The sequence below is a fragment of the Triticum aestivum genome, chromosome 1B (genome assembly GCF_018294505.1).
Source record: "Triticum aestivum cultivar Chinese Spring chromosome 1B, IWGSC CS RefSeq v2.1, whole genome shotgun sequence".
Lineage (NCBI taxonomy): Eukaryota > Viridiplantae > Streptophyta > Magnoliopsida > Poales > Poaceae > Triticum > Triticum aestivum.
Genome location: NC_057795.1, coordinates 523,069,750 through 523,141,838, shown reverse-complemented (window position 1 = coordinate 523,141,838; position 72,089 = coordinate 523,069,750). Strand labels below are relative to the sequence as shown.

General features: G+C 43.9%; 1 pseudogene; it reads right to left on the bottom strand.

Annotated features, from left to right (window-relative positions):
• Window positions 1–46,981: 46,981 nt before the first annotated feature.
• LOC123136244 (ATP synthase subunit a-like) lies at window positions 46,982–48,431 on the bottom strand (annotated as a pseudogene).
• Window positions 48,432–72,089: the final 23,658 nt, after the last annotated feature.

Here is a 72,089-nt window from a genome sequence, read left to right as displayed (position 1 = left end):
TATGTTTTATAAGCTTTTATCTTGAATCATTTGGATCTGAACAATCATGCCACAATAAAGAAAATTACATTGAGAAATATGCTAGGTAGCATTCCACATCAAAAAATTTGTTTTTATCATTTACCTACTCGAGGACGAGCAGGAATTAAGCTTGGGGATGCTTGATACGTCTCCAACGTATCTATAATTTTTTATTGTTCCATGCTATTATATTACCTATTTTGGATGTTTATGGGCTTTACTTTACACTTTTATATCATTTTTGGGACTAACCTACTAACCGGAGGCCCAACCCACATTGTTGTTTTTTTGCCTATTTTAGTATATCGAAGAAAAGGAATATCAAACGGAGTCCAAACGGAATGAAACCTTCGGGAGCGATCTTTTTGGAACAAACGTGAACCAACGGACTTGGAGTGCAAGTCAAGAAGCTCCCGAGGCGGTCACGAGGGTGGAGGTCGCCCCCCCCCCCCTACTGGGCACGCCCCCTGTCTCGTGGGCCCCTCGAGGATCCATCGACGTACTTCCTCCTCCTATATATACCTACGTACCCCTAAAACATCAGGGGCGACCACAAAAAGCTATTTCCACCACTGTAACCTTCTGTATCCGTGAGATCCCATCTTGGAGCCTTCACCGACGCTCCGCCGGAGGGGGAATCGACCATGGAGGGCTTCTACATCAACACCATAGACCTTCGAGTCCATAGTTATTAGCTAGATGGTTTCTTCTCTCTCTTTGATTCTCAATACAAAGTTCTCCTTCCTCTTCTTGGAGATCTATTCGATGTAACTCTTTTTGCGGTGTGTTTGTCGAGATCCGATGAATTGTGGGTTTATGATCAAGTTTATCTATGAGAAATATTTGAATATCCTCTGAATTCTTTTATGTGTGATTAAGTTCTCTTTGCAAGTCTCTTCGAATTATCGGTTTGTTTTGGCCTAGTAGATTGATCTTTCTTGCCATGGGAGAAGTGCTTAGCTTTGGGTTCAATCTTGCGGTGTCCTTTCCCAGTGACAGCAGGGGCAGCAGGGCACGTATTTTATTGTTGCCATCGAGGATAAAAAGATGGGGTTTATATCATATTGCATGAGTTTATCCATCTACATCATGTCATCTTTCTTAATGCGTTACTCTATTCTTATGAACTTAATACTCTAGATGCATGCTGGATAGCGGTCGATGTGTGGAGTAATAGTAGTAGATGTAGGCAGGAGTCGGTTTACTTGTCACGGATGTGATGCCTATATACATGATCATGCCTAGAGAATCTCATAATTATTCGCTTTTCTATCAATTGCTCGATAGTAATTTGTTCACCCACCGTAATACTTATGCTATCTTGAGAGAAGCCACTAGTGAAACCTATGGCCCCCGGGTCTATCTCTCTTATCATATAAGCTTTCGATCTACTTTTATTTGCACCTTTACTTTTCCAATATATATCATAAAATACCAAAAATATATTTATCTTATCATATTATCTCTATCAGATCTCACTTTTGCAAGTGGGTGTGAAGGGATTGACAACCCCTTTATTGCGTTGGTTGTGAGTTATTTGTTTGTTTGTGTAGGTGCGTGGGACTTGTGAGGAGCCTCCTACTGGATTGATACCTTGGTTCTTAAAAACTGAGGGAAATACTTACGCTACTGTGCTGCATCACCGTTTCCTCTTCAAGGAAAACCAATGCAAGTTCAAGACGTAGCAGCCACATATTATGATCCAATGATGTGTTGCCATCCTATGATGTCTTGAGTAGATATACTTTGTATTTGGGTTGATTGATGATCTAGATTGGTATGAGTTGTTTGTTTTATTTTGGTGTTGTCCTGTTGTGCCCTCCGTGTCGCGCAAGCGTGAGGGATTCCTGTTGTAGGGTGTTGCAATACCTTCATGATTCACTTATAGTGGGTTGCTTGAGTGACAGAAGCATAAACCCGAGTAAGGGGGTTGTGGCATATGGGATAAAGGGGACTTGATATGTTAGAGCTATGGTTGGGTTTTACCTTAATGATCTTTAGTAGTTGCAGATGCTTGATAGAGTTCCAATCATAAGTGCATATGATCCAAGAAGAGAAAGTATGTTAGATTATGCCTCTCCCTCATATGAAATTGCAATGACGACCACCGGTCTTGTTAACAATTGTCTAGGATAATTCCACACACCGACCCATCATTATTCCACACTCTCTATTTATAATATTTAGTTATATATTCTAAATTTATCATAACAGCACCTACTTTTATATTTTAGCTGTCCGATATCATGCAAAGTTATCCTCTTCATACCCACAACGTAGTTTAATTTCTTGTTTCTAGTTGGAAGCAAACATTCGGTGTATGTAGAGTCGTATAAGTGGTAGATAGGACTTGAGAGAATATTGATCTTACCTTTAGCTCCTTGTGGGTTTGATACTCCATATTAATCACTTCCCCCTTTGGGAATTGCTATGATGATTCCCTGCACTTGGGGATTATCAAGCTCTTTTCTGGCATCCTTGCCGGGGAGCAATAGTGTGGGGTTGATATTATCGTGTGTGCTTGTTTGCTTTCTTCACTAATTAGATTTTCTTTTTCCTTTTTGTTTCCTTTTAGTTGTGGGTGAAACATACAAAAAAAACTAAAAGAATGAAAATACAAAAAAGATTACTTGCCGCTCATTCCTAAAAAGTTTTTTTAATAAGAGAAGTGATTGGAAGGTTATGCATTGAAGAAGTGAGGGTCGACCTTGAGCACTTGTGTTCATGCTCATGGAAACAATGTAAAAAAATTCATGGAAGCTTCTCTGAAAATAATTATCCCCTTGTATATATCCATTGTATTATAAAAATAATATGTCAAGCTTTCGTTTTAGGATGATTAGATTGCTCGTTTGCTATGTGCAGTACAAAAACAGAAACTTTGGCTATAGCGCGTGAATTTACATTTTTTTACTGAAAAGTCACATTTGTCTGAAACTTTTTGCACATTACTTCTGTACAAATTTTTTAAATTTTCATATTTGTTTTAGAATTTTTTGGAGTTACATAAGTTTATTAAATTTCCAGATTACTACAGACTGTCCTGTTTTTGACAGATTCTGTTTTCTATGTGTTGATCGCTTGTTTTCATGAATCTATGGGTATTATTGGGGGGTATGAACCATGGTGAAGTTGGAATACAGTAGATAAAGTGCTAATACTAAATTGGAGTGAGTTTGCAACAGTACCTAAAGGTAGTGATTTTCTTTATTATACTAACGGATCTCACAAAGTTTTTGTTAAGTTTTTGTGTGGATGAAGTGTTCGAAGAACGAGGAGTTACCGATGTGAGAAGAATAAAGAGAGGCAAGAGTTCAAGCTTGGGGATTCCCAAGGCACCCCAAGTAAATATTTCAATGATACTCAACCATCTAAGCTTGGGGATGCCCCGGTTGGCATCCCATCTTTCTTCTTCAACAATTATCGGTATACCTCGGTTTTTGTTTTGTTCGCATGATTTGTGTCCCTCTTGTTTTTCTTTTTCTTTAGTAACCATGCTAGTATGAGATAGTCCTTCGTTGTTTTATAGAATGCTTCATGTGCTTCATTTATATCTTTTGAGTATGGTTTTATAGAATGCTTCGTGTGCTTCACTTATATATTTTGAGCTTGGATATTGGTTAGTCTATATTAATTATAGAATGCTCCATGAACTTCACTTATATCTTTGGGAGTATGAATAATACTATCATCTAAAGTGGGTTTGGAAGAGTGTCAACTTTAGGAATTAGTGATCCCACTATTTTGGAGGGTGTTGAATCTTAGTGTGATGTTTATAAAAGTGGAGTTCGAAGAGTGTCAACTTTAGTTAGTAATGATCCCACTATTTCGGAAGAGGTTCCAATTGATTATGAGAACAAAGTTGCTATCTATGATGATTATTGTGATGACATGTATGCTATAAATAATAATGTTAACTATGAAACTTGTCATCATGATTTTAATTTTCAATTGGATTATGCCTCACATGACAGTTATTTTGTTGAGTTTGCTCCCACTATTCCGAATGAGAAGAATTCTACTTATGTGGAGAGTAGTAAAATTTTCGTGCTGGTAGATCATGAAAATAATGCTTTATGTGAGTGTTATACTGTTGAACACATTCATGATTCTACTGAAAATTACGATGAGGGAGGAATATATGCTTGTAGGAGTTGCAATAATATCAAGTTTCCTCTCTATGTGCTTAAAATTTTAAGTTATACTTGTTTTGCCTTCCTATGCTAGTTGATTCTTGTTCCTATAAATTGTGTGCTCACAAAATCCCTAGGCATAGGAAGTCGGTTAGTTTTAATGTGCTGGTCATATTCTTCATGATGCTCTCTTTATGTTTCAATTCTTATCTTTTATGTGAGCATCATTGAAATCATCATGCCTAGCTAAAAGGCATTAAAGAAAAGCGCTTGTTGGGAGACAACCCAATATTTAACCTTAATGTTTTTGTGTGTTAACATGATTAATATACTGTATTAATCATGTTTTATAGCTTTTGTGTCAATAAAGTGCCAAGTAAGACCTTTGGGAAGACTTGGGTGAAAGTTAATGTGATCTTGCTGTAAAAAACAGAAAATTTGCGCTCACGAAATTAGCTGTAATTTTTTACAGAAGAGTGATTTTGAGTTGATTATTTTTGCATAAGACTCATAGACAAATTCGGCACATCCACAAATTTATTTCAGAATTTTTGGAGTAGCAGAAGTATGGTTGTTGTTCATATCATTACAGACTGTTCTGTTTCTGGCAGATTCTGTTTTCAATGCATAGTTTGCTTGTTTTCTAATTCCTATGGCTTATATTGCTCAATATAAATTGTAGAAATGATATGGTACAGTAGGAATTGTTTGAGAACAATTATGAACCTTGTATTTGATAGTACCAAAGTGAATGGTTTATTCTTTATCATACTAACCAATCTCACGAAGTTCCGTTAAGTTTTGTGTGATTGAAGTTTTCAAGCTTTGGTGACATATCGATATGAGGAGAATAAGGAATGAAAAGACCCTAATCTTGGGGATGCCCAAGGCACCCCAAGGAAACATTCAAGGAATACTCAAGCGCCTAAGCTTGGGGATGCCCCGGAAGGCATCCCCTCTTTCGTCTTCAGAACTATCGGTATACCTTACTCGGAGCTATATTTTTATTCGTCACATGATATGTGTTTTGCTTGGAGCGTATTTTCAATTTTACTCGTTGTTTGAATAAAATCATTGGATCTTAAATCTTGAATTAAAAAGAATCCTCCCATGGCTAGTTAATTATTTGACTACTCAGTGTTCTTCACTTATATTTTTTTGGAGTAGTTTGTCATTTACTCACGTGCTTCACGTATATCATATGAGATGAGTAAATGGTTGAATGAATCGAATATCATAAATCTGAATTTATATATATGTTTCATATGCTTATAACATGGGGAGTAATGACTTTTCACATAATAAGTATAGGTAGTAAACTTATTGAAAGTTAGCAAACGCAGAATTGGTCACTTGAACAATTCATGAAAGAATATTGCAGGAAGAGAGATTTCACATATAAATATACTATCTTGGACATCTTTTGTAATTGTGAGCACTCATTAAAATATGACATGCTAAAAAGTTGATGTTGGACAAGGAAGACAACTTAATGGGTTATGTTTTCCTATATCTGAAACGTTATATTGTCTTGGATCATCCAACATGTTGAGCTTGCCTCTCCCTCTCAAGCTAGCCAAATTCTTTGCACCAAGTAGAGATACTACTTGTGCTTCCAAACATCCTTAAACCAGTTTTGCCATGAGAGTCCACCATACCTACCTATGGATTGAGTAAGATCCTTCAAGTAAGTTGTCGTTGATGCATGCAATAAAAATTGCTCCTTAAATATGTATGATCTATTAGTGCGAAGAAAATAAGCTTTATACGAACTTGTGATAGGGAAGAAATAAAAGCGACGAACTGCATAATAAAGGTCTTTATCACAAGCGACAATATAAAGTGACGTTCTTTTGCATTAAGATTTTGTGCATCCAACCATAAAAGTGCATGACAACCTCTGCTTCCCTCTGCGAAGGGCCTATCTTTTACTTTTATCTTTTACCCTTATACAAGAGTCTTGGTGATCATCACCTTTCCTTTTTACACTTTTTCCTTTGGCAAGCACTTTGTGTTGGAGCTATCTAGATATGTATATCCACTTGGGTGTAGGTTTTCATAAATTATTATTATTGACATTACCCTTGAGGTAAAAAGTTGGGAGGCAAAACTATAAGCCCTATCTTTCTCTGTGTCCAATTGAAACTTTGAAACCATAAATATCACATGAGCGTTGCTACGTCTTGAGCTTGTGTTGGTTTTCCTTGAAGAGGAAAGGGTGATGCAGCATAGTAGCGTAAGTATTTCCCTCAGTTTTTGAGAACCAAGGTATCAATCCAGTAGGAGGCTCCTCACAAGTCCCACGCACCTATACAAACAAACAAGAACTCGCAACCAACACAATAAAGGGGATGTCAATCCCTTCAAGGCCACTTGCGGAAGTGAGATCTGATAGAGATAATATGATAAGATAAATATATTTTTGGTATTTTATGATATAGATTGGAAAAGCAAAGATGCAAATAAAAGTAGATTGAAAGCTTATATGATAAGAGATAGACCCGGGGGCCATAGGTTTCACTAGTGGCTTCTCTCAAGATAGCATAATTATTATGGTGGGTGAACAAATTACTGTCGAGCAATTGATAGAAAAGCAAATAATTATGAGATTATCTAGGCATGATCATGTATATAGGCATCACGTCCGTGACAAGTAGACCGACTCCTACCTGCATCTACTACTATTACTGTGACGCCCGGATAATTAAGCTACAGTAATTCTCTTCTAATGATGCCACGTCACTTTGATTACTATTGCTAATCTTGCGTTAGATCGAAATCGATTCTAATTCAAATCCAAAATCAAGCAAACAATAAAAGTTTTCAAATATTAAAACTAAAATGTTCGGAGCGAATCAAATATTGCATAGGTAATTATGGTGGAGAAACCACACCTTTATAAAATGTTTAAATACTATAAGATGAATAAAAGAGTAGCCAAAACAATTATTTAAATACCTTTTGTAATTAATAAGATGTCAAACTAATTTATTTGAGGACTAGACTTATTGTGACTATGGACTAAGTTGAAATACTAATTTAGATACTAAGTGTATGTTTTACTAAAACTAGAATAATAGGAAACAGAACTAAGACAGAAAAAGATAAAATAAATAAAAATAATAAAAACAGAAAACAAAACAAATTCAAAAAAAAGAGAAACCCCCTCCCACTGGGCTTCGGCCCAGCAGGCCACCAGCCCAACTGGGCAAGGGCCCAGCCGGCCACCCCCACTCCTCTCCTTATCCCCCTGGACCCAGAAACCCTAACTCCCCCAACCGACACCCCACACACTCTCCTCCCACTCACCCCACGTCGCTCGCCCTCCCTCCCCGATCCAGATCTGGATCGAGGAACGAACCACGACGCCGACGCCTCGCCACCTCCTGCACGTCGACGCCGCCGCCGACGCCTCGCCACCTCTGTTGACTGATGATGTCATGCTGACATCATGCTGATGCAGTAATGTCATTTTCGATTTAAATTAATAATAATAGTTTAGAAAATGTTTTATAAACTTTAAAAATTAATATAAAATAAACCGTAGCTCGGATGAAAAAACTTTGTACATGAAAGTTGCTCAGAACGACGAGACGAATCCAGTTACGCAGCCCGTTCGTCCACCACGCATCCCTAGCATAGTGAACCTACAACATTTCATCTCCGGTTCATCTGTCGGAAACGCGAAACACTGGGGATACTTTCCCGGATGTTTCCCATTTCACCGGTATCTACTACCGCATTAATGCACACCTAACACCGCTCATTGTCATGTCATGCATCATCATGCTTATGTTTGCATTGTATTTACTGTTTCTTCCCCCTCTTCTCTCTGGTAGACTACGAGACCGACGCTGCTACCCAGTTCGACTACGGAGTTGACGACCCCTCCTTCTTGCTAGAGCAACCTGGCAAGCCCCCCCTTGATCACCAGATATCGCCTATTCTTCTCTATACTGCTTGCATTAGAGTAGTGTAGCATGTTACTGTTCGGTTACTCCTATTCTGTTGCATAGCCTGTCATTGTTGCTATAGTCGTCGATACCTTACCCACAATCCTAAATGCTTAGTATAGGATGCTAGTTTATCATCATTGGCCCTACATTCTTGTCAGTCTGCCTTGCTATACTATCGGGTCGTGATCACTCGGGAGGTGATCATGGGTATATACTATACATATATACATACTATATAGATGGTGACTAAAGTCGGGTCGGCTCGTTGAGTATCCGCAAGTGATTCAGATATGGGGGATGAAAGGACAGGTGGCTCCATCCCGGTAGAGGTGGGCCTGGGTTCCCGACGGCCCCCGACTGTTACTTTGTGGCAGAGCGACAGGGCAGGTTGAGACCACCTAGGCGAGAGGTGGGCGTGGCCCTGGTCAGCGTCTGCAGTTACTTCATAATAACACGCTTAATGAGATCTTGGTATTTGATCTGAGTCTGGCCACTGGCCTATACGCACTAACCAACTACGCGGGAACACTTATGGGCACTCGACGTCGTGGTATCAGCCGAAGCCTTCTTGACGTCAGCAACTGAGCGGCGCGCGCCGGGTTGGGCCGCGTAATGCAACTTCCTTTATAATGGAGGTTGCTAGGTCTGCTCTCCGGCCGCCCACGCAATGTGCAGGTGTGCAATGGGCGATGGGCCAAGACCCCTGCGCGCATAGGGTTTAGACTGGCATGCTGACCTCTCTGTTGTGCCTAGGTGGGGTTGCAACGTGTTGATCTTCCGAGGCCGGGCATGACCCAGGAAAGTGTGTCCGGCCAAAGGGGATCGAGCGTGTTGGGTTATGTGGTGCACCCCTGCAGGGAAGTTGATCTATTCAAATAACCGTGTCCCTCGGTAAAAGGACGACCCAGAGTTGTACCTTGACCTTATGACAACTGGAACTGGATACTTAATAAAACACACCCAGACAAGTTCCAGAGACAACCCAGTGATCGCCTTCCCACAGGGCGACGAGGGGAGGATCGCCAGGTAGGATTATGCTATGCCATGCTACTTGGAGGACTTCAATCTACTCTCTTCTACATGCTGCATGATGGAGGCTGCCAGAAGCGTAGTCTTCAATAGGACTAGCTATCCCCCTCTTATTCTGGCATTCTGTAGTTCAGTCCACTAATATGGCCTCCTTACACCTATACCCATACATATGTAGTGTAGCTCCTTGCTTGCGAGTACTTTGGATGAGTACTCACGGTTGTTTTGCTCCCTCTTTTCCCCCGTTTTCCTCTTCTTCTCGGATGCCGCAACCAAAGGTTGGAGCCCAGGATCCAGACGCCACCATCGATGACGACTACTACACTGGAGGAGCATACTACTACGTGTAGGCCGCTGACGACGACCAGGAGTATACCTGGCCATACCTCGGGCCGGGCCGGGCTTCGGTCCGGGCCTAGCCAAGCCCGACGCAAAAAACCAGGCCCGGGCCCGGCCCGGCCCGACCAATGGGCCTGTTTTTTAGGCCCGAGCCCGGCCCGAACACCTAAAAGCCCGTCGGGCTTCGGGTCGGCCCGGCCTGACCTTCAGGAAAGCGCAAAAACGACGGGCCCGGGCCCGGCCCGGCCCGGCCTCCGGGCTCAAAATCTAGGCCCGAGCCCGGCCCGGGGGCAGTGTCGGGCCGGGCCGGGTCGGGCTTTTTCGGGCCAGGTCAGGCCGGGCCGGGCTTCCCATGGCCAGGTATAACCAGGAGTAGTTAGGAGGATCCGAGGCAGGAGGCCTGCGCCTCTTTCGATCTGTATCCTAGTTTGTGCTAGCCTTGTTAAGGCAAACTTGTTTAACTTATGTCTGTACCCAGATATTGTTGCTTCCGCCAACTTGTCTATGATCGAGCACTTGTATTCCAGCCCTCGAGGCCCCTGGCTTGTATTATGATGCTTGTATGACTTACTTATGTTTTAGAGTTGTGTTGTGATATCTTTCCGTGAGTCCCTGATCTTGATCATACACGTTTGCGTGTATGATTAGTGTACAATCGAATCGGGGGCGTCACAATTACTCCACACATTGACCACTATCCAGCATGCATCTAGAGTATTAAGTTCATAAGAACAGAGTAACGCATTAAGGAAGATGACATGATGTAGAGGGATAAACTCATGCAATATGATATAAACCCCATCTTTTTATCCTCGATGGCAACAATACAATACGTGCCTTGCTGCCCCTGCTGTCACTGGGAAAGGACACCGCAAGATTGAACCCAAAGCTAAGCACTTCTGCCATTGCAAGAAAGATCAATCTAGTAGGCCAAACCAAATTGATAATTCGAAGAGACTTGCAAACATAACTTAATCACACATAAAATAATTCAGAGGAGATTCTAATACTTCTCATAGATAAACTTGATCATAAACCCACAATTCATCGGATCTCGACAAACACACCGCAAAAAGAGTTACATCGAATAGATCTCCAAGAAGAGGAAGGAGAACTTTGTATTGAGAATAAAAGAGAGAGAGTAGAAGCCATCTAGCTAATAACTATGGACCCAAAGGTCTGTGGAAAACTACTCACAACTCACCGGAGAGGCCTTGGAGTTGATGTAGAGGCCCTCCGTGGTGGATTACCCCTCTAGCGGAGCACCGGCGATGGATCCAAGATGGGATCTCGCGGATACAGAAGGTTAAGGTGGTGGAAATAGTTTTTCGTGGTCGCCTTTGATGTTTTCGGGGTACATGGGTATATATAGGAGGAAGGAGTATGTCGGTGGGCGATCGAGGGGCCCACGAGGGTGGGGGGCACGCCGGGCACCCTCGTGGCCGCCTCGCCTGTTTCTTGACTTCCACTCTAAGTCCTCTGGATCACGTTTGTTCCAAAAAGATCGCTCCCGAAGGTTTCATTCCGTTTGGACTCCATTTGATATTCCTTTTCTTCGAAACACTCAAATAGGCAAAACAACAGCAATTCGGGCTGGGCCTCCGGTTAGTAGGTTAGTCCCAAAAATGATATAAAAGTGTAAAGTAAAGCCCATAATCATCCAAAACGGGTAATATAATAGCATGGAACAGTCAAAAATTATAGATAGGTTGGAGATGTATCAAGCATCCCCAAGCTTAATTCATGCTCGTCCTCGAGTAGGTAAATGATAAAAACAGAATTTTTGATGTGGAATGCTACCTAGCATAATTCTCAATGTATTTCTCTTTAATGTGGCATGATTGTTCAGATCCAAATGATTCAAGATAAAAGCTTATAAAACATAAAAATAGTAATACTTCGAAGCATACTAGCAAATAATCATGTCCTATCAAAATAACATAACCAAAGAAATATCATCCCTACAAAATCATATAGTTAGGCCATGCTTCATCTCTATTACACAAAATACTGCCCTTATGCATAACCCCGATTACGAGCCGAGCAATTGGTTCATACTTTTTAACGCGCTTCAGCCTTTTCAATTCTTACGCAATACATGAGCGCAAGCCATGGACATAGCAATATGTGTGTTATATGGTGGTGGTTATGAAGATAAAGTGGGAGAAGATAGTCTCACATCAACTAGGCGTATCAACGGGCTATGGAGATTCCCATTAATAGATATCAATGTGAGTGGGTAGGGATTGACATGCAACGGATGCACTAGAGCTATAAATATATGAAATCTCAAGAAAAGAAACTAAGTGGGTGTGCATCCAACTTGCTTGCTCACGAAGACCTAGGGCGTTTTGAGGAAGCCCATCATTGGATTATACAAGCCAAGTTCTATAATGAAAAATTCCCACTAGTATATGAAAGTGACAACATAAGAGACTCTCTATCATAAAGACCATGGTGCTACTTTGAAGCACAAGTGCGGAAAAAGAGATAGTAGCATTGTCCCTTCTCTCTTTTCTCTCATCTTTCTTTTTTTCTCCTTTTTTTTTTTGGTGGGCTTCTTTGGCCTCCCTTTTTTACATGGGCTTCTTTGGCCTCTTTTATTTTTATAAAGTCCAAAGTCTCATCCCGACTTGTGGGGGAACCATAGTATCCATCATCCTTTCCTCACTTGGGACAATGCTCTAATAATGAAGATCATCACACTTTTATTGATTTACAACTCAAGAATTACAACTCAATACTTAGAACAAAATATGACTCTATGTGAATGCCTCTGGCGGTGTACCGGGATATGCAATGAATCAAGAGTGACATGTATGAAAATTATGAAGGTGGCCTTGCCACAAATACGATGTCAACTACATGATCATGCAAAGAGCAATATGACAATGATGGAGCGTGTCATAATAAACGGAATGGTGGAAAGTTGCATGGCAATATATCTCGGAATGGCTATGGAAATGCCATAATAGGTAGGTATGGTGGCTGTTTTGAGGAAGGTAAATAATGGGTTCATAATACCGGCGAAAGTTGCGCGACACAATAGAGGCTAGCAAAGTGGAAGGGCAAGGGTGTGTATGTCCACGGACTCACATTAGTCATAAAGAACTCATATACTTATTACAAAAATTTATCAGCCCTAGAAGCAAAGTACTACTACGCATGCCCCTAGAGGGATAGATTGGTAGGAAAAGACCATCGCTCATCCCCGACTGCCACTCATAAGGAAAGCACTCAACGAGCACCCCATGCAACAAATTTGGCACACAACTTTTACCATACGTGCATGCTACGGGATTTGCCAACTTCAACACAAGTATTTATCAATTTCATAATTACCCAACTAGCATGACTCTAGCATTATTACCTTTATATCTCAAAACAATTATCAAGCATCAAATTGATCATAGTTTTTAATGCACTTTCTATGATAGTTTTTCTTATACCCAACTTGGATGCTCATCATTCTAGGGCCAAATTTATAACCATAGCAAATACCATGATGTTCTAATAGACGCTCAAAATAATATAAGTGAAGCATGAGATATCAACAATTTCTTCAAAATAAAGCCACCGCCATGCTCTAGAAAATATAAGTGAAGTACATAGAGCAAAACTATCTAGCTCAAAAATATAAGTGAAGCACATAGAGTATTCTAGTAAATTCTAGATCATGTGGGTTTCTCCCAAAAGGTATGTACAGTAAGGATGATTGTGGTAAACTAACAAGAAAAGACTCATATCATACAAGACGCTTCAAGCAAAACACATATCATGTGGCGAATAAAAATATATCTCCAAGTAAAGTTACCGATAGACGAAGACGAAAGAGGGGATGCCTCCCGGGGCATCCCCAAGCTTAGGATTTTGGTTCTCCTTGAATATCTTGGGGTGACATTGGCATCCCCAAGCTTAGGCTTTTGCACCCTTTATTCCATAGTCCATCAAATCTCTACCCAAAACTTGAAAACTTCACAACATAAACTCAACAGGAAATCTCATAAGCTCCTTTAGTGCAAGAAAGAAAAACCACCACATAAGGTACTGTAATGAACTCATTATTTATTTATATTGGTGTTAAACCTACTTTATTCCAACTTCTCTATGGTTCATACCCCTACATACTAGCCATAGATGCATCAAAATAAGCAAACAACACACGAAAAACAGAATCTGTCAAAAACAGAACAGCCTGTAGAAATCTGTAACTTTCGAATACTTATCGAACCTTAAAAATCCTACAAAAATAGGACGTCCTAGGCAATTTTTTTATTGATCTACACAAAAAGGATTAACGCAAAATCATGTTTCTGTGATTTATTGATTTTTCTCGTGAGCGCAAAGTTTCTATTTTTCAGCAGAATCAAATTAACTCTTACCATAGGTTATCCTATAAGTTCTACTTGGCACAAACACTAATTAAAACAAAAAACACATATAAACAGAGAGTAGATGCAAAATTTATTACTAAACATAAGCAAAAACAAAGAAACTAAAATAAAATTGGGTTGCCTCCCAACTAGCGCTATTGTTTAACGCCCCAAGCTAGGCATAAAAGCTAGGATAGATCTAAATAGTGCCATCTTTGGCACTTGGTTCATTAATTGAGCACTTGTAATCCTTAGAAAATTCTTTGTTTTTAGTAATGATTAAAATTCTAGGCAACAAATCAAGAAATTTACTTGTAGCAAAAGGTTCCTCAATGATAGTGGAAAAACTGGGGTGAACACTTATGGATTTGAGATCTGCATTTTCCTTACTAGAAGATTCACCCTTATTTTTAGGAACATACATTAATTTGCCAAATTTAATAGGAGGAGTTGGAGTATTTTTCATGGATAAAAAGGTAGACCCTAAGTTAGTAATTATATCCTTAAGTTTACCAATTCTTGTAGATTCTTGTTCAAATTTTTCATTAACTATAGGTTCCTTTTCTTTAAGATTTTTCAGAGTAACTCCAACCTTAGATCCATATTGAGTAATTTGGTTGTGGATCTTTTTATCCAAATTTTCAATTAACTCAACAGTGGCAACTTCATTTTCAATAATTTCAAGCCTTTGCATCACATGTTCTAAAGTTAAAACTGTTCCGTTAACCAAAAGAGGCGGTAGACCGAACAAATCTGTCATGGCATTGTAAGCATCAAAAGTATGACTACCCGAAAAATTCCCTCCGGTAATGGTATCAAGAATGTATCTATTCCAAGGGGTAATGCCTACATAAAAATTGCAAAGAAGAACGGAAGTGGATTGCTTCCTAGTAGATCTATTTTGAGCATTGCAAATTCTATGCCAAGCATCTTTTAGATTTTCTCCCTCCCTTTGTTTAAAATTAAGAACTTCCTGATTGGGAGTATTAATGATGATAGGAGGACTAACCATGATAACGAGATAAATAACTAACACACGAGCACACAAAAAGACAAACGAAAGAGAGAGGAGGAAGAGGTTGGTAAAGAGAGGGCGAATAAAATGGCAAGGGTGAAGTGGGGGAGAGGAAAACGAGAGGCAAATGGCAAATAATGTAATGCGAGGTAGATGAGTTTGTGATGGGTACTTGGTATGTCTTGACTTGAATGAAGACCTCCCCGGCAACGGCGCCAGAAATCATTTTTGCTACGTCTTGAGCTTGCGTTGGTTTTCCTTGAAGAGGAAAGGGTGATGCATCATAGTAGCGTAAGTATTTCCCTCAGTTTTTGAGAACCAAGGTATCAATCCAGTAGGAGGCTCCTCACAAGTCCCACGCACCTACACAAACAAACAAGAACTCGCAACCAACGCAATAAAGGGGTTGTCAATCCCTTCAAGGCCACTTGCGAAAGCGAGATCTGATAGAGATAATATGATAAGATAAATATATTTTTGGTATTTTATGATATATATTGGAAAAAGTAAAGATGCAAATAAAAGTAGATTGAAAGCTTATATGATAAGAGATAGACCCGGGGGCCATAGGTTTCACTAGTGGCTTCTCTCAAGATAGCATAATTATTACGGTGGGTGAAAAAATTACTGTCGAGCAATTGTTAGAAAAGCGAATAATTGTGAGATTATCTAGGCATGATCATGTATATAGGCATCACGTCCGTGAAAAGTAGACCGACTCCTGCCTGCATCTATACTATTACTCCATACATCGACCGCTATCCAGCATGCATCTAGAGTATTAAGTTCATAAGAACAAAGTAACGCATTAAGGAAGATGACATGATGTAGAGGGATAAACTCATGCAATATGATATAAACCCCATCTTTTTATCCTCGATGGCAACAATACAATACGTGCCTTGCTGCCCCTGCTATCACTCGGAAAGGACACCGCAAGATTGAACCCAAAGCTAAGCACTTCTCCCATGGCAAGAAAGATCAATCTAGTAGGGCAAACCAAACTGATAATTCGAAGAGACTTGCAAAGATAATTTAATCACACATAAAAGAATTCAGAGGAGATTCAAATACTTCTCATAGATAAACTTGATCATAAACCCACAATTCATCGGATCTCGACAAACACACCACAAAAAGAGTTACATCGAATAGATCTCCAAGAAGAGGAAGGATAACTTTGTATTGAGAATCAAAGAGAGAGAAGAAGCCATCTAGCTAATAAATATGGACCCGAAGGTCTGCGGTAAACTACTCACAACTCATCGGAGAGGCATTGGAGTTGATGTAGAGGCCCTCCTTGGTGGATTCCCCCTCCGGCGGAGCTCCGGCGACGGATCCAAGATGGGATCTCGCGGATACAGAAGGTTATGGTGGTGGAAATAGATTTTCGTGGTCGCTTCTGATGTTTTCGAGGTACATGGGTATATATAGGAGGAAGGAGTACCTCGGTGGATGATCGAGGGGCCCACGAGGGTGGGGGCGCGCCCAGCCCTAGAGGGCGCACCGGGCACCCTCGTGGCTGGCTCACTTGTTTCTTGACTTCCACTCCAAGTCCCCTGGATTACGTTTGTTCCAAAAAGATCGCTCCCGAAGGTTTCATTTTGTTTGGACTCTGTTTGATATTCCTTTTCTTCGAAACACTGAAATAGGCAAAAACAACAATTCGGGTTGGGCCTCCGGTTAGTAGGTTAGTCCCAAAAATGATATAGAAGTGTAAAGTAAAGCCCATAAACATCCAAAACGGGTAATATAATAGCATGGAACAATAAAAAATTATAGATACGTTGGAGACGTATCAAGTGTTAGCAATTGTGAAAGATTAAATGATAGTTGAGTATGTTGTAGGGACCAGACCTCAAACAGTCCAGTATCTGTGCATCAGTGTCATCCCTGGATCGGTAATGCTGACACGCACAGTACTTGAGGATTTATAACAGAGTTTCAGTCACACACTTATTACATCGAATGTCTCAAAAGAGAACGTATTACAATAATATGGCTTAAGGCCATCTAAATAAGATAATATCAGAAGGCTTGGAAGATAAAGTGAGTCCATCAACTCCAACGACATAGCTGAGTGAATGACAACGACCTATGGCACCTTACTCGTCGTCTGAATAGTCCATAACATGATATGTTGCAGCCCGAAATGGGTCAGCACATGGAATATGCTCGCAATGTAACACACAGAGTAATGAACAGATAAATGCTATCACTACATGCATATATGGCTGCTGGAAAGCTCTATCGTTACAGTTTTGCATAAAGCCAATTTTTCCCTACAACAAAGGTATATATTTTATTTAACTATCATGGTGGTTGTTAAACATTGATAAGGTTCCTCCTACTCAATCCCAATTAAACATCATCAATTACCCAACAAAATTAATTTAGAGTGATGAGATCATCATGATAATCCAAGAAACAAGATACTCAAGATGTCCATAACCGGGGACACGGCTAACCATGATTAGTTTGGACACTCTGCAGAGGTTTGCGCACTTTTCCCCACAAGACTCGATCTCCTCCATTGGATTTCTCGCACTTCATGATGTTTGAGAAACGGATGAGCAAGACACGGTCTTTCAGAAGCATTAACTCTTCACTCTGGGTAGACAGTACCACCTACATCCCCTACATCTGCTAGTCTACCACTAAAAGAAGTCACACAACATACTCAACCATGCTAGAGCCCATAATAGCTTGTGGCTGCACACGGAAGTTTCTAGCATGAACAATCTTATGATCCCTTTGAGCGTGGGTGGCGAACCGTAGGATGATCACACGGTACTCCGGGATATCCTAGGACAACACTGGATTCTCCAGGTGCCTGCAACCAATCCACCCAGATGTGTATTTAATTAGCCACCTTAAGTTAACCATTAATTAACAATTCTCACATCTTTTATGGATACACTCACCCAATCCATGTCTACAAGCACAGCATAGCCATCCTGAGCAATCGTAGAGTAACTCCAAAAGGTTTGATAATAAACAGGCCAATAGGTTCTACCTCATCATCTACTTCCCAAATCCACATGTTATTCATATCCTAACCATGCAATGTTTGAGGGTTGTATCTAATGCATAAAAACTGGGTAATAAAGAGATATAATCAAAGTGTTACTTGCCTTGCTGATGATCCGCAAAACCTATAGACTCGTAGTAGCACGCTTCACACTCCAGGAATTCTATCGCAAACAAACAATAGCATACATAGGCAATCAAACAAGAAGCACGAGTAAAACTCAAATAAGAAGGTCTAACCAGAAAGTTCAACTGAAGAACTCCGGTTTGCAAAAAGAATCAAATCAAACGGAGCAACGAAACTCAAACTACAAAAGAAACAAGATCCGACTACTAATCTGGACTAAAGTCAAATTAAAGTACCAAAATCTTGTTCAAGTTGGTTAAACAGAAAGAGTGATTCGAGACGAAGATCTAGGCGCTTGTTTCATCTAATTCGGATAGACGAGCGAAAAGATAAACTAGATCGAAGATCAAGGCAGAAATCTTGATCGAAAATAATCACGAATAAACCCTGGAAAAACAAAACAAGACGAACAGGCTAATGAACGAACGTTCGCTATATGTGACTAACCGACGAACACCATTCGTTAGAACGAACGTATGGACGAACGTCCTCTAACTAACTAAACCAAAAAAAACAAACTGATCTAACTAAAAAAAACTAGATCTAGGTTTTCAAAAAAGAAACGGACGGTCTTTAAAAAAACCAAACGGCGGCGGCGGCGGCGTATACCTCCGGTGAAGCTCCGGCGGGGCGGGGCAGCGTCGGGGCGGCGGCGGGGTGGCGCAGCTCGGCGGGGGGGGGGGGGGGGGTAGCGTCGGAGGCGAGGCAACGCGGCGGCGGCGGCGTATGTAGCGGCGGCGTTGTATGCGGCGGCGGCGACTTCGGGAGGCGAGGTGGGGCTGCGGCGGGGTATTTAACAGGGAGCGACGCGAGGCTTGGGGAAGGGGGCGTCGGGTCGGGGTCGGCCTCAGGAGGCGTGTCCCGGCCGGACTCGGCCTCGGCAGTGGTGGGGACTCCCTCCCGCACGGGGAGGTGGCGACGGCGTGGGTGCGGCCCGGCTCGGCTCGGGCTTCGGCCCAGTCGGGCTGCGGAAACTTTTAAAAAAAAATTCGCCGAACAAAAAAAATCCTAAAAAATCTAAAAAATGCCAAAACAAATTTTCACCGTCTAAAAAGAATATTTAGAACAAAGTGAACATTTTTCTGGCCTAAAGTGCAATTTTGAAAACATGCATATTTTTCTAATTCAAATAAAATAGCAATAAAACTCCAACTAGAAAAAATATGATTTTAATATTTTTCCTCCAATATTTCTTTTATTTTGGAGAAGTCATATTATCTGCTCTCTTTTATTTTAATATTTGAAATATCCGGAGACAAAATGATTAAAACCAAAATGATCCTCTTTTCGATATTTGACGAAAGTTCAAATATGAAAATAAACGAAATCCCCAACTCTCTCCATTGGTCCTTGAGTTTCTTAGAATTTCTAGGATCAACCAAAATGCAATAAAATATGATATGCAGTGATGACCTATGTATAACATTCCAAATTAAAAACTTGGGATGTTACAAACCTACCCCCCCTTAAGATGAATCTCGCCCTTGAGATTCGGGTTGGCTAGAGAATAGGTGCGGGTGGTCCTTCCGTAGGTCTTCCTCTCGTTCCCAGGTGGCTTCCTCCTCGGTATGGTGGCTCCACTAAACCTTGCAAAACTTGATAACCTTGCTGCGTGTGACTCGGCTGGCAAACTCTAGAATCTTCACTGGTTTCTCCTTGTAGGTCAAATCACTATCCAGCTGAATCGCTTCAAGTGGCACTATATCTCTCAAAGGAAATATCGGTCATCTCTGCGTGGCACTTCTTTAACTGGGAACGTGAAACATGTCATGAACTCCTGACAATCTGTTTGGCAAATCCAGCTTGTAAGCAACTTCTTCCATACGTTCCCAAACTTTGTATGGTCCCACAAAATGTGGTGCTAACTTTCCCTTAACTCCAAAACGCTTAACTCCTCGAAGCGGGGATACACGAAGGTACACTCTGTCTCCGACATCGTAAACTGTCTCCTTGCATTTAGAATCCGCATAACTCTTCTGCCTGGACTAGGCTACCTTGAGTCTGTCGTGAATCAATTTAACCTTCTCTTCAGACTCCTTAATCAAATCTGGTCCAAACAAATGACGGTCTCCAACTTCGTCCCACAATAACGGTGTTCTCCACCTCCTTCCGTACAAGGCTTAGAAAGGGGCCATCTTCAAACTGGCTTGATAGTTGTTGTTATAAGAGAACTCTGCATACAGCAAATTGTCATCCCAACTAGATCCATAATCTAGCGCACAAGCTCTCAGCATGTCCTCCAGGATCTGATTGACTCTCTCGGTCTGTCCATCTGCCTATGGATGAAAGGATGTACTGAATTCTAGCCTAGTACCCAAAGTCTCATGTAACTGATTCCAGAACTTTAAGGTAAACTGGGTTCCTCTATCTGATACAATGGTCCTCGGAACTCCATGCAGACATTCGATCCTGGTCATATATATCTTTGCCAACTTCGGACCGGTATAGGTGGTCTTCACTGGGATGAAATGAGCTACTTTCGTCAACCGATCGACTACAACCCATATAGAGTCATAGCCTGAACGAGTCATGGGCAATCCCGTGATAAAGTCCATGCGAAGCTTGTCCCACTTCCATTCCGGTATCATCAATGGTTGTAGCAATCCTGCTGGCTTCTGATGCTCTGCCTTCACTCTTTGACATACATCACATACTGTTACATACTCAGCAATATCCTTCTTCATTCATGTCCACCAGAAACTTTCCTTCAAATCTAGATACATCTTAGTGTTTCCCGGGTGAATCAAATACGGCGAATCATGGGCCTCCTGCAGAATCAACTTCCTGATCTCTGGGTCATTAGGTACATATACACGATCTTCAAACCATAAAGTATCGTGCTCATCCTGACGAAATCCTTTTGCCTTTCCTTTGCTCATCCTTTCCTTTATCTCGGCAATCTCCTTGTCAGTCTTCTGGGCTTCTCTAATCTTATCCATCAAAGTGGAATGAATTTCCAATGTTGCTACATAACCTCTCGGAACTATTTCCAAACATAGCTCGCGAAGATCCTCTACTAACTCCTTGGGTAATCCTCCGATAATGAGTGTATTGACATAACTCTTGCGACTTAATGCATAGGCTACTACATTAGCCTTTCTGGGATGATAGTGCAACTTCATCTCATAATCCTTTATGAGCTCCAACCATCTCCTTTGCCTCAGGTTCAACTCCTTCTGCGTGAAGATATATTTCAGACTCTTGTGATCCGTGTACACCTCACAGTTTTTTCCAATGATAAAATGTCTCCATGTCTTCAATGCATGCACTACTGTTGCTAACTCCAAGTCATGAGTAGCATAATTTTGCTCATGAGGTTTAAGATGTCGGGAGGCATATGAAACAACTCTTCCCTCCTACATAAGCACTGCTCCAAGTCCTCGACGTGAAGCGTCGCAATACACTTGATAATCCTTACATTGATCTGGAAGAATCAGCACTGGGGCTGTAACCAAATATTGCTTCAACTCCTGAAAACTGGCTTCACACTCCTCAGTCCATTTGAACTTGGTGTCCTTCTTCAACAACTCTGTCATGGTCTTTGAAATCCTGGAGAAATTCTCAATGAACCTCCGGTAATAACCTGCGAGTCCAAGAAAACTCTTGATCTCTCCAACTGATGTGGGTGCTACCCATTTAGTCACAGAAACAACCTTGGTAGGGTCTACTGCTATTCCTTCTCCGGATATAACATGTCCGAGAAATCCAACTTCCTTCAACCAAAACTCACATTTGCTGAACTTGGCATATAACTGGTGTTCCCTGAGCTTCTCGAGAATCAAACGCAAATGTTCCTTATGCTCCTCTTCATTCTTCGAATAGACCAATATATCGTCAATGAACACCACGAGGAACTTATCCAAAAACTCCATAAACACCGTATTCATCATGTTCATGAAATAGGCAGGTGCGTTAGTTAGACCAAATGACATAATGGTATACTCATATAGCCCGTACCTTGTGGTAAAGTTGTCTTAGGTATATCCTGCTCTTGAATCTTCAACTGGTGATATCCTGATCGCAAATCGATCTTGGAAAATACTTAGCTCCTTGCAACTGGTCAAACAAATCATTGATCATTAGCAGTGAGTACTTATTCTTGATCGTCACTTCATTCAACATACGATAATCAACAACCATCCTTAACGATCCATCCTTCTTCTCCACTAAAAGTACTGGAAATCCCCAAGGTGATGAACTTGGTCGAATGTAACCTTTATCCAGTAACTCCTTAATCTGCTTCTTAATTTCCTCCAAATCCTTTGCGGGCATCCGATACGGTCTCTTAGATATTGGCCCGGTGCCTGGCAAAATCTCAATCAAAAACTCAATGTCTCTATCTGGTGGCATGCCTGGCAACTCCTTTGGAAATACATCAGGGAAATCTTTCACCACTGGTACTTCCTTCTGTACAACTCCTGATAAGGAATTCACTTGAGTCCTCTTCGGCACATGCCGGGATACATACTTAATCCTTCTTCCTTCTGGGGTGGTGAGCATAATCGACTTACTGGCGCAGTCGATGTTCCCTCCATACTTCGATAACCAATCCATGCCTAATATTACATCCAGTCTTTGTGACTCCAATATTCTTAGGTCAGAGGGAAACACGTAGTTACCAATCCGTAATGGTAACCGATCAGACCATAGGCTGGCCATATACTCTGCTCCTGGCGAGGTTACTAACATGGGTGATCTAAGGGCTTGGGTTGGCAACTTATACTTATCCATGAATCCCCTTGATATGTATGAATGCGATGCACCAGTATCAAAAAGAATGATTGGAGTAAATGACTTAACCCAAAACTTACCTATAACTACATCTGGTTGCTCTTCAACCTCCTCCATGCTAACGTGGTTCACTTGTCCCCTGTTGAAAGGGTTGGGCTTCTTCCCAGAGCTTCCATTGCCATTTCCATTCTTTGCTTCAGAACACTCCGTGGCGTAGTGTCCATTTTTCCCGCACTTGAAACAAGTAATGTGACTTAGATCCTTCTTGGCGGGCGTTGCTGGGTTGGAACGGTTCTGGCCGTTGCTTCCTCCATTCCCATTCCCATTCTTGGGGCCACTATCGTTATGCGAACTTCCTCCATTGGAATTATGGCCTCCATGGTTATGGTGAATGTGTCCTCCCGAGTTCGGGGTAAAATGGGGTCTCTACTGAGCTCCTGAATTGTACTTCCCTTGTCCATACTTTCTCTTGCGGCTGTCTATCTGCTGCTGCTTCCCTTCAATCATAAGAGATCTATCTACCAACTCCTGGTAGTTGTTGAAGGTTGCCACCATCAACTGCATGCTCATCTCATCATTCAGTCCTTCCAGAAACTTCTCCTGCTTAGCGACATCAGTTGCTACGTCATCAGGGGCATAACGGGCTAACTTACTAAAATCATCCATGGACTGGCCCACTGTGTGTCCTCCTTGGCGCAGGTTGCGAAACTCGTGCTTCTTCATGTTCATAGCTCCTGCTGAAACATGGGCAGTGCGGAAAGCCTGTTGAAACTGATCCCATGTAACAGTGTCAATGGGGTAAGTGGCTATGAAATTCTCCCACCATGATGTTGCGGGTCCATCAAGTTGGTGTGCGGCAAAATGCACTCTCTCCGCATGTGTGCATCATGCAGTGGTCAGCTCCCTTCCAATCTTGCAGAGCTAATCATCTGCAACAATCGGCTCGGTGCTACTAGAGAACACTGCAGATTCAGCCTTAGAAAATGGGCTAAGTGATCAACAGGTGGTGGTGGTGGTGGGTTGTTGTTGTTCCCTTGGTTCTGATTCTGAACTAATAACTTCATCAGGGTATTCTGCTGCTGGATCAACTGAGTAAGCTCCGGTGGGAAGACAAATCCATTGTCACGTCTTGGAAGCATCTGATCGGTTTAGAAAATATGAGAAAACATAATAGAATGAGGTCTAGAGGGAAAACACTACCCATATGCACATGAGACAAACACAATCATTTCACTTCAATCAATTCAAACAAGGGCATACAATCGGTCTATCTATCGTTACAAAAGTGCTCGGACTATACTATATACATGGGGGAATACTAGTACTGATATGGTGGTCGACTAGAAGTTTTTAATCAGTAGAAGACTCCATGATATCTGCTCCAGTTTCATCAACGTAGTCATCATTGCTATCGTCGGGGTCTGAGTCGGTGTTGTCGATGATGACGTAGTCCTCCGAGCGAATGTCCTGGAATCATCGTCATCTCCTCCTGGCGCAGGGTCTCCCATGAATACTCCTAGCTTCCTTGTCAGGTCATCATTCTTCTCCACTAGTATCGTCATTTCCTCCTCATATCCGTCGCGTGTAGACTTGAGTTCCTCTTTTAGCTCTGTAATCCTAGTCATTGCTTTCTTCAGATCTATCATGCCTGCGCACATCTGGTTCTCCTGGCGGCGAATGTGCTGGTTTAACTCCTAGATGAAAGCTGCAATGGACATGTCCCTCCTAGTGCTGATCATCTCCCATTGCTCATCTCGACGCCCACATATTTGGTAGATAGTGTCCTTAAGATCCATGTGATAAAATGCCCCAATGCGTCCCATGGCGATGTGGGCTTTCATGCTCTTTCTTAGACTCCAGGTTGGTGCATCGAAGGAAACTCTATGGGCTCAGTGACTGGCATGAATGTCCTTCTTGGAACTTGAACTCGAATCATCCAACGCTCCTCTTATGGTGAAGTGGCGATGTAGGTCCCGGTGAAGCTTGGTATCCCGATGTTCAGGTACCTAGTAACTTCCTTCAAGTGTCGTCCAAAAGAGTGTCTTCATCCGGCTGTGTAAACTTGTTCCTTGATTCCGTCATCCTATAGAGTAGAAAAGGGAGAGAAGTCAAAAATGAGTAGAGAAGAGTGGCCTATGGTTTATCTTAGTGGTCGTGTCCTACAGTCAGCGTGTGCTTTGATACCATCTTGTAGCGACCAGACCTCAAACAGTCTAGTCTCTATGCATCAGTGTCATCCCTGGATCGGTAATGCTGACACGCACAGTACTTGAGGATTTATAACAAAGTTTCAATCACACACTTATTACATCGAATGTCTCAAAAGAAAACTTGTTACAATAATATGGCTTAAGGCCATCTAAATAAGATAACAGCAGAAGGCTTGGAAGATTAAGTGAGTCCATCAACTCCAACGGCATAGCTGAGTGAATGACAATGACCTATGGCCCCTTACTCGTTGTCTGGAAAGTCTGCAACATGATATGTTGCAGCCCGAAATGGGTCAGCACATGGAATATGCTGGCAACATAACACATAGAGTAATGAACAGATAAATGCTATCACTACATGCATATATGGCTGGTGGAAAGCTCTATGGTTACAGTTTTGCATAAAGCCAATTTTTTCCTACAACAAAGGAATATATTTTATTTAACTATGATGGTGGTTGTTAAACATTGATAAGGTTCCTCCAACTCAATCCCAATTAAACATCATCAATTACCCAACAAAATTAATTGAGAGTGATCCGATCAACATGATAATCCAAGAAACCAGATACTCAAGATGTCCATAACCAGGGACACGGCTAACCATGATTAGTTTGTACACTCTGCAGAGGTTTGCGCACTTTTCCCCACAAGACTCGATGTCCTCCACTGGATTTCTCGCACTTCATGATGCTTGAGAAATGGATGACCGAGACACAGTCTTTCAGAAGCATTAACTCTTTAGTCTGGGTAGACAGTACCACCTACATCCCCTACATCTGCTAATCTACCACTGAAACAGGTCACACAACATACTCAACTATGCTAGAGCACATAATAGCTTGTGGCTGCACACGGAAATTTCTAGCATGAACAATCTTATGATCCCTTTGAGCCTGGGTGGCGAACTGTAGGATGATCACACGGGTACTCCGGGATATCCTAGGACAACACTGGATTCTCCAGGTTCCCGCAACCAATCCACCCAGATGTGTATTTAAGTAGCCACCTTAAGTTAACCATTAATTAACAATTCTCACATCTGACATGGATACACTCACCCAATCCACGTCTACGAGCATAGCATAGCAATCCTGAGCAATCCTAGAGTAAATCACAAAGGTTTGATAATAAACATGCCAATAGGTTCTACCTCATCATCTACTTCCCAAACCTACATGTTATTCAGATCCTAACCATGCACTGTTTGAGGGTTGTATCTAATGCATAAAAACTAGGTAATAAAGAGATATGATCAAAGTGTTACTTGCCTTGCTGATGATCCGCAAAACCTAGAGACTCGTAGTAGCAGGCTTCGCACTCCGGGAATTCTATCACAAACAAACAATAGCATACATAAGCAATCAAACAAGAAGCACGAGTAAAACTCAAATAAGAAGGTCTAACCAGAAAGTTCAACTGAAGAACTCCGGTTTGCAAAAAGAATCAAATCAAATGGAGCAACGAAACTCAAATTACGAAAGAAACAAGATACGACTACTAATCTGGACTAAAGTCAAATTTTACAGTACCAAAATCTTGTTCAAGTTGGTTAAACAGAAAGACGGTTTCGAGACGAAGATCTAGGTGCTTGTTTCATCTAATTCGAATAAACGAGCGAAAAGATAAACTAGATCGAAGATTAGGGCAGAAATCACGATCGAAAATAATCACGAATAAACCCTGGAAAAACAAAACGAGACGAATAGGCTAACTAACGAACGTTCGCTGTCAGCGACTAATCGACGAACACTGTCTGTTAGAATGAACATATAGATGAACGTTCGCTAACTAACTAAACCGAAAAAAACCAAACCTATCTAACTAAAAAAAATGGATGGTCTTTAAAAAACGAACGGCGGTGGTGGCGGCGTATACCTCCAGTGGAGCATCGGCGGGGTGGCATGGCTCGGCATCGGGGCGTAGGCGGGAGGCGGCACGGCGTCAGCGGCGAGGCAGCGCGGCGGTGGCAGCGACTTTGGGAGGCGAGGTGGGGCTGTGGGGTGGCAGCGGCGGGGCATTTAAGAGGGGGGAGGTGTGAGGCTTGGGGAAGGGGCGCTGCATCGGGGTCGGCCTCTGGAGGCATGCCCCTGCCGGTCTCGGCCTCGGCGGCAGCGTGGACTCCCTCCCGCACGGGGAGGCAGCGTCGGCACGGGCTGCGGAAACTTTTTTTTTTAAATAATTCCGCCGAACAGGTAAAATCCTAAAAAATAAATAGAAAATACAAAAATGCCAAAACAAATTTTCACCATCTAAAAAGAATATTTAGAACAAAGTGAACATTTCTCTGGCGTAAATTGCATTTTGAAAACATGTATATTTTTCTATTTCGAATAAAATAGCAATAAAACTCCAAGTAGAAAAAAATTGATTTTAATATTTTTCGTCAAATATTTATTTTATTTTGGAGAAGTCGTATTATCTCCTCTCTTTTATTTTAACATTTGAAATATCCAGACACAAAATGATTAAAACCAAAATGATCCTCTTTTCAATATTTGACGAAAGTTCAAATATGAAAATAAACGAAATCCCGAACTCTCTTCGTGGGTCCTTGAGTTGCTTAGAATTTCTAGGATCAGCCAAAATGCAATAAAATATGATATGCAATGTTGACCTATGTATAACATTTCAAATTGAAAATTTGGGATGTTACATATGTGGAGTTTGCTGAACCAAAGCTCTTACGTAGACCATTCCCGAAAATAAGATGAATTGCATTTTTTTGATGACTAAGACCATGGTTTGTTAGTTTTCAAGAAAGTTTATGATCTATACTTTAACATGTGAATAGCTTGTTACTTGATCATGAGAAGTTTTATGAGTTGAGCTACTGTTATGATATATAATGATGCTAGAAAAAGTGATTGAAACTATCATTGATCAAAATTAAGCGCTTGCTAGCATTCACACTTCATAAATTATTTCTTTTATCATTTACCTACTCGAGGAGGAGCGGGAATTAAGCTTCGGGATGTTGATATGTCTCCAACATATCTATAATTTATGAAGTATTCATGCCATGTTTACAATAGTTTTATATGATTTTAGTATGATTTGATTAGAACTAACCCGGACTGGCATTGTTTTCAGCAGAACTACCGTGGTGTTGTTTTTGTGCATAAATAAAAGTTCTCGGAATGCGCTGAAAATCAACGGAGATTTTTTTGGGAAAATATAAAAAATACTGGAACAAAAATCTACCGGAGGGGAGTCCCGTGGGCTCCACGAGGGTGGGGGGCGCCCCTGTGCCTCGTGGACTCCCTGTGGGGCCTCCTGACTTATCCTCGACGCCAACCTCGTCTATAAATACCCAAACCTCCAGAAAATAACCTAGACCAGGAGTTCCGCTGATGCAAGCCTCTGTAGCCCCGAGAAATCAATCTAGGCCCTCTCTGGCACCCTACCAGAGGGGGCCATCATCACCGGAGGCCATGGGGAAGGATCTCGGAGGGGCCATCATTGCCATGAAGGCCAAGGACCAGAGGGGGAACCTCTCCCCATCCAGGGGGGTCGTGGAGGAGGAAGCACAAGGGGTAGAACCTCTCCTCCTCTATCTCGATGGCACCGGAGTTCCATCGGGAGGGGAATCATCATCGCGGGGGTCGTCTTCATCAACATCACCATCATCATCACCATCATCATCTCTTTTACGCGGTCCACTCTCCCGCACCCTATTGTAATCCCTACTTGAACATGGTGCTTTATTCCACATATTATGATCCAATGATGTGTTGCCATCCTATGATGTTTTGAGTAGATATACTTTGTCTTTGGGTTGATTGATGATCTAGATTGGTATGAGTTGTATGTTTTATTTTGGTGCTGTCCTATTGTGCCCTCCGTGTCGCGCAAGCATGAGGGATTCCCAATGTAGGGTGTTGCAATACGTTCATGATTCGCTTATAGTGGGTTGCTTGAGTGACAGAAGCATAAACCCGAGTAAGGGGTTGTGGCATACGGGGTAAAGGGGACTTGATATGTTAAAGCTATGGTTGGGTTTTACCTTAATGATCATTACTAGTTGCGGATGCTTGGTATCCCGATGTTCAGGTACCTAGTAACTTCCTTCAAGTCTCGTCCAAAAGGAGTGTCTTCATTCAGCTATGTAAACTTGTTCCTTGAGTTTGCCATCCTATAGAGTAGAAAAGGGAGAGGAGTCAGAAATGAGTAGAGAAGAGTGGCCTATGGTTTATCTTAGTGGTCATGTCCTACAGTCAGCGTCTGCTTTTATATCATCTTGTAGCGATCAGACCTCGAATAGTCTAGTCTTTGTGCATTAGTGTCATCCCTGGATTGGTAATGCTGACACGCATAGTACTTGAGGATTTATAACAGAGTTTCAATCACACACTTATTACATCGAATGTCTCAAAAGAGAACTTATTACAATAATATGGCTTAAGCCCGTTTAAATAAGATAAAACTGAAGGCTTGGAAGATAAAGTGAGTCCATCAACTCCAACAGCATAGCTGAGTGAACGACAATGACCTATGGCCCCTTACTCGTCGTCCGAAAAGTCTGCAACATGATATGTTGCAGCCCGAAATGGGTCAGCACATGGAATATGCTGGCAATGTAACACATAGAGTAATGAACAGATAAATGCTATCACTACATGCATATATGGCTGCTAGAAAGCTCTATGGTTACAGTTTTGCATAAAGCCAATTTTTCCCTACAACAAAGGAATATATTTTATTTAACTATCATGGTGGTTGTTAAACATTGAGAAGGTTCCTCCAACTCAATCCCAAATAAACATCATCAATTACCCAACAAAATTAATTTAGAGTGATGAGATCAACATGATAATCCAAGAAACCAGATACTCAAGATGTCCATAACCGGGGACACGGCTAACCATGATTAGTTTGTACACTCTGCAGAGGTTTGCGCACTTTTCCTCACAAGACTCGATCTCGTCCGCTGGATTTCTCGCACTTCATGATGTTTGAGAAATGGATGACCGAGACACGGTCTTTCAGAAGCATTAACTCTTTAGTCTGGGTAGACAGTACCACATACATCCCCTACATCTGCTAGTCTACCACTGAAAGAGGTCACACAACATACTCAACTATGCTAGAGCCCATAATAGCTTGTGGCTGCACACGGAAGTTTCTAGCATGAACAATCTTATGATCCCTTTGAGCCTGGGTGGCGAACCGTAGGATGATCACACGGGTACTCCGGGATATCCTAGGACAACATTGGATTCTCCAGGTGCCCGCAACCAATCCACCCAGATGTGTATTTAAGTAGCCACCTTAAGTTAATCATTAATTAACAATTCTCACATTTGTCATGGATACACTCACCCAATCCACGTCTACAAGCATAGCATAGCAATCCTGAGCAATCGTAGAGTAACTCCCAAAGGTTTGATAATAAACATGCCAATAGGTTCTACCTCATCATCTACTTCCCAAACCCGCATGTTATTCAGATCCTAACCATGCAATGTTTATGGGTTGTATCTAATGCATAAAAACTGGGTAATAAAGAGATATGATCAAAGTGTTACTTGCCTTGCTAATGATCCGCAAAACCTAGAGACTCGTAGTAGCAGGCTTCGCACTCCGGGAATTCTATCGCAAAAACACAATAGCGTACATAAGCAATCAAACAAGAAGCACAAGTAAAACTCAAATAAGAAGGTCTAACCAGAAAATTCAACTGAAGAACTCCTGTTTGCAAAAAGAATCAAATCAAACGGAGCAACGAATCTCAAAGTACGAAAGAAGCAAGATGCGACTACTAATCTGGACTAAAGTCAAATTTTACAGTACAAAAATCTTGTTCAAGTTGGTTAAACAGAAAGATGGTTTCGAGACGAAGATCTAGGCGCTTGTTTCATCTAATTCAGATAAATGAGCGAAAAGACAAACTAGATCGAGGATTAGGGCGGAAATCGCGATCGAAAATAATCACGAATAAACCCTGGAAAAACAAAACGTGATGAACAGGCTAACGAACGAACGTTCGCTGTTTGCGACTAACCGACGTACACCATTCGGTAAAATGAACGTACGGACGAACGTCCGCTAACTAACTAAACCGGAAAAAACTGAACCGATCTAACTAAAAAAAACTAGATCTAGGTTTTCAAAAAAGAAACGGACGGTCTTTAAAAAAACGAACGGCGGCGGCGGCGGCAACGGCGTATACCTCCAGCGAAGCTCCGGCGGGGCAGGCGGCGTCGGGGCATCAGTGGGGTGGCACGGCTCGGCGGCGGGGCGGCGGCGGTAAGGAGCGCGGCGGCGGCGGTAAGGAGCGCGGCGGCGGCGGCTTTGGGAGGCGAGGTGGGGCTGCGGGGTGGCAGCGGCGTGGTATTTAAGAGGAGGGCGGTGCGGCGCTTGGGGAAGGGGGCGATGGGTCGGGGTCGTCCTCGGGAGGCATGCCCCAGCCGGACTCAGCCTCAGCAGCGGCGGGGACTCCCTCCCGCACGGGGAGGTGGCGGCGGCGCACGCTGTGGAAACTTTAAAAAAAATAATTCCGCCGAACAGAAAAAAAATCCTAATAAATATAAACAATTCTAAAAATGCCAAAACAAATTTTCACAGTCTAAAAAAAATATTTAGAACAAAGTGAACATTTTCTGGCCTAAAGTGCAATTTTGAAAACATGCATATTTTTCTAATTCAAATAAAATAGCAATAAAACTCCAAGTAGAAAAAAAATTGATTTTAATATTTTTCGTCCAATATTTCTTTTATTTTGGAGAAGTCATATTATCTCCTCTCTTTTATTTTAATATTTGAAATATTCGGACACAAAATGATTAAAACCAAAATGATCCTCTTTTCAATATTTGACGAAAGTTCAGATATGAAAATAAACAAAATCCCCAACTCTCTCCGTGGGTCCTTGAGTTGCTTAGAATTTCTAGGATCAGCCAAAATGCAATAAAATATGATATGCAATGACGACCTGTGTATAACATTTCAAATTGAAAATTTGGGATGTTACATATGTGGAGTTTGCTGAACCAAAGCTCTTACATAGACCCTTCCCGAAAATAAGATGAATTGCATTTGTTTGATGACTAAGAGCATAGTTTATTAGTTTTCAAGAAAGTTTATGATCTATACTTTAACATGTCAATAGCTTGTTACTTGATCATGAGAAGTTTTGTGAGTTGAGCTACTGTTATGATATATAATGATGCTAGAAAAAGTGATTGAAACTATCATTGATCAAAATTAAGCCCTTGCTAGCATTCAAACTTCATAAATTATTTCTTTTATCATTTACATACTCGAGGACGAGCAGGAATTAAGCTTGGGGATGTTGATACATCTCCAACATATCTATAATTTATGAAGTATTCATGCCATGTTTACAATAGTTCTATATGATTTTAGTATGATTTGATTAGAACTAACCCACACTGGCGCTGTTTTCAGCAGAACTACCGTGGTGTTGTTTTTGTGCAAAAATAAAAGTTCTCGGAATGCGCTGAAAATCAACTAAGATTTTTTGGGGAAAATATAAAAAATACTGGAACAAGAATCTGCCGGAGGGGAGTCCCGTGGGCTCCACGAGGGTGGGGGCGCGCCCCTGTGCCTCGTGGACTCCCTGTGGGGCCTCCTGACTTGTCCTCGACACCAACCTCTTCTTTAAATACCCAAACCTCCAGAAAATAACCTAGATCGGGAGTTCCACCGCCGCAAGCCTCTGTAGCCATGAGAAATCAATCTAGGCCCTCTCTGGAACCCTGCCAGAGGGGGCCATCATCATCGGAGGCCATGGGGAAGGATCTCGGAGGGGCCATCATCGCCATGAAGGCCAAGGACCAGAGGGGGAACCTCTCCCCATCCAGGGGGAGGCCATGGAGGAGGAAGCACAAGGGGTAGAACCTCTCTTCCTCTATCTCGATGGCGCCAAAGTGCCATCGGGAGGGGAATCATCGTCGCGGTGATCGTTTTCATCAACATCACTATCATCATCACCATCCTCATCTCTTTTACGCGGTCCACTCTCCCGCACCCTGCTGTAATCCCTACTTGAACATGGTGCTTTATTCAACATATTATGATCCAATGATGTGTTGCCATCCTATGATGTTTTGAGTAGATATACTTTGTCTTTGGGTTGATTGATGATCTAGATTGGTATGAGTTTTATGTTTTAGTTTGGTGCTATCCTATTGTGCCCTCCGTGTCGCGCAAGCGTGAGGGATTCCCGCTGTAGGGTGTTGCTCTTGAGTGACAGAAGCATAAACCCGAGTAAGGGGGTTGTGGCATATGGGATAAAGGGGACTTGATATGTTAAAGCTATGGTTGGGTTTTACCTTAATGATCTTTAGTAGTTGCAGATGCTTGCTAGAGTTCCAATCATAAGTGTATATGATCCAAGAATAGAAAGTATGTTAGCTTATGCCTCTCCCTGATATGAAATTGCAATGATGACCACCGGTCTTGTTAACAATTGCCTAGGATAATTCCGCACACCGACCCATCATTATTCCACACTCGCTATTTATAATATTTAGTAGTATATTCTATATTTATCATAACATCACCTACTTTTATATTTTAGCTCTCGATATCATGCAAAGTTATCCTCTTCATACCCACAACATAGTTTTATTTCTCGTTTCTAGTTGGAAGCAAACGTTCGTTGTACGTAGAGTCGTATCAGTGGTAGATAGGACTTGACAGAATATTGATCTTACCTTTAGCTCCTTGTGGGTTCGACACTCCATACTTATCACTTCCACCATCGGGAATTGCTATGATGATTCCCTGCACTTGGGGATTATCTGCGATGCGCGCCTAGCCTTTGGAACCGGCACCAGTGGTCACATTAGTGTCGGTTCAGTTACAAACCGGGACTAATGTGTTTCACATTAGGCCCTTTTTCTACTAGTACTAGTTTGTTTGCATGCACAGTGTTTGGTTGTAGAATTGTTCTAGACAGATGCATAGTGTGTGGTGTTTGGTTACATGCAACACATGTAGTCTACTAATCTTTAGAGCCATGAAGTCCACACTCTGATTGTACTGCCATCTTCCGGTGTTTGAGCAAGTCTAAAGTTGGCAAGGACTGTTGCACTAGCCTCCACAGGTTTTCTTTATGAAACATCAATCCTCCCCATTTTCGTCCATGCTTTTATTTCTCACTTAGAATTTGAGTTGTTGGCACGACCTCCAAGCATGCTTCTCGACAAAGTTTAGTTGATACCGGCATTGTGGAATGCAGAGCATATGGGAAAAGCATCATTTCACTCGTGTACCCATGACCAGAAACCATCGAGTTGTCTTGTGCAAAGAGGGATGGGCAAAATTGCTTGAATGTTTGTAGACAGAAAAACTTGAGAGATACTTGCCCGATCCCACTCCGTCAATAGCAGAATAAGCTAATTGACCAACTTAGGTGGATCAAGTACTAGCGATGTTACCGCTCGCGTGTCATGCACCTTTAGAGCCATTGGTCATGCCAAATATCTGTGTTCATACCATCACCAACACGGCAGATCAAACCTTGCACCATTACATCCCGTCCTTCAAGGATGGACCTCCAAATCTGGGATGTCGTACCACCAAGCCCGGCATGAAGAAATTCAGTTCCAGAAAAATATTTAGCTTTTAATATCCTCGCACTTAAGGAGTTGGGTTCTGTCAATATATGCCAAGCTTGCCTCACCAAGAGGGCAAGGTTGAAGAGCTCAATATCATGAAATATGAGACCACTGGCATACTTAGGTCTCGTCGTCACACTCTAGGACACCTAGCTAGCCTTTCTTTCACCTTCTTTGCTTGCCCACAAAAATTTCTGAATGAGAGAATTAATATGTTCACATAGGCCACGTGGGAGCTTAAAATAGGACATGGAATAAACTGGTACAACCTGGGCAACAGATTTTATGAGTATGTCCTTACCTCGTGCCGACAATAGCTCTCCCATCCAACCCTTTACCTTGTTCCACACACGGTCTTTGAGAAACTTGAAAGCACCATTTCTCAGACAATGATTCATTTGGAACATCTGAGCGCATACCAAGATATTTCTCAGACAATGATTCAGTTGGAACATTGAGGGTGCTCTTGATTGATTCTTTTAAACTCATTGGGCAGCCCTTGCTGAAGAAAATAGATGATTTTGACAAATTGACTCTTTCACCGGAAGCATTGCAATAGTTGTCCAAAATAGTAGAGCTCAACCGCTCCATCCATACTTGCCCTAACAAACAACAGGCTATCATCTGCGAAAAGTAAGTGTCTTACTAGTGGTGCAGATGAAGCTACTTTGGTTCCACTGAGGTTCGATGATTCACTTTGGTTTTTCAACTGGCAAAAGAAGAGCCCTCCGCTGCTAACAAGAACAAGTATGGAGAAACTTGGTCTCCCTGGCAAATTCCTTTGGACGGCTTAAACTCTTCCAATCAGGTGCCATTAAACAATATAGAGAATGATACATAGCTTACCATCCTCATAATCATGCTAACCCATGATGGTGCAAACCCCATCTTTAACATAATGGCCTCCAGATATTCCCACACAACTCAGTCATATGCTTTCATCATGTCAAGTTTTAGCGCACAAAACTTGCGACCAAGCGCGGCCCATCTAGGTACAACCGCCCATCCGATCGATTGGAGACATTCATGCCTAGCATTGTGATCTGATTGGAACGATCCCCTCTATGCCTTCTTCTTTTCAGAATTGGATCGATCCTGTTTTATCTGTATGATGCGTGCCTGTGAGCCTCCTATTGCTTACAAGGATGACCTTGTTGAAGTGGGTTGGGCCAGTATCCTATGGAAATGGTCGTAGTTCTTTGGCCACTTGGGGATGTTGCCGAGCTCCACCATCGTCTTGCCCTTCTTGTCGGCCCAAACCACCTCCTTGCCCTTGGAGTTCCCCGAAGCAGCCATCGGGTCACGTTGAACGACATATGGCCCATGGGTTGCGCCGGCCATTAACGGGCTGAAAAACACATTGGGCTTGAAGTGGCCCAACTCTACAATGGGTTGCTAACAATCGCAGAGGTGCTCCCCTTATGCCCTAGCCGGATTAATGGGAACATAGGGCATAAACACAAGAGCTAGGAAACCCAGCATGGCCAAAACTTAAGTCATATCGATGCATATAATGGTGAAGAAAAGGCACATATGGAAAGGTGACGCATATGTGGTGGGCATGAAGCCATGAAAATAATTATCTTAAGCTTCCGTATAGGAAGCCCCCAGGTATATTGAGCACGCATAGTGCGGCCGGAGCGATAGAAGCATCCATAAAGCATTTAAGGCTTTGTGTGTAAAAAGAAAAGAGGAAGAGAAATAAAAAAGAAGGACATAATTGAAAAGGTGGAGGTAAGGAGACGAACACTGAGTTCGGCACTAGGCGTAGAATCTTCGGAGTCTGGCCGCGTTCCATGGGTTCGGCTCAAGTCTGTTATCTGATGCATTACGCAGACGGTACGCTCCTACGGTGAGAACTTTATCAATGATGAAGGGGCCCTCCCACTTCGGCTTGATCTTGTCCTTCTTCTTTTCCGGTAGGCGTAGAACGAGTTCGCCAACATTATAAGTTTTGGCCCATACTTTTATGCTTTGATACCTTCAAGCCTGCTGCTGATAGAATGCGGAATGGGCGTTTGTGACGTCATGCTCCTCCTCCAGGGCATCTAAGTTATCCTGCCGATCTAGCCCAGCTTCTTTCTCTTCGTACGTGCACACGCGAGGTGAGTCATGAATTATATCGCAGGGTAATACTGCCTCTGTGTCGTACACCATAAAAAATGGTGTGTATCCGGTGGTGCAATTTGGCGTGGTCCGCAGCCCCCAGAGTACGGAGTCGAGCTCCTCGACCCAGTGCGTATTTGATTCCTTCAAGGATCGCACTAGTCTGGGTTTGATGCCGCTCATGATAAGACCATTTGCACGTTCGACTTGACCATTTGTTTCGGGGTGATAGACAGAGGCGTAATTGAGCTTAATGCCCATATTGCCGCACGAAGTTTTCACCTCATCGGCTGTAAATTTGAGCCGTTGTCAGTGATGATGCTGTGGGGGACACCGTAATGGGGCACAACCCCTGATATGATGTCTATCACTGGTCCGGATTTGACCATTTTAACTTGTTTGGCTTCTATCCATTTGGTGAACTTGTCCACCAGGACCAATAAGTATTGTTTTCTTATGGCTTCCCCCTTTAAGAGGTCCGACCATATCCAGCCCCCAGACCGCGAAGGGCCAAGTTATGGGGATTGTTTGGAGAGTGTTAGGGGGCATATGGCTCTGATTGGTGAAGAGTTGGCAACCGACGCAATGTTGGACAAGGTCCTGTGCATCTGCCCGGGCTGTCAGCCAGTAAAAACCTGTACGGAAGGCCTTGCCGACAAGTGCCCGAGCTGCGGCGTGGTGCCCGCCGAGTCCGGCATGGATTTCAGCCAAGAGCTGCCGCCCTTCCTCTTCAGAGATGCATCTTTGGAGCACTCCGGTGGCGCTTTTCTTATAAAGCTCTCTCTCATGGACTTTGTAGGCCTTGGAGCGCTGCACAATACAACGTGCCTCATTTTGGTCCTTAGGGAGCTCTTGCCTATTCAGGTAGGCTAAGAAGGTCTCGGTCCATGGGGCGATGACAGTCATGATTTCGTGGGTCGAAGGTGTTATTTTGGTGGCAGAGCCTCCGATTACGTCAGATGGTTCGGAATCTGAGGTTATATTCGGATCTGGACTGGTATTGCCGGTCTCCCCTTCCCATACCATGGATGGCTTGAACAGCCTTTCCAAGAAGATATTAGGTGGGATGGCGTCGCGTTTAGCGCCGATGCGGGCGAGGATGTCCGCTGCTTGATTGTTTTCTCGGACCACATGGTGGAATTCGAGCCCCTCGAACCGACTTGACATTTTGAGGACAGCATTACGGTAGGCCACCATTTTCGGATCTTTGGCATCAAAGTCTCCATTTATCTGTGATATTGCGAGGTTCGAGTCCCCACGCACTTCTAGGCATTGGATGCCCATGGAGACTGTCATCCAAAGACCATGCAACAGAGCCTCATATTCAGCTGCATTGTTGGAGTCTATGTATAGTATTTGGAGTACGTATTGGACCGTGTCTCCGGTGGGGGACGTCAGGACAACACCCGCTCCCAATCCGGCCAACATTTTAGAGTCGTCGAAGTGCATGATCCAACTGCAGTATGCGTCGTACTATTTAGGGAGTTCGGCTTCTCTCCATTCGGCGACAAAGTCAGCCAGTACTTGCGACTTAATGGCTCGCCGTGGTTTGTATGTTATGTCGAACAGAAGGAGCTCAATAGCCCATTTAGCAATCCGGCCCGTGGCATCGTGGTTATTTATTATGTCATTGAGTGGTACTTCGGAGTCCACCATAATTGAACACTCTTGAAAGTAGTGTCATAGTTTCCGGGATGCCATGAAGACCGCGTACGCTATCGACAGTGGATACATAGTATACCGGCTTTTGGAGCGGGAACTTGTGTCTGTCCGTTTCTCCTTCGACGACGAGAACTGCGCTTACAACCTGGTGTGTTGCGGTTATATGTAGCAGCATAGGTTCACCGATATTTGGCACGGTCAGGATTAGATTACTGGCCAAGAGGGCCTTTATTTCTTCCAGTCCGGTCGTGGCCGCATCCGTCCACTCGAAGTGTTCGGTACGTCGAAGAAGATGATAAAGAGGTAGTGCCTTTTCTCACAATCGGGAGATAAAGCGGCTTAAGGCAGCCACGCATCCAGTTAATTTCTGGATCTGCTTGAGGTCTGTTCGGGTAGCCAACTATGATAGAGCTCGGATTTTTGCTGGATTTGCTTCAATTCCTCTATTGGAAACGATGAATTCGAGCAACTTCCCGGAAGGTATGCCGAAGACACATTTTTTCGGGTTGAGCTTCATGTCATATGTTCGGAGGTTGTCGAACGTGAGCCTCAAGTCATCTATTAAAGTTTCGACGTGTCTTGTTTTGATGACCACGTCGTCCATGTATGCCTCCACTATTTTGCTGATTTATTTTTCCAGGCATGTCTGAATCATGCGTTGATAGGTTGCGCCGGCGTTTTTGAGCCCAAAAGGCATGGTGTTGAAACAGAAGGAGCCATATGGTGTGATGAATGTCATTGCGGCTTGGTCGGACTCCGCCATCTTTATTTGGTGGTATCCGGAGTACGCGTCGAGGAAACACAATGAGTCGTGTCCCGCGGTAGCGTCAATGATTTGATCAATGTAGGGGAGAGGGAAGGGATCCTTGGGGCAGGCCTTGTTAAGGTCCTTGAAATCGGCGCATAGGCGCCAGGATTTGTCCTTCTTTGGTACCATCACCAGGTTTGCTAGCCAGTCCGGATGTTTGATATCTCTGATGAATCCGGCCTCGAGTAACTTGGCTAGCTCTTCTCCCATGGCTTGTCGCTTGGGCTCGGAGAAGCACCGAAGAGTCTGCTTGACCGGCTTGTATCCCTTCAATATGTTTAGGTTATGTTCAGCCAGCCTGCGTGGGATGCCTGGCATGTCTGAAGGATGCCAGGCAAAGATGTTCCAATTCTCACACAGGAACTCTTGCAGTGTGGCGTCTATTGTGGGGTTCAGTTGTGTCCCAATGGAAGCTGTCTTTGTAGGGTCCGTTGGGTGCACCTGGAATTTGACTATCTCGTCCGCTGGTTTGAAAGAGGTGGACTTCGGTCGCTTGTCGAGTATCACGTCGTCCCTGTCCATTGTGGCGTGTAGCATGGTTAGTTCGTCGGCCGCTAGGGCTTCGGATAATGCCTCCAGGGCCAGCGTGGCAGTTTTATTTTCGGCTCGGAGTGCGACGTCCAGATCACTAGCTAGAGTGATGATTCCATTAGGCCCGGGCATTTTGAGCTTCATGTACCAGTAATGGGGTATAGCTTGAAAGCTCGCGAATGCGTCCCGCCCTAAAAGGGCGTGGTATCCGCTGCTAAACGGGGTCACTTGGAATGTGATTTCTTCGGACCTGTAATTCTCCGATGTGCCGAATACAACATCTAGTGTGATTTTTCTCGCACATCGTGCCTCCTGACTAGGGATGATTCCTCTGAAGGTTGTGCTCCTCCGCTCAATGCGGCTCTTGTCTATTTTCATCTTGTTGAGGTCTCCTCGTAGATGAGGTTTAATCCGTTGCCGCCGTCCATGAGCACTTTAGTAAGCCGGAAGCCGTCCACGATTGGACTAAGGACCAAAGCGGTTGGTGCCTGAACTATTCGGAATTGTGGTTCGTCACTGGCATTGAAAGTTATAGCCGTGTCGTTCCATGGATTCATTGCTGCAACATGGCAGACTTCGGCGAGGCTGCGGAGTGCGCGCTTACGCCTGTTGTTTGAGGCGAAAGTCTCGAAGACTGCCAGTACCGTATTGTTGTATTCGGCGGGATGTTGCTCTGTGGTATGGTTGATGAGGAGATTCTCGCCGCTTTTCGCTACCTGCCAGAGTATCCAACATGCTCTAAGGCTATGTGTTGGCATGGTATCCGGTGTGCTCTGAATTTTGCGTGGCCCATTGAGCCATTCCTCCAATACGGTTCCACGCCCTGCAGCGGGCCTTGGTTTTTTGGTAATTGAATCGGGTGACTTGCAAGAGTTTACCCTTTTAGTTTGGACGAAGGGTTTAGTGAGAGCCGGATTATCCCAGAAATTTGTTTGGGTTTTCCAGGCGCTTTCCGTCGCGCAGTACTTCTGTACTATAGCAACTAAGTCTGCAAAGTGTACTATGTCACGGCGACTTATAGCATTGAGGATCCCCTTGTCCGTGCAATTTTTGCAAAAGAATAAGATTGTGTCTTCCTCGCGACAGTCCTTGACCTTGTTTATCACAAGGAGGAACCTGGCCCAGTAGTGATGTACTGTCTCTTGGGGCTCTTGTCTGATATGGGAAAGATTGCTTAAATCTTGGTGGGTGGGTAGATTTAAGTCCGAACCCCGACCCGATCTGAGACCCAGGGGCAAAGAAGCTTCCAAGCTTGGCAGCTCGGGCTCCGGTATGTTGCCCGATTTTTCCGGCCCGCCGCCCGATTCTAAGTTCGGGGTTTGGGTCATGTCCTCCCGCGAACGGGTATCCGGCTTGGTGAGCTTGGAAATTTGGACATAGTTCATCCTCAAAATAGAGGGAGAATCCATGTGCTGCTCTTCCACTACCGATATCTCATGGGTGACCGGCGGAGAGTTAATTTCCCTTTGGTCGGGTTTAAGCCCAATCCGATCATAGTCCGTAGCGACACCCAGAGCGGCGATGCGATCCAAGAGCTCATTAAGGGAAGAGAGCTCCATTGTATCCATCTGTTCGGCGAGTTCCGAATCGACGTGGAGGCTGTTTTTGATGACCTGAGAAGTCATCGTCGGCGCGACAGCCGATCGGGCAGTCATGATGAAGCCGCCTAGTCGGAGAGTTTGTCCTAGAGCCAGGGCTCCCTTAGAGGTGATGTTGTCCTTGACAACAAGATGAGCCATCAAGCCTTACAGCGACGACATAGCGGAACTCTCAATGAAAGCACCAATGTCGGTGTGAAAACCGGCGGATCTCGGGTAGGGGGTCCCGAACTGTGCTCTAAGGCTAATGGTAACAGGAGGTTGGGGACACGATGTTTACCCAGGTTCAGGCCCTCTCGATGGAGGTAATACCCTACTTACTGCTTGATTGATCTTGATGATGTGAGTATTACAAGAGTTGATCTACCACGAGATCGTAGAGGCTAAACCCTAGAAGCTAGCCTATGATTATGATTATTGTTGTCCTACGGACTAAACCCTCCGGTTTATATAGACACCGGAGGGGGCTAGGGTTACATAGAGTCGGTTACAGAGAATGATATCTAACATCCGAATCGCCAGGCTTGCCTTCCATGCAAAGGAGAGTCCCATCCGGACACGGGATGAAGTCTTCAATCTTGTATCTCCATAGTCCAACAGTCCGGCTAAAGTATATAGTCCGGCTGTCCGGATACCCCCTAATCCAAGACTCCCTCAGGGGGGCTCTGTTTTAGGGGCCTGGGGCGGCCGCCCCTATCTCCCCTTAGGGTCAGGTCTGGCTCCTCTTCATCCTCTTCTGGCTCATAAAGTTCCTCCTCCTCCTCAGTCTCATACATTTCCTCGATATCTGTGTCCCCTTCAAAATGCAGTAGTGGATCATCCCTTTGTCTTTTCATCTCCTGAATCCTAGTAAGGATATCACCATATTCTATCAAATTATCATCACCATTGGCCTTTTCATTGTCCATAGCTGTAGCTTTCATTTTCAATGAACTACCCTTCTCTTTTTGCTTCTTATTCTTCCTAAACGTTTCAATTTCCTTTCTCCTAGTCTCCTCCATGTTTTTTTATATTTGCTCTTACTCCTCTGAATTGTTTGTTACATGATCTTCTTCCACTTCAAAATGAAAATCTTGTTCTACACCACCTAAAGCAGGTTGCATGCTCACAATGTTTGTGATTTGTGCTGTTTGAAATTGTATTGGCATTGACTCATGTTTTGCTGCTACATCTGAATTTTCTGTTGCTACATCTACATACTATGCATTGAACATGACTCATTTATTATCTATCTAATAAAGTTAGGGCTCTCCAATTTCTTCCAAAGGGACCTGCTGCTTGATAACATTGGCATTGTTGTTTATATCTGCAGGTTTGGGAGAATTGACTAAGTGGTTTAGAATTTCCTCCAACTTGTCATCATTGTCATCTATTTTTTTCATTCCTTCTATCCCCAGGCGAGGATCCCTGACATAATACAAGTAATCTGTCAAACCAACTCCTTCTGTCTCTATCAGTGGTACTAGGTTGTAAAATGATGTGATGTCTGACAACATAGTTCTCTCAAGATTGTCTCTGTCATGAAAATGCATTCTCAATTCCCAACCCTCATCATACAGACTGCCAATAATAAAATTGACATAGCACTGCAATATAAGTGCTTAAGTAAAACTGTATAAAACAAAGAGCAGTGCAATACAAAGCTCTGTAAAAAGTGAACAGCAAAAAAAACATAGCAATACAACATAATGCTTAAGTACAATTAACTCTAGCATTCAACAACAACTAATTTGACAAACAGTACACTAACCCTAGGGTTCAACAGCACCATAGTTTGAACTAAATGACACACAAACATTACAGACATTAAACAATTGGCACATCATAGCATTGAACAAACCCTAAGTTCTCCACTGTAACAGTAATAGTAACCCTAACGATAGTCAAAGCAGTAGAGAGGGGAGAGGGGGAAGGGGGAAGAAATCTCACCATACGACGTCGAAGGATGACGCGAGGTGGTGGCTTCCCGTTGGATTGGCCTCCACTGCTGCAGCAAACGCTCTCGCCATCGCGTATTCGACCAAATACTGCGGTGGCGCTGTCTCCGTCGGCTTGCTAGGGTTCGGGCTCCCGCAAAGCTCGCATGGCTCGGGATCCACGTCGCCTACGCCATCGTCGGGTTGGCCGCCGCCGCCATCACATGGTTTTGTTGGAGTCGCCATCTCTGAGCTGAGAGTGGGGGGGAGGGGAAATGGGCATGGTTTGGACGGCGCCATCTAACGACAGCGGGACGGCTCGTTACTCCACGTAGGCAGAAAATGGGCCACATCTGCCAAAACACACTCAATAGAGCCAAATCCGCTGATTAGTGGTTTTTGCAAAATAAATATACAAGACCTGGTGTTTTCTGTCAATTTTTTTATAGAGTTGTGTTGTCTAGTAACCTGGCCTTCAATGTGGTAATTTCTTGCAATTTACTCCCTCACGTATAATGGAATAATAGATGTCCACTTGTGGATGCATATGCAAGAGGCCGTGGGATATGAATTCCCCACTTTTGAAAAAAAAAGAAACGACAAAAGAAGTTACATTTAGGATAATGATCATATTATTTCTTAAACGCGATTAAGGGAATTCTATAGGAGCCTGATAAGTGTCACACGTGTGGCACGAGACAATTTCTCCGTGGCATTTTTTTGGCAACTTTAGTTATCAAGTGATGACAACTTTAGTTATGAAGCATTGCAACTTTCTGTTTGGATGACATGTTTCAGTTTTTTTGGGGTTTCGTTTTTTTCGGATGGCAAATTGAGTTGTAAAAACGTCAGGACGATGTTACTTGGTGCCACACGTGTGGCACTTATCATCTGGGGTTTTATTGACTCAATTGTCTCAAAAGATACAACCGAATCGAGTATAAACTCGGGACTCTATTATATCACTATGGACGCACCCAACTTACATTGTTAAAGTATAGGTGAAAAAAGCAAAATGTGTTACATTATTATAAAATCAAAGGGAGTATGATCTTCCAGTCACAATCAGACTGTGGCGATGACATGCAAAGTAAGAGCAAAAGCACCTGCATTCAAGAACCAGAACAAGTAGAGAGCAAAGAGATAGAAGTCCAACAGGGGGAAACGTCGCCCGGTGTGCCTTGTCATGCGCACGCTGTCTTCTCTGGTTCGGGCACGGTAAAGGAGTCTCACGCTGGCAATGGTCGGCGCTGGTGCTGCCCACACAAAGCTAAGCGCGACCAGGGAGAAGAAGGGCAGCGCCCAGATGCACCACATGATCTTTTTCACAAAGTTACCCTTGCCCATCCCTGGGATGATGGCGGCCATGAAAGACAGGATCATGCTCATGAGCGCGCACCAGAGGAAGATGAGGGCCAAGCATATCCACTCCACACTCGACTGCACCGACGCTCCCCTCCCATAGACAAGGAGCATGGTGGCGATCATTGAGGAAGCCACTGCCGTGGTGTCGAGCACCAGAAAGGTGTTGTGAGGGCGCGTTTCTCCGAGGTTTGGCATGCCCTTGGAGTCGTATCCGCCTGGCACGTTGAACATGGACGTCAAGGCTATGGTGGCGATGAGCACCGCCACAATTCCTAGGTTCTTGGACAATTTCTCAGCCCATTCCTTCATCGCTCTTCCCCTCCATGGGAGTACGCGGTCTTGGCGTAGCGTCCCGACCCAAGCTTCCCGGGCTGACAGCTTGAGTACAAAACCAACCTGAAACAACAAAGAAGGTAGCAAGAAGTATGTGCTAGGTTTGAATTGATACCAATCCAGCAATCTTGACAAGAATAAACTTTTTGATTTGACATGCTCCGTTAATGCAGTGTATATGTAGTTTTACCATGGGTAAAAAGCCGGTAATGTCGGACACGAGGTCAAATGGTGTTCTCCCTTCGTTGTTAGCAATGTTCAACTCAAGGAACTCGCACTGCAGGATTGCAAGCTTTGGCTTCCCAGCAATCACGGCCGCGTGCAGCGGCGTATTCCCGTTATTGTCTTGCTCATTCACCACTCCGCCGGCGAACGGGCTGCCGACAATATATTGGACTATGGATTCATGGCCGCGCTCGATGGCAACATGGAGGAAGTTTCTCCATACGAGCAGAGGAAAGCGAAGCGTATTGGTTGGTTCAGATTTCAGAGTGCACTGGTTCTATTCTAACTAGACTCGCATCATAAGTTTGCCTGCTTTAAAATCCCGCGAAAGTACTACTGGCAGCTCCTATATGAGGTTGATGCCACGAAGATTATCATATCTACATGAAAGGAAAATGAATGGAAAGGAAAATGAATGTGATGTACACTAGAAAAGATACCAAGCAAGAGGATGTGCGCAACGTCGCGCTCGAAAGTCTTGTCTATGAAACCAAACCCTAGTTCCGTGAGGAGGAAGACTCTCTTCGGTCGAGGGATGGATGGACTAGTGCCGTAAGGATGAGTGATGCTAGAGGGAAGTAGATCAATAGTAAACAGGAGATTGCTTTGCGTATCACGGACCGAGCACACAATAGAATGCTCGAACTACACTCTCCTAGCATCAGGCCTATGGTCCATCCAAGGACAGAGCTGTAATCAGCGCCTTTCTCAGATCTTCAGATAGACAGAATTCGTCGTACACGCTTAGCCATCTCGCCCGAGGGACCCTTCCCCATAGTCCCGGCATTTCTAGTTCCGGCTAACCAAGACCCTGAAGGCAGATGTTGGAACCGCTTCTCGAACAGGAATCACAGACCCAACTCATGCTCTTGTTCTTTTTTACTCCGTTTTTTCGCAAGATGCAAGGACAAGAAACGCTAGTTTTCAATCAGGCCAAACTGTTTGCTTCTTCTTAACTGAGAAGCCAACCCAGCCTTAAGTGAATAGTGCAAGCATCTGCCATCAGCATCATTCCTAATAGTTTTTGCTGAAATAAGTGTAACTGCCTTGTACCCGCAGCTGGAGGATCTTCTCTCTATGGATTCCTGAGAAATGGAAAGTACCATTCTATACCCCTTCCCTAGCTTAAGCCCTATAGACCAGTGTTGTTAGAGTCCCGGGTTGGTAGAGCTTGGACCACCGATTTGATAAGCACGTTTTTTCTGCCTTCGACATGGAGCACCTCTTTTCTGGCATAAGACAATCTCTTCTCGCACCAGCCCTACCTACATCAGTGATTGCTCGAAAGAACTTATTAATATAGAGGGAAGCCGCCTGGGCTGAAATGCTAGGAAAAGAAGGGTTTCAAGTCTGTTCCCATTCGGGAATTGCATATTAGAAGAAGTGATGTTCACTAGCATTGGAAATGGAAGATACCGACTACTGATGGAAGAAATCTGGAACTGAGCACGGGCAATAGCTGACAGAACGTCACAGACCACAGAGAATAGGGCGCCCATATCTTCACTTTCTTAAAGCAATGCGTAAGGCTTTCGGCTTTCACCTTTCTTTGTAAAACAAACCCAATATCTTGACTTCCCAATGTCGCCAATGTCGATAGGCCGGGTACCATCTTGACTTTCCAATGTCGCAAGTCAATCAGAAAAGGAGAATCCGGGTACTGTCAACCAAGTTCAGATAACCAAATAAACCAGTATAGTATCTTGGGATCAATTGAGAAGCTTCAAGTCCGTTATTATCTCAATCCGTATATTTTGCTTTCTTTCGCGCGGGAAGCGCAAGCCCTTGCTTGTGGGTCCTGATCGAGCAAGACTACGTCCTATCTATCTACACCTCTCCAAACACAATATCTTGAGTACCCGGAACCATGTTCAGTGCTGCAAAAGCGCAGCTGTAGCCCCCTAGAATCTTCGGCTCCTTGTTTTTATTGAATTATGAAATGACTCATTTTGATGGAGATTTGTAGCATCATTCAAGTAAATACAAATTGAGATCGTAGAAACATGAGCTTGTGATATAGCTACACCTAATTCCAGACCGGTTAATGCTAGAACTATAAATAAGGGACCAAGATCTCCTATGAAATAGAAAATATTATTCAGAAATAGCATAGTCCAAGCAAACCCACTTAAAATCTTTACTAAACTATGACCGGCCATCATATTAGCAAATAAACGTATTCCTAAGCTTAATGCACGAAAACAATAAGAGATTAGCTCAAGGAGTACTAAGAAAGGTGCTAACGGCAGTGGGACTCCCGCAGGTAATAAGAAGCTAAAAAATGAAGCCCATGTCTTTGAAATCCAACGATCGTAATGCCTATAAAAATGGAAAATGAAAGATCCAAATTAATGAGAAAATGACTTGTCACTGTGAAGCTAAAGGGTATCATACCCTGGGGATTACGAAATAACGAAAAAGTAAAAGTGACCGAGATGCGAGGGAAAAACTTTTGTTTCACATTTCCGGAAAGACCACCTATTTGTTCGTTTACTAGGTTCAGCACGAAATCATAAATAAGCTCGACCAAGGATTGCCATGCATTTGGCACTGACTTTCCACCTCCCTTTTTCGTAACAACAAAAAAAAGAAAAACGACCAAAACGACAGTGAGCAGCATATACAAGACTTCATTTGTAAATGATAAATAAAAGTTGCCCACATGAAGATCAATTATTGGGATAATGGCAAATTGATCCAATGGGGTTTCCGGGTAGGCACCAGGCAGATTCTGGATAAAATTATCCATACCACCACCCGCCCGAATATCCTCTAATATGCCCTGCCAAGTTTCGCCATTTCGGTGGCGGGCTCCCAATACTGTTCTAGCTAAATTGACTGCTCCCTGTTCGGACTCATTTTGGCCCAAATACTCTTCTATTTGTAAAACTATTGTGACGCCGGCAATTCGCTCAGGCGTTGGCGTTATATCCAAGTTTGGCGTTATAGCAAAGTTCTGAGAGATGTTGGTTGGGAAAAAATCATGTAGATCGGGAAGACGGGAACACTTACTACGAATTGGTTGATTCGTTGTAATAGCAGCAAATAGCATATTTCTATCCTTCATATCCGTAGAAAGAAATCTCATCTCCAGGTAACTCCATCTTTTTCAGCTCTGCTCGCTCACTTTTGAAAGGAAGACTTAGTTTTAGATCGGTGTTGGTTTTTCCAACGAAACGAATAAGTTTTGGATTGAGATTTCACATAAGCATTGCACAATGATCCGCATTAGGCGGGGAGCAGCAATGATACCGCCGGCCAGGAATAAGTACTTATCCCTCTTATACTTAAGAAAAGAGAATAGAAGTGGTTCCTTTTCTTTCTATACGAAATTCGACGATTTCGTTTGTGTTCATGTTGGCATAGGAGAACTACTAACTTCCGCCATCTGCATTAGTTACGTTAGCGTAGGTAGGCGGTTCTCATGCCAAAGGGGAAGATCTCGCTCAGCCAAGTGCACAACCTGAGTAAGTACACTTATCGAGGAGTGATAGGGCAGCAGAGTTTGAGGCAAAAAAAGATTTGGGTGGCTATGGGTGATATGGGGAATCTAAAATTTAATTGACAATGATTTCACCGTGATTTGCATTGGTAGCTTCAAGACGAAGGCATTTTCCATATGTAAGCCACAATTTAAGTATCTTATTCTTCTGAACCAGGAAAAGCGTTCTGGTAAGGAGGATGAAAGAAGAGTACGAAAAAGGAAGTCCAAAGTCGTAGTCTTTAACAAGGCTTTCCTTCATCAGCGTAAATATCTAAAGTAGAGGCTTTGGTATAAACATAAATCCCATAATAGAGGGATCGATCATCACATTCTGCTTTGTTAAGAAAGAAGGATAACCTAGATAGATAAAGGTGGAATGGACTACGTGCAATCCCATCCATGGAAATATTTTATTTACTGTAGAAATATGTATGATGTGCTGCTAGGAAATCCGCCATCGCTTGCCCTCTAATGGCCTTCTGCGGCGCATACACAATGTCGAACTCAGTAAGGATGATGGCCCCATCTTGCCAATCTTCCTGTAAGCATTGGTCTTGTCATGAGATATTTAAGTGGGTGAACTTTGGAGATGAGGGTGACCCGATGTGCTATCATGTAGTGCCGTAGCTTCTTGACAGCGAACACCAGTGCAAGGCAATGTTTTTCGATAGGAGAGTACGCATGTTCAGCTCCTACGAGCACACGACTGAGGTAATAGAGGGCATTCTCTTTCCCGTTTTCATTTTCTTGTTCCAATAGAGCCCCAAGAGATTCATCCAAGGCCGTGGTGTAGAGTATAAGCTCCTTCCCTGGTATCGGCGCAGCCAGGACTGGCGGATTGAGGAGATAGCTTTTGATGCCATCTAGGGCTTGTTGGCAGTTTTCATCCCAAAAGAATGGAATGTCTTTTTTGGTTTTTCTTGTAAAAGGTTGGATTCTTCCTGCAAAATTGGCTATGAATCGCCTGATGTATGCCAGGCGCCCTTGAAGCGAACGCAGCTCCTTAAGGTTTTGAGGAGGAGGCATTTCGAGTATGGCCTTGATTTTACTCGGGTCGATTTCTATTCCCCGATGTCGAATGACAAACCCTAGGAATTTGCCTGACGAGACCATGAAGGCGCACTTCAACGGGTTTAACTTGAGTGCATGTTGCCTTAGGCGGTCGAATACGATTCTGAGATGTTGAAGATGTTCTTCATAGGATACCGCATTTACAACGAGATCATCTACATAGCACTCGACAATCTTATGTATTATCTCATCGAAGATCTTAGTCATGGCGTGTTGATATGTAGCACCGGCGTTTTTGAGACCTTTGGGCATAACCTTGTAACAATATATGCCTATTGGAGTGCGAAAGGCTGTGCTTTATCAAGGCAAGCTTCTCTTTCTTTCGCCAATGAGGTTCATATAAGTGTATAGAAAGCCTTCTTTTCACAACCATGCACAAACCAAAGTGCTGCTGAAACGTGAAATCCATGCACCAATAAGTTCCAGTTCATAAGCAATGAAAAAGCAGAGTATATGGGAGGATAGTGGCTAAACTGTTCACTTGAGGAGAGTGGGAAGTGACTAGTCCAATAGGAGAAGAGCGGAAGTGCGATCTTTCGATCCAATCTACGTCGACTAAAATCCATGTCTCATGGCACGAGGGCCATTGCGAGTTGATGTTGTTGCTTTACCGTCACAGTCTGTCCTCAAGAGAGGCATCCATTCCTGGCCAGACAAAGTTCCTATTAGTTCTCTTATAGGAAGCTAGTATACCTGAATGGCCTCCGGTAGCTGTCCCATGCAGTTCTTGCGCTATCCTGGCTCTTGCATTTCCAGCGGTCCCCACATAAAGCCTCCCTTTTTTCCTTAATACCCCTTCCTCCTCTTCCCAACCATCTTGTCCTCCTCTCGCTTCACTAATGCTCTTCTTAACTTCTTCAGCTAATTTTGATCCTTCGTAGCTTTGTTTCACTTCTCCTATCCAATCCGGCAACAACTTGCTCACAAGGGTGCAACCACTAAATTTGTAACGACACAATGATTTGAAAAACAATCAAAAGATATGTAAAGAACACAGACAGTAAAGGTAGAAGATCATTTCTGGGTAGATAGGAGAGCTATTAAAATCCACAAACATGAATCAGAGTTTCGACTGGGTTCTCCAGATTTAACCAAAAGAAGACTTTTCTACAAATAAGAGAATTTCTCATTTTTTTTGTTTATACCGAGCCAAAACATAGAATTTCCATTGAAGAAGGAAGTAAGGATGCTAGCCGGAGAATCAAGAAATAAATACTTCCCATTCCGATTCTTTTTTAGTTCCCAAGATAGAATTTCTTTGTTTTTGGCTCCAGCCGTTCGGCCCCCCAGGGCATAAAAATTGCCCCCTGGGGACGAGCCGGCGATTCTTTTGACGCTGGGGGCGGTTTTGCATCCAGTCGTCGCCCCTAGTTCGCCCCTAGTCGTCGACTTTGGCCCACTTTTGAAGCCCCATTTCGGCGTAAAAGGCCCATATGGACGAGAATAGGCCCATATTCGGCGTGGTTCGCCGTGGCTCGGCGTTCAATTATCAACATAAATATTTTTTATCGCATATTTCATCACAAAAAATTCAAGTACTTCAACAAAATAGTACAACAACAAATAGTTCAATACAAATTTTATAGTTCAACAAATAAAAACTCATATTTCATCACACGTCGCGCCCGGTGTCGTCCTTGAGCCTCCATAGGTACTCTATCAGATCTTGCTGCAGTTGATGATGCACCTGTGGGTCTCGGATCTCCTGACGCATACTGAGATAGGCAGTCCAGGTTGCCGGTAGCTGGTGATCAACTTGGGCAAGAGGACCCTACCGATGGTATGGTTCAGTGTCAAACACTGGCTCCTCCTGCTCGCTCTCAATGATCATGTTGTGCAAGATGACACAGCAGGTCATGATCTCTCACATTTGACCTTTCGACCAGGTCTGAGCGGAGTACCGGACAACAGCAAATCGAGATTGGAGCACACCAAATGCCCGCTCGACATCCTTCCTGCAAGCCTCATGAATCTTCACAAACCAGGTGTTCTTGCCTCCAGGCACAGGGTTTTTGATGGTCTTGACAAATGTCAACCATCTCGGATAGATGCCATCAGCTAGATAGTACCCCTTGTTGTAGTGCCGCCAATTGATCTCGAAGTTCACCGGAGGAGAATGACCTTCAACAAGCTTGGCAAAGACAGGAGAGCACTGCAGCACGTTGATGTCATTGTGAGTTCCTGGCATACCAAAGAAGCTGTGCCAAATCCAGAGGTCCTGTGTGGCCACCGCCTCAAGTACCACACTGCAACCGCCTTTGGCGCCTTTGTATATCCCCTGCCAAGCAAATGGGCAATTCTTCCATTTTCAATGCATGCAGTTGATGCTTCCAAGCATCCCAGGAAATCCTCTTGCTGCATTCGGTGCTAGGATCCGAGAAGTGTCTTCTGCATTGGGTGTTCTCAAGTATTGCGGTCCAAACACTGCCACCACTGCCCGACAGAACTTGTAGAAATACTCTATGCTGGTGGACTCGGCCATGCGCCCATAGTCGTCATGTGAGTCACCGGGAGCTCCATATGCAAGCATCCTCATCGCTGTCGTGCATTTCTGGATGGAGGTGAATCCAAGTTTGTCAGTGCAATCCATCTTGCATTTGAAGTAGTTGTCGACCCGGATGAAATTCACAATCCTGAGGAAAAGCTTTCTGTTCATCCGATAACGGCGCCGAAATGTTCTGTCGCCGTGAAGTTGAGCATCGGCGAAGTAGTCGGAGTAGAGCATGCAGTAGCCTTCGAGACGATGCTGGTTCTTTGCTTTCACCCGGACCGGCGCCGAGCCACCTCGCCGCGGCTTCTCATTGCTCGCCAGCAGCTGGGCGAGGGCGGCGAGCACCATGAGATGCTCTTCTTCCTGGACGTCGGCCTCGGCTTCCTCCTCCAGCAGCGCGGCGAGCACTTCCTCGTCACCCGAGTCCATCGCCGAGGCAGGCAAATCGCCGAACACCTTGCGCGCGGTGGGTGTGCACCCGCCGCCAAACTGCCCCTTCGCGGCCAGAAAAGGCAGCCAGAAACGCCCAGCTGGTGCCGGAGGGGTTGTCGCGGCGAAACTATGCTTTTTTTCCGGCGGGGAATGGCTATCTACAGGTGAAGAGCGACGGGGCAGCGAGGTGCGGCGCCTGGATATATCTACTTGCGGCCGAGAGCGCGGGGGTGGGAGGCGGTCGAGGAAGAAAATCTTGACTTATCACCTGACGGCGTGGGCCAGCCACGCTTTTCCCTTGCGCCGGAGCCCCCAGGCGCCCCCCAGCATGCCGGGTTCGGCATGCGGCCGCCCGGCGGAAAAAAGGGTCGACCGGCGCTTTTCGTCGTCCTGGGGGCGCGACTGGGCCGTTTTTCTGGCGCCGGCGCCGAAAAAGTGGCCTGGGGGGCCTGTTGGGGGCGCGGCTGGAGATGCTCTAACCTCTGCCGCGTATGGGCTAGCCTGTAACATGTCGCGGATGGCATCGACATGGCCCATCCATGCCGCGACATGCAGAGGCGTGAAGCCTTGTTCGTCTTGCTGATACAGAGCTAACGGCACCGAGGCAATAAGCTGGCCGATGATCTCCCGGTCGCCGTCGGACGCAGCATAATGTAGCGGAGTGCTTTCAGATCCATCAGTTGCTTTAGCTGTATTTACGTCCCATAACAATATATCCCGTGTAATTTCTGCAAAAAAAGGCTGAACATTATCTCCAATGTTCAAGCTTATTTTAACTATTGGGTCAAGGCGAACCTGCGCTCTGTAGAACAGCTGTGTGCAGAACACTCTGGCCGTCGGGACTAGACGCCGAGGCAGCTGCATGCCTACATCCGACCAGAGCAGTCGCGATGCTTGCTGAGCGGCTTATGACGGCAAGATAGAGCGGCGACGCCCGAGCATCGTTCACACCGCAAGATAACGCCGGAGCAGCCACCATCAGCCTCTCTGCCACCGCCTGGCGCCCGTGCCGCGCCGCCACGTGCAACGTCGTGTCCCCTAGGTTGTTCTTCAACAGCAGAACCCGCGCCGCCCCTGGCCCATGCACATGGTGTTGGGCCAGCATGATGAGGAGGGAGAACGGTTCTACTCCGGTGTTCCCCCCTAGGCTGAACGTGAGGTGGAAAAACACATCGACGGCCAGGATGAACCAAAAACGGTTCATAGCGAGGGGCACGATCGTCTTTGTTGCCCCCGCGTATAGCCGTCGAGGAGCCCTGGGAGGCCCGTACGGGCCTGGATAGATCATATGCCCGGTCGTATACGTATTTGTATATGGCGGCGTTTCGTGCACGCGTGGAGTCGCATGCGCGTGGGGCAGCACGTGTCACGGGTAGAATCCAAAACCGTCCCATCATATAAATGTGGACGGCAACCACCTCCGGCTGCTCGCCTACCATTACCCCCCGCTGCATTGCCTCCCACTCCCCACTCCCTCTCCTCCCGAAACTCCTCGTCGCCCTCACCGCATCCTCTCCATCGCCATGGCGGACGCAGGAGGCGAGCGCCCCGATTGGGGTGCAGATCTAGTGGAGCAGGCATGGCAGGTCGCTGTGGGCACCTTTGTGAGGGGACGTGCCGGCGTCCAGCACGGCGCTCCCCCCGCTGCAGATCTGGAGAAGGCGGGGGCGGGCTGTAGCGGCGTAGTCTAGCCAGATGCGCCCGCTCTAGCGATCTCCGGCGAGGCGTAGAAGGTGGAGGCGGGCTCTGGCGAGGCCCAGAAGGTGGAGGCGGGCTCTGGCGAGGTGGAGAAGGTGGAGAAGGTGGCGGCCGGCTCTGGCGATGAGTAACTTGCTTGGAGTTTCGGATTTTGTAGCAATGGTATGTAAGTGGGGGCGGCATCACAGGTGCAGTTCAAAGTCTTACCTCTCAAGGTGAAAATCCAAGGTCTGGCCTTAATTGGTTGTTCCTGGCAATGGTCTTGTTGAAGGCATTGTTTTGAGAGCGAGGACTATCTTCGGGGTGAAAACCCAAGATCTATGATCGGGTGACTGAAGGAAATATGCCCTAGAGGCAATAATAAAGTTGTTATTTATATTTCCTTATATCATGATAAATGTCTATTATTCATGCTAGAATTATATTAACCGGAAACTTAGTACATGTGTGAATACATAGACAATACATAGTGTCCCTAGTATGCCTCTACTTGACTAGCTCGTTAATCAAAGATGGTTATATTTCCTAACCATAGACATGTGTTGTCATTTGATGAACGAGATCACATCATTAGAAAATGATGTGATGGACAAGACCCATCTGTTAGCTTAGCATTATGATCGTTACAGTTTCATTGCTACTGCTTTCTTCATGACTTATACATGTTCCTCTGACTATGAGATTATGCAACTCCCGAATACGGAGGAACACCTTGTGTGCTATCAAATGTCACAATGTAACTGGGTGATTATAAAGAAGATCTACAGGTGTCTCTGAAGGTGTTTGTTGGATTGGCATAAATCAAGATTAGGATTTGTCATTCCGTGTATCGGAGAGGTATCTCTGGGCCCTCTCGGTAATGCTCATCACTATAAGACTTGCAAGCAATGTGAATAATGAGTTAGTTGTGGGATGAAGCATTACGGAACGAGTAAAGAGACTTGCTGGTAACGACATTGAACTAGGTATGATGATACCAACGATCGAATCTCGGGCAAGTAACATACCGATGACAAAGGGAACAACGTATGTTCTTGTGCGGTTTGACCGATAAAGATCTTCGTAGAATATGTAGGAGCCAATATGAGCATCCAGGTTCCGCTATTGGTTATTGATCAGAGATGTGTCTCGATCATTTCTACATGGTTTTCATGTTGGAAATATGCCCTAGAGGCAATAATAAAATGATTATTATTATATTTCCTTGTTCATGATAATTGTCTATTTTTCATGCTATAATTGTATTGACCGGATACCGTGATACATGTGTGAATACATAGACCACAACATGTCCCTAGTGAGCCTCTAGTTGACTAGCTCGTTGATCAACAGATGGTCATGGTTTCCTGACTATGGACATTGGATGTCATTGATAACGGGATCACATCATCAGGAGAATGATGTGATGGACAAGATCCAATCCTAAGCATAGCACAAGATCGTGTAGTTCGTTTGATAAAGCTTTTCTAATGTTAAGTATCAGTTCCTTAGACCATGAGATTGTGTAACTCCCGGATACCGTACGAGTGCTTTGGGTGTACCAAACGTCACAACGTAACTGGGTGACTATAAAGGTGCACTACAGGTATCTCTGAAAGTGTCTGTTGGGTTGGCACGAATCGAGACTGGGATTTGTCACTCCGTATGACAGAGAGGTATCTCTGGGCCCACTCGGTAATGCATCATCATAATGAGCTCAATGTGACTAAGTGGTTAGTCACGGGATCATGCATTATGTAACGAGTAAAGTGACTTGCCAGTAACGAGATTGAACGAGGTATTGGGATACCGACGATCGAATCTCGGGCAAGTAACGTACCGTTTGATAAAGGGAATTGTATACGGGATTACTTGAATCCTCGACATCGTGGTTCATCCGATGAGATCATCATGGAACATGTGGGAGCCAACATGGGTATCCAGATCCCGCTGTTGGTTATTGGCCGGACAGCTGTCTCGGTCATGTCTACGTGATTCCCGAACCCGTAGGGTCTACACACTTAAGGTTCGATGATGCTAGGGTTATTAGGAAGACTTGTATGTGATTACCGAATGTTGTTCGGAGTCCCGGATGAGATCCCGGACGTCACGAGGAGTTCCGTAATGGTCCGGAGGTGAAGATTTATATATGGGAAGTTGTCATACGGTCACCGGAAAAGTTCGAGGGCATACCGGTATTGTATCGGGGTCACTGAAAGGGTTCCACGGGTCCACCGGGAGGGGCCACCTCTCCCGGAGGGCCTCGTGGGCCATAGTGGGAAGGGAACCATCCCTTAGAGGGCTGGGTGCATCCCCCCTCCTTGGGCCCATGCGCCTAGGGTTGGGGAGGAAACCCTAAAGGGGGCGCCCCCCTTGCTTGGGGGACAAGTCCCCCCTTGCCCCTCCCCTCTAGATCTCATCTAGAGGGGGCCGTCCCCCTTCCCCCTCCTCCTATAAATAGAGGGGCAAGGGGAGGGCTGCAGCAACACACCCAAGGCGCAGCCCCTCCCCTCCCCAACACCTCTCCTCCTCCGTAAGAGCTTGGCAAAGCCCTGCCGGAGTACTGCCTCTCCATCACTACCACGCTGTCATGCTGCTGCTGGAGCTCCTCTTCCTCAACTTCTCCCTCCTCCTTGCTGGATCAAGGCGTGGGAGACATCACCGGGCTGTATGTGTGTTGAAAGCGGAGGTGCCGTTGTTCGGTGCTAAGACCGGACTCCACAGCGATCTGAATCGCTTCGAGTTCGACTCCCTCATCCACGTTCTTGTAACGCTTCCGTCTCGCGGTCTTCAAGGGTATGAAGATGCACTCCTCTCTCTCTCGTTGCTAGTTGCTCCATAGATTGATCTTGGTGATGCATAGAAAAAAATTTATTTTCTGCAACGATCTCCAACAGTGGTATTAGAGCCAGGTTTATGCGTAGTTTCTATGCACGAGTAGAACACAATTTTGTTGTGGGTGTAGATTTTGTCAATTTATTTCCCACTACTAGTCTTATCTTGTTTCGGCGGCATCGTGGGATGAAGCAGACCGGACCAACCTTACACGTACTCTTACGTGAGACAGGTTCCACCGACTGACATGCACTAGTTGCATAAGGTGGCTAGCGGGTGTCTGTCTCTCCCACCTTAGTCGGATCAGATTCGATGAAAAGGGTGCTTATGAAGGGTAAATAGAAATTGGCATATCACGTTGTGGTTTTGGCGTAGGAAAGAAACGTTCTTGCTAGAACCCTATAGCAGACACGTAAAAACATGCAACAATAATTAGAGGACGTCTAACTTGTTTTTGCAGCATATGCCTTGTGATGTGATACAGCCAAAAAGGATGTGATGAATGAAATATATGGATGTATGAGATTGATCATGTTCTTGTAATAGAAATCACGACTTGCATGTCGATGAGTATGACAACCGGCAGGAGCCATAGGAGTTGTCTTTATTTATTGTATGACCTGCGTGTCACTGAATAACGCCATGTAATTACTCTACTTCTTTGCTAAACCGTTAGGCATAGTAGTAGAAGTAATAGTTGGCGAGACAACTTCATGGAGACACGATGATGGAGATCATGGTGTCATGCCAGTGACGATGATGATCATGGCGCCCCAAAGATGGAGATTAAAGGAGCAAAAATGATATTGGCCATGTCATGTCACTATTTGATTGGATGTGATGTTTATCATGTTTTTGCATCTTATTTTCTTAGAACGACGGTAGTAGATAAGATGATCCCTCATAACAATTTCAAGAAAGTGTTCCCATTAACTGTGCGCCATTGCAAAAGTTCGTTGTTTCGAAGCACCACGTGATGATCGGGTGTGATAGATCCTAACGTTCACATACAACGGGTGTAGGCCAGATTTACACATGCAAAACACTTAGGTTGACTTGACGAGCCTAGCATGTACAGACATGGCCTCGGAACACAAGAGACCGAAAGGTCGAGCATGAGTCGTATAGAAGATATGATCAACATGGAGATGTTCACCGATGATGACTAGTCCGTCTCACGTGATGATCGGACACGGTCTAGTTGACTCGGATCATGTATCACTTAGATGACTAGAGGGATGTCTATCTGAGTGGGAGTTCATTAAATAATTTGATTAGATGAACTTAATTATCATGAACTTAGTCTGAAAACTTTTGCAAAATGTCTTTTAGATCAAATGGCCCACGCTCATGTCAACCTCAACATCAACGCGTTCCTAGAGAAAACCAAGCTGAAAGATGATGGCAGCAACTATACGAACTGGGTCCGGAACCTGAGGATCATCCTCATAGCTGCCAAGAAAGCAGATGTCCTAGAAGCACCGCTAGGTGAAGCACTCGTCCCAGCGAACCAAGACGTTATGAATGCTTGGCAGTCGTGTGTTGATGATTACTCCCTCGTTCAGTGTGGCATGCTTTACAGCTTAGAACCAGGGCTCCAGAAGCATTTTGAGCAGCACGGAGCATATGAGATGTCCCAAGAGCTGAAAATGGTTTTCCAAGCTCATGCCCGTGTCGAGAGATATGAAGTCTCTGACAAGTTCTACAGTTGTAAGATGGAGGAAAATAGTTCTGTCAGCGAGCACATACTCAAAATGTCTGGGTTACACAACTGCTTATCCCAGCTGGACATTAACCTCCCGGATGAGGCGGTCATTGACAAAATCCTTCAGTCGCTCCCACCTAGCTACAAGAGCTTTGTGATGAACTACAATATGCAGGGGATGGTGAAAACTATTCCTGAGGTATTTTCAATGCTGAAATCAGCAGAGGTAGAAATCAAAAAGGAACATCAAGTGTTGATGGTCAATAAAACTACTAGTTTCAAGAAAGGCAAGGGTAAGAAGAACTTCAAGAAGGATGGCAAGGGAGTTGCCGCGCCCGGTAAGCCAGTTGCCAGGAAGAAGCCAAAGCATTGACCCAAACCTGAGACTGAGTGCTTTTATTGCAAGGGGAACGGTCACTGGAAGCGGAACTGCCCCAAGTACTTAGTGGTTAAGAAGGCCGGCAACACCAAAGGTATATGTGATATACATGTTATTGATGTGTACCTTACCAGTACTCGTAGTAGCTCCTGGGTATTTGATACCGGTGCGGTTGCTCATATTTGTAACTCAAAACAGGAGTTGCGGAATAAGCGGAGACTGGCGAAGGACGAGGTGACGATGCGCGTCGGGAATGGTTCCAAGGTCGATGTGATCGCCGTCGGCACGCTACCTCTACATTTACCTACGGGGTTAGTTTTAACCTCAATAATTGTTATTTAGTGCCAGGTTTGAGCATGAACATTGTATCTGGGTCTCTGTCGGTGTCAAAACTGGCGGATCTCAGGTAAGGGGTCCCGAACTGTGCATCCAGGCGGATGGTAACAGGAGACAAGGGACACGATGTTTTTACCCAGGTTCGGGCCCTCTCGATGGAGGTAAAACCCTACTCCTGCTTGATTAATATTGATGATATGGGTAGTACAATAGTAGATCTACCACGAGATCAGAGAGGTTAAACCCTAGAAGCTAGCCTATGGTATGATTGTTGTTCGTCCTATGGACTAAAACCCTCCGGTTTATATAGACACCGGAGAGGGCTAGGGTTACACAGAGTCGGTTACAATGGGAGGAGATCTACATATCCGTATCACCAAGCTTGCCTTCCACGCCAAGGGAAGTCCCATCCGGACACGGGACGAAGTCTTCAGTCTTGTATCTTCATAGTCCAGGAGTCCGGCCAAAGGTTATAGTCCGGCATCCAGACACCCCCTAATCCGGGACTCCCTCAGTAGCCCCTGAACCAGGCTTCAATGACGACAAGTCCGGTGCGCCAATTGTCTTCGGCATTGCAAGACGGGTTCCTCCTCCGAATACTTCATAGAAGATTTTGAACACAAGGATAGTGTCCGGCTCTGCAAAATAAGGTCCACATACCACCGTAGAGAGAATAATATTTGTACAAATCTATTCTGCTGACGTATTCTGTAGCATGACATCATGCCACGGCCAAGCCTTCGTTCGAATCGTTTTACTGTCCCACCTCAGCGCGTTTAGCGAGGCGGTTTCCTTGGCACGTCTTGTTGAAGCAGAGATCGTGTCCCCTTATTCCGGGATTCTCATCAATACGTGCGTGGGTAACCCAACCGTGCCTGTTGGTATATCTTCTCAAACGAAGGCGAGTCCCAAACGGTCACGGGGAGGGCTCTTGGTATTCAACCTCTTTATAAAGAGACCAAGGCTCGACTCCTTTCTTTCAATCTCAATCAAATCTGCCGCTTACCTTGAGTTCCAACACCCAAAGCTTCAGATTCAGGCGCCTCGGACTTTCGACGATGTCCGGCTCCGACCTTCAAGGCCGGTGGATGCCTTCCTCCGTTACGGAAGAAGACGTGTTAAAGTTAAGAGATGCCAAGTATCTAACCGGCGAAATCTTACATAGGTTGTCTGCTCAAGGCCAGGTCATTCCCACTCCCAAGCCCGGTGAGAGCGTGGTGTTCGCGTATCACTTCCTTTGGGGGCTAGGTTTCCTGATTGACCCCTTTGTGAGGGGGCTCATGTTTTATTACGGGCTAGAATTTCACGACTTAGCTCCGGAGTCCATCCTCCATATCTCATCGTTCATTGTCGTGTGTGAGGCCTTCCTCCATATTACTCCTCACTTCGGATTGTGGCTCAAAACCTTCAAAGTAGAGCCGAAGATGATCGAGGGGCAGCACGCGGAGTGTGGAGGTGCCATTATAAGCAAGATTGCCGATGCTCCATGGCCCGAGGGATCTTTTCGAGAGGAGTTCGGCTTATGGCAACGATAGTGGTTTTATATCACAGCTCCCAGGGGCACCAAATGGGTAGCGCCACCTGCTTTTCGCTCGGGTCCCCCACCACAGCTAGCGTCATGGGTCAATAAAGGGCTTAACTGGGGTCCGTCCAAGGACGTGCCCTCGTTGTAGGGCCGCGTTCGAGATCTCCTGGAAAGAGATATCAATCTGGCCGTAGTGACGCAGGTTATGTTGATTCGCCGGATCCTGCCCTGTAAACACCGCCCCCTCCGCCTGTGGGAGTTTAATCCGGAAGGACCACGAGCCCTCCAACATTTTGCGGGTGCGACGCCCATGGGGATGTACAATTTGTTCTTCGGATCACAAGAAATGTGTCCGGATTCATCCGAGGACGCAGGTCTGAGCTACAATCGTCCGGATACTCAAGTAAGTAGCCCTATACCCGGACTCGCTATACGTATATTTATCATAAAATCGCCCTTAAAAGAGTTGTCCCTTAAACAGGAGTGGATAGCGAAAGCAAAGCTGATCAGGTGTCCGGGCCGCCTCCCTGAGACTACGCTAGATCCCGTGTTAACCAGGATGCTGGAGGTTGTGCCTTTGGAAGAAGGCAAAGAGGGGAACAAGGAAGCTACCGCCTCCCCGAAGGAGGCTGTCAGGGAAGGAGGAATCGAGAATTCCTCCAACGAAGAAGAGGACCGCCTCTAAAGATCCAGAGGCCATGTCCTCAAAGCGGGGGAAGAAATCTTCGTCAGAGGGTCCGGCGCCGGGAGGTGCCTGATGTCTACTACACAACCTTCTTCTTGTAGACGTTGTTGGGCCTGCAAGTGCACAGGTTTGTAGGACAGTAGCAAATTTCCCTCAAGTGGATGACCTAAGGTTTATCAATCCGTAGGAGGCGTAGGATGAAGATGGTCTGTCTCAAACAACCCTGCAACCAAATAACAAAGAGTCTCTTGTGTCCCCAACACACCCAATACAATGGTAAATTGTATAGGTGCACTAGTTCGGCGAAGAGATGGTGATACAAGTGCAAAATAGATAGTAGATATAGGTTTTTGTAATCTGAAATAATAAAAACAGCAAGGTAACAAGTGGTAAAAGTGAGCGTAAACGGTATTGCAATGATAGGAAACAAGGCCTAGGGTTCATACTTTCACTAGTGCAAGTTCTCTCAACAATAATAACATAGATAGATCATATGACAAGCCCTCAACATGCAACAAAGAGTCACTCCAAAGCAACTAATAGCGGAGAACAAACGTAGAGATTATGGTAGGGTACAAAACCACCTCAAAGTTATTCTTTCGGATCAATCTATAAAAGAGTTCGTACTAGAATAACACCTTAAGACACAAATCAACCAAAACCCTAATGTCACCTAGATACTCCATTGTCACCTCAAGTATCCGTGGGCATGATTATACGATATGCATCACACAATCTCAGATTCATCCAACCAACATAAAAGTACTTCAACGAGTGCCCCAAAGCTACTACCGGAGAGTCAAGAACGTGTGCCAACCCCTATGCATAGGTTCCCAATGTCACGAAACCCGCAAGTTGATCACCAAAACATACATCAAGTGGATCAATAGAATAACTCATTGTCACCACGTGTTATCCCACGCAAGACATGCATCAAGTGTTCTCATAAAAGACTCAATCCGATAAGATAACTTCAAAGGGGAAACTCAATTCATCACAAGAGAGTAGAGGGAGAGAAACATCATAAGATCCAACTACAATAGCAAAGCTCGGGATACATCAAGATCGTGCCATAGATGGAACATGAGAGAGAACATGAGAGAGAGAGAGAGATCAAACACATAGCTACTGGTACATACCCTCAGCCCCGAGGGTGAACTACTCCCTCCTCGTCATGGATAGCGCCGGGATGATGAAGATGGCCACCGGTGATGGGATCCCCCTCCGGCAGGGTGCCGAAACGGGCTCCCGAGAGGTTTTTGGTGGCTACAGAGGCTTGCGGTGGCGGAACTCCTGATCTATCTTCTGTTCTGGAAGTTTTAGGGTACAAGAGTATATATGGGTGCAGGGGGTACGTCGGAGGAGCTACGGGGGCCCCACAAGGCAGGGGGCACGCCCAGGGGGGTGGGCGCGCCCCCCACCCTCGTGTGCAGCCCGTATCTCACCTGACATGCACTCCAAGTTCCTTGGGTTGCTTTCCTTCCAAAAATAACTTCTCCAGTTGATTCTGTTCCGTTTTAACTCCGTCTCATATTCCTTTTCCTCGAAATACTGAAATAGGCATAAAACAGCAAATCTGGGCTGGGCCTCCGGTTAATAGGTTAGTCCCAAAAATAATATAAAAGTGGATAATAAAGCCCAATATTGCCTAAAACAGTAGATAAAGTAGCATAGAGCAATCAAAAATTATAGATACGTTGGAGACGTATCAAGCATCCCCGAGCGTAATTCCTGCTCGTCCTCGAGTAGGTAAATGATAAAAAAGAATTTTTGATGCGGAGTGATACTTTGGCATAATTTCAATGTAAATCTTCTTAATTGTGATATGAATATTCAGAGCCGAAAGATTCAAGACAAAAGTTCATATTGACATAAAAATAATAATACTTCAAGCACACTAATCAAAATAATTATGTCGTCTCAAAATAACATGGCCAAAGAAAGTTCATCCCTACAAAATCATATAGTTAGGCTATGCTTCATTTTTGTCACACAAAGATGTTCCCAACTTCTATACCCCCGATGACAAGCCAACCAATTGTTTCATACTTAAATAATCTCAAACTTTTTCAACCTTCACGCAATACATGAGCGTGAGCCATGGATATAACACTATGGGTGGAATAGAATATGATGATGGGGATTGTGTGGAGAAGACAAAAAAGGAGAAAGTCCCCCATTGACGAGGATAATCAACGGGCTATGGAGATGCCCATCAATTGATGTCAACATGAGGAGTAGGGATTGCCATGCAATGGATGCACTAGAGCTATGAATGCTCAACAAAAGAAAACTAGTGGGTGTGCATCCAACATGCTTGCTCATGAAGACCTAGGGCATTTGAGGAAGCCCATCGTAGGAATATACAAGCCAAGTTCTATAATGAAAAATTCCCACTAGTATGAAAAAGACAACTTATGAGACTCACTATATGAAAAACATGGTGCTACTTTGAAGCACAATATATGAGACACACTACATGAAGAACAAGGTGCTACTTTGAAGCACAATATATGAGACTCACTGCATGAAGAACAAGGTGCTACTTTGAAGCACAAGTGTGGAAAAAGATATAGTAGCATGCCCTTTTTATTTTCTTTTTTTGGGCCTTTCTTTTTTTGGCCTTTCTCTTTTCTTTTATTTTTATTTGGGCAATGCTCTAATAATGATGATCATCACACTTCTATTGATTACAACATGAGGATTACAACTCGAAACTAGAACAAGGTATGACTCTATATGAATGCCTCCGGCGGTGTACCGGGATGGTGCAATGAATCAAGAGTGACATGTATGAAAAATAATGCATGGTGGCTTTGCCACAAATACGATGTCAACTACATGATCATGCAATGGCAATATGACAAAAGTAATGTATGTCATAATAATGATGAACGGAACGGTGGAAAGTTGCATGGCAATATATCTCGGAATGGCTATGGAAATGCCATAATAGGTAGGTATGGTGGCTGTTTTGAGGAAGATATAGAGAGGTTTATGTGTGATAGAGCGTATCGTATCACGGATTTTGGATGCACCGGTGAAGTTTGCGCCAACTCTCAATGTGAGAAAGGGCAATGCACAGTACCGAAGAGCCTAGCAATGGCGGAAAGGCAAAAGTGCGTATAATCCATGGACTCGACATTAGTCAAAAGAACTCATATACTTATTGCAAAAAATTAGAAGTCATCAAAAATCAAGTACTACACGCATGCTCCTAGGGGGATAGATTGGTAGGAAAAGACCATCGCTCGTCCCCGACCGCCACTCATAAGGATGCACAAGCCAGGTACACTTCATGTTTCAAATTTGTTACACAACTTTAACCATACGTGCATGCTACGGGACTTACAAACTTCAACACAAGTATTTCTCAAATTCACAACTACTCAACTAGCATGACTTTGATATTATCACCTCCATATCTCAAAACAATTATCAAGCATCAAACTTATCTTAGTATTCAACGCACTCAAAAGAAAGTTTCACATATCATGAATACTAAGTATATTATCATTAAGCAAATTACCTTGCTATTAATGACTCTCAAAATAATCTAAGTGAAGCATGAGAGATCAATAGTTTCTTTAAAACAAATCCACCACCGTGCTCTAAAAGATATAAGTGAAGCACTAGAGCAAAAATTATCACGCTCAAAAGATATAAGTGAAGCACTATGAGCAATAACAAAAACTACTCCGAAAGATATAAGTGAAGATCAATGAGTGGTCGAATAATTGTGCAACTATGTGAAGACTCTCTTAACATTAAAGAATTTCAGATCTTGATACTTTATTCAAACAGCAAGCAAAGCTAAAGAAAACTACAATGCAAGGATAGCACAACTCATGTGAAGAAGCAAAAACTTAGGCTCAACAGATACTAACCGATAGTTGTCGAAGAAGAAAGGTGGGATGCCTACCGGGGCATCCCCAAGCTTAGATGCTTGAGACTTATTGAAATATTATCTTGGGTTCCTTGGGCATCCCCAATCTTGAACTTTTGTGTCTCCTTAATTCCTCTCATATCATGGTTTATTTTCTTTTTATCAAAAGCTTCATTCACAACAAACTCAACAAGAACTCGTGACATATGTTAGTATAAGCCAATGCAAAACCTTATCATATTCTACTGTAACAAATCACTAATATTATTATTCCACATTGAATACTAAATGCCTCTGTATATTTAATACTCCTATCATCAAATAGAATCATTAAACAAGCAAACATATGCAAACAATGCAACCATAACAGCAATCTGTCAAAACAGTACAGTCTGTAAAGAATGCAAGAGTATCAATACTTCCCTGACCCCAAAAATTATGAACTAAAATTCCCACTGTAATAAATTTATCAGAGCTCAATATTCAAAAAGATTCAACGTTAGACCATTCTCTGACTTTTCTAGGGAATTTTCGCAACAGCGGTAAACTTTCTGTTTTCAAACAACAACATGTATACTAGCAAAATAAGCATGGCAAAGGCTATCCTTGACTTTTTTATTGAAAATAAAGATGCAAAACATTATTCTAACTAACAGCAATCATAAACTAACAAAATAAAATGATGCTCCAAGCAAAACACATATCATGTGGTGAATAAAAATATAGCTCCAAGTAAAGTTACCGATGAACGAAGACGAAAGAGGGGATGCCTTCCGGGGCATCCCCAAGCTTAGTTGCTTGGTTGTCCTTGAATTTTTACCTTGGGTTCCTTGGGAATCCCCAATATTAGGCTCTTTCCACTCCTTATTCCATAGTCCATCGAATCTTTACCCAAAACTTGAAAACTTCAACCACACAAAACTCAAAACAAAACTCTTAAGCTCCGTTAGTATAAGAAAATAAAACCACCACTTAGGTACTGTAATGAACTCATTCTAATTTCATATTGGTGTAATATATACTGTATTCCAACTTATCTATGGTTCATACCCTCCGATACTACTCATAGATTCATCAAAATAAGCAAACAACACAATGAAAACAGAATCTGTCAAAAAACAGAACAGTCTGTAGTAATATGTATCAAACGTATACTTCTGGAACTACAAAAATTATGAAATAAATTTCTGGACCTGAGAAATTTGTCTATTAATCATCTGCAAAAAGAATCAACCTAAAATCACTATCCAGTAAAAAATGGCAGCTAATCTCGTGAGCGCTAAAGTTTCTGTTTTTCACAGCAAGATCACATAAACTTCACCCAAGTCTTCCCAAAGGTTCTACTTGGCACTTTATTGAAACAAAAGCTATAAAACATGATTACTAAAGTAGCATAATCATGTGTACACACAAAAACAGTAAGGATAAATATTGGGTTGTCTCCCAACAAGCGCTTTTCTTTAATGCCTTTCTAGCTAGGCATGATGATGACAATGATGCTCACATAAAAGATAAGAATTGAAACATAACGGGAGCATCATGAAGCATATTACTACCACATTTAAGCCTAACCCACTTCCTATACATAGGGATTTTCTGAGAAAACAACTTATGGGAACAATAATCAACTAGCATAGGAAGGTAAAACAAGCATAGCTTCAAGATTTTCAACACATAGAGAGGAAACTTGATATTATTGCAATTCCTACAAGCATATGTTCCTCTCTCATAATAATTTTAAGTAGAATCATGAATGAATTCAACAATATAACCAGCACCTAAAGCATTCTTTTCATGATCTACTTGCATAGAAAATGTACTACTCTCAACATAAGCAAAATTCTTCTCATGAATAGTAGTGGGAGCATCATAAGAGACTTGAACACTAAAAATTGTTTCCACATTAAAAGAGTAATGTTCAGAAAAAGGGTAATCATAATCATGACAAGTTTTATAAATATAATCAACAGTACTTTTTATAGCATAAGTTTCATCACAATAATCATCATAAGTAGCAACTTCGTTCTCATCATAATCGATTGAAACCTCTCCCAAGATAGTGGAATCACTAAATAAAGTTGACACTCTTCCAAATCCACTTTCATGTTCATCACAATAAGATTCAACATCCTCCACAATAGTGGGATCACTACTTCCTAAAGTTGACTCTCTTCCGAACCCACTTTCATCAATATAATCATCATAGGTAGGAGGCATGCTATCATCATAACAACTTTCCATATCAAAACTTCGGATGCTAAACATATCATCTTCATTAGACATAGCTTCCCCAAGCTTGGGCCCTTTCATATCATAAGCATAATCACTCTCATCATTAAAAATATTGATAGCACCAATAGTATAGCAATTATCATCATCACAATGAGTAGTAGGAGCAACATCACTTGGGAGGGATACCTTTCTACCTTTGTTGCTCCTTCTTTTCTTCTTCTTCTTCACATTATGTGTGGGTTCAACCTTCCTCTTTGAGCTCCTTATTGATTAGATTGGTTGAATAGAGAGCTCCTCCTCGTTACCTGATTCATCATAAGAAATAATAGGAGGAGATTGGGAAGCCTCTTCCTTTTCATTAGTATTCTCATCATCTTCCATTTGCTTTATTTTCTTTAGGTAATAGGCAATATAAGGATTTTCAATGCAATTCTCTGCACAATACATATAAATTTTCTCTAGATCAAATCAAGAATTTTATCAAGATTAAATTTTGGAATACCCTCAGTTATACGTTTCATTTCTTCATAACCCAAAAGAAGGCTAAGCTCTTTATGATGCTCAAGGGTAATCAAATTATCACAATATTTGGACACGACTTGATCATGAAATAAATAGCATTGGAGCTTTAAATGACCATGTTCATTGCAAAGTTCACAAGGAGCGCGAAAAATATTGAATCTTTCAGCACATTCATCTAGATCTTCTTGTAACAATTTGGTTTCTAAGTACTTATGCCTCTTGCAATAAATATCTTCTCTATTTGGTGTGTTCATGCAAACATGCACTCCACAAAAGTTGACATGCTCATAGGAGATATTTTCATCATAACTAGTGCAATCATCATTAGCATCATGGATATTCAAAGAATTCATACTAACAACATTGCAATCATGCTCATCATTCAAAGATTTAGTGCCAAACAATTTAGAGATTTCTTCTTCTAGCACTTGAGCACAATTATCCTTTCCATCATACTCACGAAAGACATTAAAAAGGTGAAGCGTATGAGACAAACTTAACTCCATTTTTTTGTAGTTTTCTTTTATAGACTAAACTAGTGATAAAACAAGAAACAAAAAGATCCGATTGCAAGATCTAAAGATATACCTTCAAGCGCTAACCTCCCCGGCAACAGCGCCAGAAATGAGCTTGATGTCTACTACACAACCTTCTTCTTGTAGACGTTGTTGGGCCTGCAAGTGCACAGGTTTGTAGGACAGTAGAAAATTTCCCTCAAGTGGATGACCTAAGGTTTATCAATCCGTAGGAGGCGTAGGATGAAGATGGTCTCTCTCAAACAACCCTGCAACCAAATAACAAAGAGTCTCTTGTGTCCCCAACACACCCAATACAATGGTAAATTGTATAGGTGCACTAGTTCGGCGAAGAGATGGTGATACAAGTGCAAAATAGATAGTAGATATAGGTTTTTGTAATCTGAAATAATAAAAACAGCAAGGTAACAAGTGGTAAAAGTGAGCGTAAACGGTATTGCAATGATAGGAAACAAGGCCTAGGGTTCATACTTTCACTAGTGCAAGTTCTCTCAACAATAATAACATAGATAGATCATACGACAAGCCCTCAACATGCAACAAAGAGTCACTCCAAAGCAACTAATAGCGGAGAACAAACGTAGAGATTATGGTAGGGTACAAAACCACCTCAAAGTTATTCTTTCGGATCAATCTATAAAAGAGTTCGTACTAGAATAACACCTTAAGACACAAATCAACCAAAACCCTAATGTCACCTAGATACTCCATTGTCACCTCAAGTATCCGTGGGCATGATTATACGATATGCATCACACAATCTCAGATTCATCCAACCAACATAAAAGTACTTCAACGAGTGCCCCAAAGCTACTACCGGAGAGTCAAGAACGTGTGCCAACCCCTATGCATAGGTTCCCAATGTCACGAAACCTGCAAGTTGATCACCAAAACATACATCAAGTGGATCAATAGAATAACCCATTGTCACCACGTGTTATCCCATGCAAGACATACATCAAGTGTTCTAATAAAAGACTCAATCCGATAAGATAACTTCAAAGGGGAAACTCAATTCATCACAAGAGAGTAGAGGGAGAGAAAGATCATAAGATCCAACAACAATAGCAAAGCTCGGGATACATCAAGATTGTGCCATAGATGGAACATGAGAGAGAACATGAGAGAGAGAGAGAGAGAGATCAAACACATAGCTACTGGTACATACCCTCAGCCCCGAGGGTGAACTACTCCCTCCTCGTCATGGATAGCGTTGGGATGATGAAGATGGCCACCGGTGATGGGATCCCCCTCCGGCAGGGTGCCGGAACGGGCTCCCGAGAGGTTTTTGGTGGCTACAGAGGCTTGCGGCTGTGGAACTCCCGATCTATCTTCTGTTCTGGAAGTTTTAGGGTACAAGAGTATATATGGGTGCAGGGGGTACGTCGGAGGAGCTACAGGGGCCCCACGAGGCAGGGGGCGCGCCCAGGGGGGTGGGCACGCCCCCCACCCTCGTGGGCAGCCCGTATCTCACCTGACATGCACTCCAAGTTCCTTGGGTTGCTTTCCTTCCAAAAATAACTTCTCCAGTTGATTTCGTTCCATTTTGACTCCGTCTCATATTCCTTTTCCTCGAAATACTAAAATAGGCATAAAACAACAAATCTGGGCTAGGCCTCCGGTTAATAGGTTAGTCCCAAAAATAATATAAAAGTGGATAATAAAGCCCAATATTGCCTAAAATAGTAGATAAAGTAGCATGGAGCAATCAAAAATTATAGATACATTGGAGACGTATCAGTGCCTCGGCCGCATTGCGTCCCCAAGGGGATCAGCTCTCCACCAAGCCGTAAGTTGAAAGGGGGGTTCAAAAATGAGAGACATCCCCGTTCTATTTCTGAGGAAGATAACCGAAATTTTACCTTGTAATTCGGATCTCAGCCCTTCTCAGCAGAGCTCATCTTCAGGGGATCTTCGTCCGGAGATGATGGGGAGCGGAACGCCTCCCCCTGCCGTACCGCCTTGCGAGGCAGGCGACCTTGAGGTGTCGTTGCGGAGGGTTTCTCCGAATCCGGCAGGGTCGGAGGGCAGTCGTATGGCCCCCCAAGGCCCTCCGTGTCCGGCCTTCGAAAAAGGCTATCGGACGAGTCCGGCACCGTCCGGTGCACGGTCAGAGGAGCTGAAGGATCTGCTCGGGCGAGCGTCTATCTCAGAAGAACACCGTGCGTTGATGGATATGGTGATTGGAAGGATTTCATCCGCGGAGAGCGGGTTGTACGAGGCCGTCAGGAGTTTACTGACAGGTTTTGAGGTACGTGAAACGATGTACCTTTTGACAGATCCGCATATATAAGATGCGCCCTGTATAGATAGTAGCCCCTGAGACTCGGTGCGTTGTCAAAAATGACACCGTGCTGAGGATCATAATCCCAGGTATAATATTGCGCCTTTCCTATGTAGGTGGCGAAGTGTCCGGTGGCTGGCCGGACTGATGAATTTGTCGAGCTAAAGCGGCAACTTGACATGGCAGATGCCGACATCGCGCTTGTCCACAAGCGGCTTGACGAGGCACAAGGTATATAATTCTCCTAAGACACCTGGTAAGAGGAGCTTGATGCTTGTACCTTACAACATATGTGCTTGATGCAGATGGTGCCGTTGCCATGGAGAACCTTCGGGTGGAACTTGCCCGAGCCAAGGAGCAGGCCAGGAAAAGCGATGCGGCTGCCTTAAAGGCAGCTGAAGAGCGTAAAGCCGAACAGGCTGCTCACTGCCAAAGCAAGAAGGAAATGGCCGAAATGGCTGTAAAGTTGAAGAATGCTGCCGACCGCTGCAAGCGTCTTGAAAAAGAAGGTCGGGTGGCACAGCAGGACCTAGAGAAGGTCACTACCGAGGCCAGGGATACTCGCTCTGCGATGAGAGCTATGAAGGAGGAGCTACGTCAGGCCGGAGATATCACGGCTGGAAAGCCCTATATGCTGCGGATGAAGTTCGGGGATCCTAAATATGCTCCATTGGACCGGAAGTGGATTTTGGCGAACCCTTATCTGGACTTGGCGGCGAGTGCCGCGGACGCGGCCGAACACTTCCGCGATCAAAATGACCACGAAGTGGAAAAGGTTTTTTGCTCGCAGTTCCACAATCCAGAGTGCCCACTTTTGGTATCCGATCGTTTGGCTGCATGGGCGGAGCTGAATAGGTTATCCGGACTCGCCATGAAGCATGTCGTGAGTCATCTGTGGCCGAAAAGGCCCGAGC